A 72,089-nucleotide genomic window follows, 5' to 3' on the forward strand; every position below is an offset into this window, starting at 1 on the left:
CCCCAAAACATCACTGAGCCTCCTCTGTGTTTCACGGTAGGGATGGTTTTGTTGTCTTTGAAAGCCTTATTTGTTCCCTGTAAACATGGCGTTGTTGTGATTTTCCAGAAAGCTCTACTTTTTTTTCGTCTCTCCAAAGGACATTCTCCCAGAAGGACTGTGGCTTGTCCACGCCAGTCGGGCTTTCTTGTGTTTCTCTCTTAGATAGAGGTCTTCTACCATGGAGCCCAATTTCATTCAGACAGCGACTGATGGTGTGACTTGAAACTGTTGTACCTTGAGCATGAACGTCGGCATGGATGCATTTTGAGGTTTTCCTTGTTTTATTCTCCACCATCGGAACAATCCTTCTCTTCCTTCTTGGGTCAATTTTCCTCTTGCAGCCATGCCCAGGGATGTTGGCTACAGTCCCATGGGCCTTAAACGTCTTAATAATATTGGCAACAGTGCTCACAGGAACATCAAGCCCTTTAGAGATGGTCTTGTAGGACCATGCTTGGCTATTACCTTCTTTCTAACCTCCTCAGACAACTCACTAGTTTTCCTTCTCTTTTCCATGTTCAGTGTGATACACAGTGACACAAAACAGCAGAGTGAGTACTTTTCTCCATTTAAACTGGCTGAATGAGTGATACTGTGATACTAATTAAAAGAGAATGGTCTGCTTGAGGTATCATTACAATACAATTATTTCATATAACTTATAAAGGGTATCAATAATATTGTCCAGGCCATTTTAGAATGTCTTTATAGAATAAGCAATTCAGTTCTTTTCAGTTTTGCTTTGTTCCACTGCAAACCAAAGACATGCATGTATGGATGACAAAAGATCTTTTATTTTCAACAATTTTCACGGTGAATGGTACATGCAAGGGTACCAATACTTTTGGCCACGTCTGTATACCAAACAATATATGTATATATACAGTTAGGTCCATACATATTTGGACAGTGACACAATTGTCATCATTTTGGCTCTGTACGCCACCACAATGGATTTGAAAGGAAACTATCAAGCAAGTGAAATGCAGGCTCAATTGGATTCAGGTCAGGTGATTGACTTGGCCATTGCAGAACATTCCACTTCTTCACCTTAAAAAAGTCTTGGGTTGCTTTCGCAGTGTGCTTCAGGTCAATGGCCATCTGCACTGTGAAGCGCCGTCCAAGGATATGGCTGAATCTGAGCAGACAATATAGCCTTAAACACTTCAGAATTCATCCTTGATCTGGCCAACTGTTGTGAAGGGGTTGTGAAGGGAAATAATTCTTCTCCACAGTTGTTTTCCATGGTCTTCTGGCCCTTTTGGTGTTCCTGAGCTCACCAGTGCGTTCTTTCTTTTTAAGAATGTACCAAATAGTTGATTTGGCCTCACCTAATGTTTTTGCTATCTCTCTGATTGGTTTGTTTTGATTTCTAAGGCAACACTGAAGGCAAAACGCCCCAAGAACAAGCAGGAACTAAAGACAGCTGCAGTACAGGCCTGGCAGAGCATCACCAGGGAAGAAACCCAGCATCTGGTGATGTCTATGGGTTCCAGACTTCAGGCAGTCATTGACAGCAAAGGATTTGCAACCAAGTATTGAAACTCACAATTTCATGATAATGTTAGTTTGTCCAAATAGTTTTGAGCCCCTAAAACTGGGGGGACCACATATAAAAATGGGTTTAATTCCTACACTGTTCAACCAATTTGGATGTAACTGCCCTCAAATTAAAGATGAAAGTCTACACTTAAAGGCCATATTGATTGTTTCCTTTCAAATCCATTGTGGTGGTGTACAGAGACAAAAGTATGACAATTGTGTCACTGTCCAAATATTTATGGACCTAACTGTATATATATATATATATATATATATATATATATATATATATATATATATATATGAAACTTGTAAACTTGTAAACTTGTGTATGGTGACTATATATATATATATATATATATATATATATATATATATATATATATATAGTGACCATCCACCATAAAACAATGTCAGTATTCATATATATATATATATATATATATATATATATACACACACACACAAATAGATACACAGATAAACAGAGTGGATTATATGAAATGATAGTCTTACCTTATCCAGAAGATGCAGGTGTTGTGTTGTTGATGCAGGAGTGATGTGTCCTATAGAAATAAAAAGTTATGTTGGAAACCCAGTTGGAACAGCCTTTTAAACTTCCCTTGTGGCTGAGATATCCAATGAATGCACAGAAAAAAAAGTAGGTGTGCCACCCACATTCCTGTTTTTGGTAAACTGTTACAAGCATTTTTATTTATTTCTATGGTATGTTAAATGTTTTGTAAGTATGATTAACTATGATTAACACTGGAGTTTTGACTCTTTCTGATGATGCTTCTGTGCTGCATTCTCTATGTGACCTAGGCCAGGACCAAATCAAAACTTTCACATGCCCACATAAAGGACAATAGGCTACAATATTGTAATTTGCATTATGCTATTGTGAAAAGCAACTCTGTACTACCCATGAATAAAAACAGGGTACATGTTTGTAATTTGCGAGGTACAAGTTTCAATTTGGTCTTTGGCATGTTCACTTGTTTTTGTAGTGTAACAACGTATTATGTTGTGTATATGAAAAACATTTGATGTTTTTCCTTATTGAAACATAAATTGACTTAGCTAAAGGTGACTTATAACTAAGTCATAATAACGTTGCAGTGGATTTATGAATTTGTTGCAGGAGTCTTAACTTCATCTATAATCTCTTTCATTCATGCATATGTACATACACCATATGTACAGTAAACACTGTGAATAAATAGCACAGCAATAGCTTCTAAAAACATACTACGCTAATCGGCGGTAGAGATAGAACTATAGTATATGTCCGATGGTGTTTCTATAATGTTTATTCTAGGGGAATTATAGCTACTTTCTGTTGTGATATGATACATCTTATGGTATGTCTTAGGGCTGAAGACGCATTCTTCCAGATAAAACTTGAAACTGCAGCTGTGATCGATGTATAGTTTGTGGTCAACTGAAGGAGATTCAATGATTTCCTTCTAACCTTTCTAGAAGACATCATGTTGTTGCTCCAGAATTTGTTGAGGTAAAATAATCTCAATAAAAAATAAAAAATAAACATTCATCTGAAGATGCCACAGATAATTGTATTAAATTATGTGTTGGCTTTTAAATTCCACAATCACACATTTAGATTAGCCCCAAATGGTGTAGTCAGGGTTGGGCAATGTAATTTATGGGCATATTTACATGAAATGTCAGGGATGGGATACATCAATGAAAAAGCCCTAAAATATGTAATTTATCCACCCTTGGATTTCCCTTGGGATATCACCATTGTTTTCAAGGACTGGATTAAACAAAGATGGAGAAATACATGTCCCAAAACACAATCCCAAAATATTTCAGTTCACCACTTCCACACATTATGACTGATCTGTAATTTAACTGGATTCTACTGTTCTCCATTCCTCTGCAGTTTGCAGATTTCAGACCTGATGTGTTGTGTCTATTTCTTAAGCATTGCCAAAGTCATGACTGAAATATAAATTATATATATATATATATATATATATATATATATATATATATATATATATATATACAGTGAGGGAAAAAAGTATTTGATCCCCTGCTGATTTTCTACGTTTGCCCAATGACAAAGAAATGATCAGTCTATAATTTTAATGGTGGGTGTATTTTAACAGTGAGAGACAGAATAACAACAAAAAAATCCAGAAAAATGCATTTCAAAAAAGTTATAAATTTATTTGCATGTTAATGAGGGAAATAAGTATTTGCTCCACTATCAATCAGCAAGATTTCTGGCTCCCAGGTGTCTTTTATACAAGTAACGAGCTGAGATTAGGAGCACTCTCTTAAAGGGAGAGCTCCTAATCTCAGCTCGTTACCTGTATAAAAGACACCTGTCCACAGAAGCAATCAATCAATCAGATTCCAAACTCTCCACCATGGCCAAGACCAAAGAGCTGTCCAAGGATGTCAGGGACAAGATTGTAGACCTACACAAGGCTGGAATGGGCTGCAAGACCATCACCAAGCAGCTTGGTAAGAAGGTGACAACAGTTGTTGTGATTATTCGCAAATGGAAGAAACACAAAATAACTGTCAGTCTCCCTCGGTCTGGGGCTCCATGCAAGATCTCACCTCGTGGCATTTCAATGATCATGAGAACGGTGAGGAATCAGCTCTGAACTATACGGGAGGATCTTGTTAATGATCTCAAGGCAGCTGGGACCATAGTCACCAAGAAAACAATTGGTAACACACTACGCCATGAAGGACTCTAGGTTTTGCTGACTAACCATTTTCCATTCTCTTGTGTAACCAGGAACCATTTTACATATCAATAATGAGAAACTACATCAATTTAAGGTCTAGCACAGAAAGAAAATAGTTTAAAATGAACAACTAATCAATTTCTTATTACAGTTTCTTTAACTCCGATAAGCATCTCCTCGGTTGACTGTGGTTGGGATTTCAGTTGGAATTTCCTCTGTGAAACAGCTGGTGGCAGCATTGGTGGTGGTTTCTGGCTGAACTGTGGTGCTTGTCCTTCGGAACATCTCTTCGGAAGAGGATGAGGACTCAGAAGAGGAACTCTCTTCAGACGACTCTGACTCTGAACTGTCTGTATGTGATGGTCTCGGGAACTTGCTCTGTTGTCCAAATGGAACATTATAATCAATTACATTTTTAATTTAAACTCACCCACCTGTTTACATTTTCTTTAATTTATTTAGACAAGACAAGCAATGATTCATCTGAATTCTATCCAGGAATTATATTTTGAGAAGAAGAAGACAACAAAGAAAAATAATAAGCTACTGTCAGAAAAAGCTAATAATATTAGGACATTTTGGATGCTGCAGAAATGTGCATTTACATTGTACCACTCATACTGTACTACTATTGCTACCAAAATATCATTATAAAGAAACAAAAATAAAGCTTACTGGAAATGAATTTGTTGCTGCCACACAAAGGTAAATTAAAAACATGGTCTTCAGAATCGCCATTTTTGTTTGTTTGTTTGTTTGTTTGTTTCTGTAAGGGAGAACAATTGTGGTAGATGACATACAATTAGTGACTTATCTAACACACATAATGGGTTTTAGTGTGAAATAATCTTCAATTCCTTTCAAACACATTCCAATGACCCCGGACACTAATCTGCAACCAATTAAACTACATATATTGTAAACCACAGTTTGCTAATAACTATGGTTAACTAAAGGACAAAAAGCATGAACATAATGTAAAACATACTGTAAATTAGATTGATATTCAAAACTTGAGAGGTCACAAGAAAGAAAATAAACTATTATTGCACATTTTCTAATATCAGCATTAACTCAATAAACTGCTGTTCTGCCATAGACACATACACATACAAACAGAAAGGAAGAGAGAACATTTTCTATAATTTTCATTATAGCTTCAAAAAATGAGAAGAGTTGCATAGTCCGTTTCAGCATAGAAAGAAGAGAGTTCAATATAAATAAAGCAGTCCTCTAGTCTTAATGTGGATTAGTTGAGGGTCTGATGAAATGCTATTGTGAAATTTAGAATAAACAATATTCTGCAAGGAAAGTAAACCATTGCATCTCTACAGAACATTTCTACATTAGCTTTTGTTCTATGACATGCAGGTTATAATAGTCTATTTATGAAAGTCTTTGAAAACTATAATTGCAAGAATAGATTACCTTATTGTTGGTGCTCAACCAGTATGGTATAATAAAGTGATATCCAAATTTGATTCCCACCTCTCTTGGCCCATCAATATATACCCAGTTTCCATGAGTAAACCAAGAGGTATGATCTGGAGCTTCCCAGTTAATTATTTTGTTTATGATACTTATAGATGAATATGCCGGACGTTACATGTTATTTTTCCTTTTGCTTTTGCAATCCTTTCCCAGATTCATTGTTGATTGCTTTATGACTAATTCTACAGGAAACCCATGATTGCAGTTTTCAGATTCAATGTCTTTCATCTTTTTATTGTTTTACTTAAAATGTGTGTATTTCATTATTTGTGACTGCTACTGTGCTCAGCAGGTTGACTAAGAAACTGCTGATCAGTTTAAACTGTATCTCATATTCCACGTCAAAGAAGATGATAGAATGATAGAAGGCTCCAGGATCAATGCTATGTGCTGATATTAAACTATTTATTACTGTAACCTATAATACAAGTGTGACATGCCTTTGTATAGATGGATTGGGTATAATTAAAAAGTGCTAATAAATAATTGTATATATATATATATATATATATATATGTTATGTACCTGATGCAGTGATTCCCAGAGCATTTGTGTATGACTGAAAAAGTAAATACATGAAGAAATAATAGTTTAGTTGTATACCTATTGGCAACCACTTGATGAAATACAGATTTCAATATGTAGAGAGATTACTTTTAACCTCTCCTTATATGTTCTTAAGATAAATGTAGATGTATATTTATCTATCTATATAATCATTCTCTTTACTTTGTCCTTACTTTCTTAGAGTGGACTTAAATAATATTTTCATTGAGTGAAGTAAAAATACAATCATATTCTCTTAAATCTTAAATTAATGCAGCATTTCTGTCTTACAAAACTATGGCAGACAACTGATGTTTTTTTTTTTTTTTTTTTTTTTGTAATGATGTATTAGTAACAGTAGCAGTAAAATAACAATAATACTATTCCACACATGGCTGCGTGTACTGCAGTATGTGTCCCATTACCTCCAGGTAATTCCTCAGCAATGAAGTAGAATATGTTTTTGTCATAGTTATGATTTCCACATCATTGTTTGTTTTTCCTTTTAGCTATTTTGTGCCTTTTAAGTTTCTTTCGAATTGTGCCATAGTGCACTGTTTAATTGAGGCCTGTGCTTTTCTTATTCTGTGCATCCCCCCTGTTGAATAGGCTATTGTTCCAGATTTATCAGTGTCCTTAAAATCATAATGCTTTAAAAAAAAAAAAATCAGGCTGCAACCACAGAATAATTTAGATTCTTTTTCTGCCACACATTTCCATATATACCTGTCAACTCATAATGTGAAGTTAGATCAGTTATGCCCACAATGCTTCTGTAAATCTTAAGAAATATCTGTGTGGGCAAGAGGAGTGTTAAGTGTTAAGTGTATAAAACTGAATAACTTTATTTATACCTATATCTATCAAACATTTACAAAGCAGTGTACAGGTTATTATGTAGCAAAAATGTGGAACTGAAAACCAGTTAAAGCTTTAGCTTTCTTTTTTAACATATAGTGCTATATTTGTTATTTATAGTAATAATAGTAATTTAATATTTAACTATTTATGGAGACCATTAATTTACTTTAAACTGTTAAATAAATGATACACTTTCATGAACATTTTGAACAATTACAAAAACAATTTTACATAAACAATGACATAGAAGTTATAAATGACGTTGCTTGAAATTTACCCAGTGTACATACATAACCACATTTACTCCCCTCTTCACCTAGATTGCTATTTATGTTTCTTAATTCTTCTTTTACATCACTTGACTTTTTTGAGTTTACACGTACAGGCCAGTATCCCAGGTCAGATTTTATATGTTTCACTTTGTTCTTCTTTTTTTCTTTCTGTTTAAGGGAATTTCACCTCACCCTCTACAATTAAGAGTTCAGGAGCCTCAGATGGAAATTACCTCTGACATTCTCTGAGAGTTTGCTTTGGTTCTACCTAACTCTATGAGGACAAAACATTTTAAACAATAGTAAAGTCTGCATCTGAATTGACACCAATCTGCACATCACATCATCCAAACATAAATGTTTCCCTTTTTGTTTTTCTTGTTCTCAGTGAGTCACCATTGACCACTAAAACCTCATATCCACACCCTTTCCTTTCAATTACTTTGTTTCTCAAAAGGTCAGCCTTTATTTTTTTATGGGAAACAGTTGGTGTAATCTTCCCAGAAATGTCTACAATGCCTGAATTGTCATCTTCTGTCAAATCATGTAATTCTCCTTTCTCCTCTCTCAGATACTTTTACCTCTTTCTCTCACTGCTGTTATTCCCCAAGTATCAGTGCCCCACCCTGTCTCAATCCACCCTCACTCTTTGTTTTCTGTTATCAACTCTCATGGATTATTATACCACTTCATTGTTGATGATGCCCAGATCCTCCTCTCTTTTCTTTGCTTTTATTCTTACTTTTACTTAGAATTGGGTATTGGGTGAATTGAAAGTAGCCTGACACTGGGTTACAGCTAATGGGGGAGTTTTGAAGGAGTCATTAATCATACCTGAGGTTTCTTACCTGTGGCCCCAGGCGATATCTCAGATTAATCAGCAGCAACAGCAGTGATTTGTTTTTCTAAGGTTTAAAGAAATGTGTGTTGTTGTCTCAAATGCCTTAGATTCCACTGCTGAGATAGAGTGTTGTAAGATATGGACTGAAGAACTGGATGTAAGAATGTGACTGACAGAGAAGCTAAAAGAGAGGAAATGACAGTCAATACCTTGATCCAAAGAGAAATTAAATATTTTGTTTGCAGTGAAAATGTATTTCATTCTAAATGGATATAACATGATGGGATTATGATATTGCTGGTTCTAAACTATGAGTGGTATTTTTAAAGTTGAATAGATCTCATTTGATAGCCTTCAAACTGAATGTCAATTGCTTTTAAGGAGCTTTACTTGCTCATCTGCAAGCCTTTTCTTGTGGATGGAAAAGAGACTGGGGGTAAGAGGTGAATCCAAAATATACGGATACACATGCTAAACACAAATGATAAACCCAGTACTAGTTGCTCACTTTCTTCTATCTAATGAAAAACTGCTATCAAATTATACATATGTTTAGATACAAGTTTAGTAGTTAATCTAATGCAATATGTTCTGTAGAAACTAATACACATACACATTTTCAGACATAATTTCTTTATCTGCATCATTTATGTATTTGTAAGCACTTTTAATCACCATACTATAACTGTTTGTGTAATATTGATTCATATTCCTATTTTACCCCTCAGTACACAATATAAAATAAATGTTGCACTCTATTTTGTAATTGTTTTCAAAAATGTTTGCAAAGACTTGCCCAAGGTTTGGACACAAATAGACTTTGTGAATGTGTGAATGTTGTAGATAGGCAAAGACTATAGATAATGAAGACTATTAATATATAGTGAAACAATGGTTCTTATGTCCTGTCATATATATATATACTAACAAGATCACATCAATACCAAAAATAGACATAGTATTCAGTCATTTTCAATCAGAAAACACTTAACACATAGGACCCTGATGTACTGGATGTACTGGAAAAAGAACTATGGTGGAAAAAAGTCATTTACGGTAAGAAAGACATGTCTCGAACAGTCAAGTTTCAATAACAAGGATTTATTTAATTATTGGAGAAACATCCGCTGATGGTAAAACATTACACCATGAAAATACCCAGATCTTCCTCACTATACATTGACATCACTGTGGTAAGAGGTAAACACAGGCCTGCATTTGCATGTGTCTGCTGCTTACAATTCAGCTATTGGGTTTTCACCCTGTAATTGTCAAATAATGGTGAGTACATAATTACAGTGAAGAAACAAGGGCTTACATATGGTATATGACTATAAAATACAAGGGGCTCCAAACTCTGGATACAGATATTTAAAGAAAAAGATTCACAAATGCATTTAAAAAAACTGTTTTTATGTATGTGGTTTTTTTGGTCTTTGAATTTTTTTTTTCCCAACAGCCTGAGTTGACAATTGTATTAGTAATTGCTAACAGTACAACATTTATTGAAACTTCAGTGTAAAGCCAAGAAGAAGGGAAATAAAGTCCCTGCATGCATAGATACAATTATTTCTGAGGTGAATTTGCATACCTAGTTTATTAATTGCATCCTTTATACACATTTCATTAATGGAATTTAAAATAAAAGGGATTACATTTTAAAGAAAAGAACATTCAAAGCTCTTAAATGCTGTTTATCATTTGCCATGACTAATGTTTAACATTTTTGCAAATGCTACACTTTGTTGGTGATATAAAAATCCATTCCTTTGCTCTTACTATACTAAATAGGTGTTATACACTATTATACACTATTGCTAAGATTAATTGCAATGCAGGGCTACTAAGACGCACCAGTCATGCATTGTGTCAAAGAACATGAATTCTGTTCTTAATATTTTTAGAGCTGATCATAACAAGTCTGAATGTGGTTTCACATTTATAAACCATAACCTCTGTACTTACTTGTTCCATTGGGATTAGAATATTTATAAAAACATCGTATGATAGTATCAACCACTGTAGTAATGGTCTCTTTGTTTAAAAGGAATGTTTTTTGTTAAGGATCAGAGGTTTTCTTTAAAGACACAGGGATTTATTTGTGTGAGGTTTATTTAAAATATGAATAATAACTGAATTTCAGTTCAAGGAAAGAGCAGTGAGTGGAGGAAAAGATTACAGGGAAGAATGGAGAAGGGAGATGCTTAAAATCCCCACCTGCTATTGTCTGCAGTGCTCACTTGTTTGTTGTTTTGTGTGTATATGTTTAAATGTATACACCCCTACCTTGTATTTGGGGAATCAGCCAAGGAACTGGTGTTGAATAAGGACAGGGTATATATACTTCATTGGGTGGAAGTAATTGTATTATGAATTTACATTTAAATGTTAAAATAAAAATAATTCAATATTATGCAACTGGCTGCTACTGGCTAACCCCCAATCTTTCCAGTAGAAATCCTGCTGGGGGTTCTATCACATTGCTCACATACACTTTTCTTTTAAATATTTAATTTCCACCTGGGAAAATGGCCAGTTGCTTCCTATTCTTGACAGCAGAAGCCAGATTGTGTGGAGTTTTGTTGCTGTCAGGGGACTGCTAAGAACATTCCTGAATAAATAAATGCAGGATGGACTCTTGCTTATGGGAGACACTACTTTAACAATAAAGTTGTCGTATAATTGAATCAACTGCACACCTCCTGGAGAGAATGTTGTCCCAATGTGCCCATGTATCTTGTTGTTTCATTGTGGAGACCCCAGTAATTTCCCACAGCAATATTTCAAGATTCGAAGCTCATTGATACCATTTAGCTAAACTTGCTGTCACTCACTCTTTTTCCAATATCAGCTCAGAATGATTGAAGCAAACTTTGTATATACATACTAAGTGCTTGTAATGTAACTAAAAGCTGCAAGAAAAATGAAGATGGGTCTTTTTCAGTAATGACTGCTTTCTCGCAACTTGCCCACGGCTTTGTGTAGGGAGACGGATATTGTTGATGTATGAACACTGACTCCCATCTCAGATACAGAACTTTCAGTCACTGTAGACTTCACAGTGGCATGCCTAACCAGTTTGCCCGGCTGCTCACTTTGGAAGTGTAGCCGGATCTGGGAAGTGGCTGGGTGCTATGAAGCATATTCCACTTCTTAATGATGGTCTTCACTGTATTCAGTCACTTTGATATGTTCTTATAACTTTATCCTGATCTGTGTTTCTATAACACTTTTTCCCTGACTTGTTTAGAAAACTCCTTGGTCTTCATGGTTAGCTTGTCGTATCACTATGCGTGTTTTGGCCTGACATTCAATATTTAACTGGGGAAACTTACAGAAACAGATTAATTGCCTTTGAAGTCAAGGTATTTACATAATATTAGCATGCTTTAGCTTTATCAGTATGGAGTAGATTTTATAGATTCTAAATATGAAGTCCAATTCGAAAGTTTCATTGCAAATTCTGATGGCAACAAAATGTGGGACCTTGCAGGGAGGTGAATACTTTTGCAAGACACTGTATATGTGAAAACAAAGACACAGCTGATGATAGTAGAAAGAAAAATACTGTTATATCTTCTTGGATTTACAGAGCAATAACCCATTAGTGAATGACAAGCTTGAAGGAGACTATTTTGCTGTCATCCCACCAGACATGTCCTGACATTGTCTCTTCTTTGACTTCAGACCACTGGGGAAGGTAATGGTGGCCACAATACATGTTATATTATACAACAGTCTCAACAGCTCAAATAATCTCAGAACCTTGCTAGTCCTGGATAAACAGGTATAGCCAAGTTTATTTCTGGTACTCCTTCAAACATACACATACACAAGAGTACAATGTACATAATAACAGAAGGAAAAGTATGCTGATTTTACTACAGAGCAGTGAAGGGTATGAAGACAGGAAGACGTGATGTTAGGCTCAAGAGTGAAGATCACCTGCCCACCTGACATCAGACCAATGAAGGGCAAAGGCAGGGATTGATATACTTGGCCAAGAACAAGAATGTTACTTTAAAAATAACAAAGTGTGCCAAACACTTCCCACCAGAGGGCACCAGACTGCTCTCCTATCAGGCTGCTGTTCATTATAGGAGCAGGACAGATTGTGATTCAAATTCAGTCTTATGCCTTTGCATTTGTCCATATACCCATTGCAATTCCAACTTCCAAAAATAATACGATATCTTCAGTATACAGAAATCATTCTAGGTAAAAAATAATCACATTACTATTTATATTTACATTGAAAAAAAGTATATATATATATATATATATATATATATATATATATACACATACCGTGGCATGATAGATGATAGCAGAGAATATCAGTAAAATACTGTCATGGGAAAGGAAATCAAGCAACAGAAGCAGGAAAGAAAACGATATTCTCTGCTATCATATATATATATATATATATATATATATATATATAAATATAAATAGTAATGTGATTATTTTTTACCTAGAATGATGCAACTGCATAAGTTTCACCTGGAAAAATATAATGCTTTATATTTGATAGATTTATCTCATTATCTACAAGAAACGATATAATTAAAACCTTGTTACACTTTAACTCGGTTTTACTGAATTCGTTTTAGCTCACTGGCTTGGATAAACGAACAATTGATAAATGATTGATACTGTTTTTACTTGTTTGGTCACAACATTTATTTTTTTCAGAAAAAAAGAAATAGATTTAAGTTACTATTATTATTATTATTATTATTATTATTATTATTATTATTATTATTATTATGAAGAAGAGAATATTTAAAAATTATTTCTCTTTAAAGAGAGGAAATATGTATTTTTACCACATTTTATAATAAAGATATTTACAAAATAACATGTATAATTCTGACATAATTACAATGCCATAGTTACACAGAGTTGAGGTAGCACAGTGCTGCTAAATGTTCTTTTGAGCTTCAGCCTCAGTACTCTGTGCGACTCTAAATTGTATTCATTCAAAACTGTGTAGAAAACACTGCAGACTCAAACAGAACCATTTAAACAGAATATCTATACCAGACCAGAGTTCAGCCTCGTCAGTCTTAAAGCCCTGCCATATAAAAGTGAGTGGCCTCAAGGAAAAAATAATATCAAAGTGATGCAAAATGTATCACACAATGAAACAGACCCTTGCATAGCTTGACTTTGTGTATCTTACTGGGCCTGAAAGAGACATATGAACAACATGGTGGAGTAAACCTGGCCATTTCGATTTTCGTTTTTCTAAGTGCTCATTTAAATCTGACAGACTTCTGTATTCTGTATTCTGTATTCTGTCTTACAATAAAAATCCATTGAGTGAAATGATCCATTACATTGTTTCTCATGATGAATCTGTTGAATAGTGATGAATCCTGTCAATTATTGAAATGATTCCTAATACATTATTGTATAATAATTACAATCCTAGTACTACTACTAACAATAATTTAAAGTTAATTTGTGCACTTAGACTTCAAGTTTTTTTTAAACCATTCAATCTCTAAATACTCATTAAAATAGTAACCAAAACTATTTTCTACTACTATGTATAAAAATGATAAACACAATTGTCAGAAGCCTCAAAAGTGTCCGTATTACTGCAGCCTCACTTACAGCATAGCTTTTGTGAGCATAGCTTCTGTTACTTTTGGAGGACTGCTAATACTTGGCTTTCAGAAGAAAAGGTCTATACAGGACTGAAATATACACAGAACATGAGTAGCGTTGTTCAGCAGTGTAACAGCCATTTTACAACTGGCATGCTACCCTGTGGAATCCCTGTTCTGATACACTTACAGATAGATAATGTTTGAGAGTAGAAGCTGTACAAGGAACATACAAACCTCAGTCCCATACTATCCATCACCCACTTCACAGTTTGGTGTAATTTTGCACTTGACTCTCTCTGGTTGGCGTTGGTCCCACGCTCTGAGTCTGACTGCAAGTGTTGGGGTCATGCTCAAAAGCAATGTTGACTTCTCCCTGAAGACTGTTCACACTCACATCATTCACATTAGGTCCTGGACTGGTCTTCACATCAGGTTTCTTCAATATGACTCTTTTATATATCTGATAAACTACAATCAAATCAAATTGCAAGCTTTAGTAACAGTGTTAAACCTATAACAAAATAAATATTCTAACTAAATATTTGTTGCTGTTAACATAGTGTGAAAATGTGCTTATTGTTATTATTATTATTATTATTATTATTATTATTAGTAGTAGTAGTAGTAGTAGTAGTAGTAGTAGTAGTAGTAGTAGTAGTAGTAGGGTTGAACATTTATGTGATGTCCAGAAATGTGCCTTTTCTGATAGACACACATGCCATAATCTATTTTCTCCACCAAGGGTCTCTATCACAACATGCATTCACGCCTTTGCAAAAAGTAGCACACTATTGCAGGGGTGGCACAAGAGCAGTCCAGAATTGTATGGAATCAATGTAAAATTAAAATTAAAATACACAAAAGTCTCTATACTAATATTACTCACAAACTTACTGATTACAAAGGAAGGTAAAAATCTCAAACTGTTCTCTTTTAGGGTTCAATTCATATATAAAGTATACAGACCAATTGTCAATTGAGTCAAAGGTAGTCAAGAGACTTCTCCAGTATACTCAGATACCCACCTGTCACAATAATAAGCCCATCCAAGAGCTGGCAAGAGCCATAAATGAGAGGGAATGTGAACATGAAGACGAGCTGCTCGTGGGGGAAGGACAGCTGGAGCACGGTGGAGCAGAGCTGGACATTCTGCGCTCCGGTCTCCAAGGCAATGGTTCTGCATCTGGAGGAGAAGAACAAAAGCCCACCATGCTATCGACAAGTCTTGGCAAGCCTGGCCAATGAGCTTTATTAATGCTTAGTGATTTAAACGAAATGTTCCATTCCGCTGAGCCAGTGCTTTTGCTGCATGCATGGTTTAAGGACACAAAGGACAAAACCGAAATAACTGAGGTTTACAGGACTTTCTGTGTGCGAAATCACTTGGGAATGCACTAATCCATGATCTGATTTCAGAAAAGATGTCTGCCAGATTCATGAAGAAGAAGAAGAAGAATATTGAACATTGAATATCATAGTCATGAATATCATCTTCCTCCATTTAATCAAAATGCTTGGCGTTCCTCAAATCCAGTGTCTGAGGAACAGAGTATTATTCTACCTGAGCTGTTCACTCAATTGAATGAATTATTCACTTAACTGAAACCCTTTCTCCTTCACCTAATGCAGGTGATGATTGAAAAAGATTGGCATAAGACCTGAAAGAGAGTGTCCCTCAAAGACTGGATCCCCACCACAGGTGTAAGGGTTGCAGAGTATACAACACCTCACATTTGACACATAACCCTCACTGGCACTCATAGACAGCTTATGATGAGCCACACACCTGGACTCAACCCCTGCAAGAGATTTGCATAGAAGAAGCCAGGGCAGTATTGCATAGTGAAGCAGAGGACTGCATTTCAACAGGCAATAGGAATGAATGAAGGGGCTGTATGTAAATTAAACTTTAACTGAGGACAGCCCGTCCTAGCGTTCTCTTAGTTAGGATTGTTCTTGTGCTGAGAAAGGGTTGATAGCTCATGAATGCCCCTAACATTAAGCCAGCAGGAATGAAAATGTAATGATAGAGGCTTTAGTTTTCCTCTTACCTCTTCCAAGGCTGCCTCAGGATAAAGGCTATTACAAAGCCAGCAGTGTACCCGATCATGGGAAAGATAACCCCGATAATCACCATAGAGGTATCAATGTCCCAGGATCCTTTATACAGAACACCGCTGGCAATTGCAAGCACCAGAATTAGTATGCTACCAACAATGGAGCCAACCTAAATATGAGAGAAGAAATAATTAAAGGCAGGGTAAGCACAGGGCACACCAGACTCACAGGAGTATCTTGGGATGATTCTGCCTTTCTTACCCATAGTGTAATGCTTACAAATGATTTATAAAGTTTATCTGTAAATTATGTGACCGTTATCTGATATCACCATTGCCACTTGGGATTCTCAAAAGTATCTTTTATCTTCCACTTGGTTCTGCCTCATGTTATCCATTCATGTTTATCATATTGTATTCATTCCTTAATATGTTGTTATTGCTGTATTATGAACACATGCAATTTGCTTCACAGATTTATGCTACTTTTGTTGGTGTTGTTTTGATAAACCAATTACACTATGTGATGTCACACTGCATTGTGGTGTGGTATGGGCTAAAGCAATAATAATAATAATAACCTTTAGCAGATTTTAACTAAAGGGAAAGAGTAAATAATACATGTTCTAAATAAAAAGTTACAAAGTTAATAAAACATGATATAGTTTTATACAACATATATATAGTGTCTAAATAAATAATCTCGCACATAGTTGCCATTGAGTACAAATGTTCAATTGTATAATACGGCTTTCAAAGATAGTAGCAAAAGTAGTAATATTAAAATAAGTAGTAGTAGTAGTAGTAGTAGTAGTAGTAGTAGTAGTAGTAGTAGTAGTAGTAGTAGTAGTAGTAGTAGTAGGAAGAAGAAGAGAGAAGGGAGAAGGGAGAAGATGAATGTGAAGAAGACGATAGATAAAGAAGATAAGATAAACTGACAAAGGCCACTATGTCTTAGGAATTAAGTGACTGAAAAATACAGTACCTTCAGGATGACTCTTGCCATCTTTGGCCACTTATAGTTGAGGAAGACCCCACCGGTAACTGGAACAATCAACGTAACCAGAGTAATTCCTAAGGTAGTAAAATAAGGACACATACTGGCTAAGTACAAGATATTGCAAACATTTCTGAAGAGATATCTAAGATACTTAGGCTCACCTGCTGATATCATTCATTTGGAAAATGAATACAGTACTGTGCAAATGTTTTAGGCAGGTGTGAAAAAATGCTGTAAAGTAAGAATGCTTTCAAAAATAGACATGTTAATAGATTATATTGACCAATTAACTAAATGCAAAGTGAGTGAACAAAATCCATATTTGGTGTGACCACCCTTTGCCTTCAAAACAGCATCAATTCTTCTAGGTACACTTGCACAGTGTAGTCCGGTATTGTGCAGGCATATAGTCAGGTGTATGATTAAACAATTATAGCAAACAGGTGCTAATGATCATCAATTCAATATGTAGGTTGAAACACAATCATTAACTGAAACAGAAACAGCTCTGTAGGAGGAATAAAACTGGGTGAGGAACAGCCAAACTCAGCTAACAAGGTGAGGTTGCTGAAGACAGTTTACTGTCAAAAGTCAGACACCATGGCAAGACTGAGCACAGCAATAAGACACAAGCTAGTTATACTGCATCAGCAAGGTCTCTCCCAGGCAGACATTTCAAGGCAGACAGGAGTTTCCAGATGTGCTGTCCAAGCTCTTTTGAAGAAGCACAAAGAAACAGGCGACATTGAGGACCATAGACGCAGTGGTTGGCCAAGGAAACTTACTGCAGCAGACGAAAGACACATCATGCTTACTTCCCTTCACAATCGGAAGATGTCCAGCAGTGCCATCAGCTCAGAGTTGGCAGAAAACAGTGGGACCCTGGTACACCCGACTACTGTCCGGAGAAGTCTGGTCAGAAGTGGCCTTCATGGAAGACTTGTGGCCAAAAAGCCATACCTCCAACATGGAAACAAGGCCAAGTAACTCAACTATGCATGAAAACACAGGAACTAGGGTGCAGAAAAATGGCAGCTGGTGCTCTGGACTGATGAGAGAAAATGTGAAGGCAGTTTGTTCACCGAAGGGCTGGAGAGCAGCACACGAATGAGTGTCTGCAGGCAACAGTGAAGCATGGTGGAGGTTCCTTGAAAGTTCCATTTCTGCAAATGGAGTTGGGGATTTGGTCAGAATGAATGGTCTCCTCAATGCTGAGAAGTACAGGCAGATACTTATCCATCATGCAATACCATCAGGGAGGCATCTGATTGGCCCCAGATTTATTCTGCAGCATGACAACGACCCCAAACATACAGCAACAGTCATTAAGAACTATCTTCAACGTAAAGAAGAACAAGGAGTCCTGGAAGTGATGGTATGGCCCCCACAGAGCCCTGATCTCAACATCATTGAGTCTGTCTGGGATTACATGAAGAGAGAGAAGCAACTGAGGCTGCCTAAATCCACAGAAGAACTGTGGTTAGTTCTCCAAGATGTTTGGGCGAACCTACCTGCTGAGTTCCTTCAAAAACTGTGTGCAAGTGAACCTAGAAGAACTGATGCTGATTTGAAGGCAAAGGGTGGTCACACCAAATATGGATTTGATTTAGATTTGTCTTCTGTTCACTCACTTTGCATTTAGTTAATTGATAAATATAATCTATTAACATGTCTATTTTTGAAAGCATTCTTACTTTACAGCATTTTTTCCACACCTGCCTAAAACTTTTGCACAGTACTGTACATGAGCATAATACAATATAATATATATTTACATTCTATACTGATATTCTAAAATAAGGTTCAAAGCTTTATTTTCTGTAATGATTTATATATATTCTTCACAACAGAAAATCTATCTATTGCAATCATAGATAATATATTTTGTTGCTATGAAATTCATGCTTATGTTACTAGATTCTATCATAAATACTTTCCTGCTATTTTGTGCATTCATTTCTGCTGGATTGCTTTTGCCTTTTTAATTCCAACTGCAATGTGGCTGAAGCCAGTCCTCTAGTGAATGTAATAATCAGACCTCAGAGTAAATGAGCACCAGATCCCAACACTGGGGGTGCCCAACAGAATATGGTATTTCTTGCTTTAATCACTACTTGAACAAGAAGAAATATAAATGGCTGCTTCAGCACACAGTTTGATGTGTGCTCTATGCTTCTACTCTGAAATTTAACTCAAGTTCCTTTTTGGATTCTCATACTTCTCATCCAAATTTATTTCTTGATCTTGGCAAGACGTACCCAAATGACACATTTAGTTGGACTGTGTGTGACAATGCCTGATGTCAGGCTGGGAAGATGCCGTTCAACAAACAGTTTTTTACCTATATTAAAGAAGGGGATTGTAATGTTGGTGGCTTGGAACAAGGCCTTTGTGTAGATGTAGAGGCACAGGGGCATCATTCCCATAGCAAGCACTGTGGAGCAGCTGGTCATGGTAATGCTGCAATAAAGGGATGGAAATTATAACTCACACAACAAACCATGACCTCTTAAGAAACCAATTCCTGTTCTCCTTTTCTAATTAAGTTTAATTTAAAATAGCCACATACAGTTCCACATTTATACAGCTGGGTTTTTACTGGAGCAATCTAGGAAAAAAAGCTTGCTCAAGGGTAATAACAATATACCCTGGGACTGAACCCACAATGCTCCACTCTGAAGTCCACAGCTCTAACCACTACTCCACATAGCTACCTGTATGAGTCAATGTATGTGTGTTTTTACTGTCCATGTTTCTACCAATTTTTGACTAGAAATATATATATAAAATCAACTTATAGGAATAGTCTATTGGATCTATGGCACAGTCCTTAATCATTACTGGATTACAATTTTGTAATGCATTAAGCTAGCACAGCAGTGATTGATGCCTGGAGACGTTGTTTTGCTCTCCCCTTTAAATTTGGAGAAAGTAATTAATTCTCAGTGGTGTCTAAGATAAGGAATACCCTGTTACAGCTTGGCCGTGAAAATAAATAATCTCTAACTGTAGATCATGTGGGAGGACCACAGACACCAGTCTAAAATAATCTGTTTTATGTTAATTTCATAACACACTTTGGAATGTACAGTATGGTTTTTTTTCTCATTTGTGTTTAAAAAATATATATAAATGACATATTCTATGTTGACATCACACTACCCATTACAGGTGCTACAGATGTTTTTCAACTAATTACTAATAAATGTTACTTTTAAATGTTTGCTGTTCAAATTGTATTGCAAACTTGCACTTAATTTGCTGTAGTTGTACGTGGGTGCACTAATAAATCTATTGCATATTTGTGATTCATATTTTTATTTAACCATTTTACAAAACATAACGTTCACATTACTACAGTGTTTGAATTTAGGCACATGTTCTGCAAATTTTAGTGTCTTGTATTTTCAGTTGTGCTGAATGAGTCACCTATCATAAAGGTGTCATCCAAATAAATAAGGATATTCCTTATTTTAGCAATGTCAGTTAGAATCTGGTTGAAAAATTATGTTTGTTATGTTATTGCATCACAGTTACTGAATTTACTTTTACTTGTCATAAACCCAAATCATGTTATAAAATAGTGTACAGTAAAGCTTAATCTTTCATTATAATCATATAATGACAATAATTTTAATTTATTTGAAAAACAGGATTAAGAGGATTGAATATGTTTTTGTATTTATTTGCTCTGTGTCTGTGATTGTATCATATTGATGTTGTACTTCCCCTTAATCAGTGTTCCTGTTTACCATGTTTTTCGTGGCATATGTTTTCACTTGTGTATCATTTGTTTCAAAGTTATTGATAAAAAGCAAAAATAATACAGCTTCAGCACAGAGACAAACATGCTTAAACAGTTCTGCAGCACAGAGCTGCATGCGTAAAAGTAAGAACAACTGTATATCACATGATTATACACTGGCTTGCTTGTCATTCTACAACAGAAGTTAACAAATTGTCTATGGCTCACCTGAGATCCATGTCTCCATCAATCCAGTAAGCAATGATGTTGGAGATGATTCCTCCAGGGCAGCAGCCCATAATGAGAATGGCAACTGCTTGAACAGGCTGCACAGAGAATGCCACAGAGAGGACATAGGCAATGAGTGGCATCAGACCGAACTGGCACAGGAGACCCACACAAATACCCCAGGGGTTTCTGAGGTGGTACCAGAGCCTGCCCACCTCCACAGAACATCCCAAAGAGAACACCACCATTGCTAACATGACCGTCAGAACCACGCTGAAGATGAAGCTCAAGGTTTGATTAGACTGGTCGAGGGGGCCAGTCTCATTGTAAGTCCCGTTCACCTCGCATTCTGTGAAATGGGAGCAGTTGGGCATCTTCTTCCCTGGGAGCAACCAGACTGAAGTAGAGGAGTTAGTGGCCCTGATGCAGCCCTTAGCTCTCACTCCACCCCTGCCCCCTACACTAACAGAATAAGCACTTAGGAATGGAATGTCTGGTACTACTGGATACAAAAGGGTAATCTCATAAACTCTACTTGATCTTTGATGTGAACTACTCCTGGGAGCATGCCTGCAACTGTTAACCCCTTCCAATTTTATTTATTTATGTATTTAGATCAAATACTGTTCTGGAGACAGTTACCTTGCAATGGTCCATAGATAAGAAGATATGGTTGGTAATTAAAAAGCTTGAATATTCACATTGAGATTGTCAAAAGGGGTGAAATAAGAAGCTGGTCATGTCTAAAACTAATGTATACACAAAAATAGTGGGGATCACTTTACAAAGTTAATGCAAAGAGTTTATATAACATTTACCATGTTTCAACTTTCTTCTCCTATAAAAAATAAAAAAAAACTGATCCAGTTACATAAGTTGAACTTTTTGCAAATCACATTGAACCAATTAATTGTACTTCTTTTGAAACTCATTACCATGTCTTTAAAGTGTTATTAGCCTATTATTTTTATAGCAAGCTATTTACCTTGGCTATTCTAATGAAAGGTCACTATCTTTCTATTCCTCAATGGTGAACTGAGAAATCATTAACTACAGGCACCTCTGAACAATTCTTAACAGTCTGACATGCACTAGTTCAGCAAATTACAGCTGCTCAAATCAAAACTGCTTATCATCAAATCTGCTTTAGAAGTACAAGGGTCTTAATAGTTTATCCTACACAAAGTTAAAAAAAACCAAACAAACTGGCAATTAAATTTTTCTTTACTCTTCTTCCCGGGTAAGCATTTTACAAACAGAAAAAGCATCATAAAAAATGACTGATAACACCACAGGTGTATTGTTATATTAATTAATTGAATACGTGCAACTAGTATTATTACTCTATAAGTTTTATTTTTTTATTAATACTGTATTTTCCACAGTTGAAACACTGAAGTCTCTAATTTTTAAATATTTTAAATTTCCAACAGTAGATGCAAGACTAGCTATGTGAAATAGAGTGGTTAGTTTATTTAGTTTTTGTTGTCTTTTAATTAAAAACGGCTCAGTATCCCTTTAAGTAGTTAAGTAGTAATTATTTAGAAATGCAAACATTCGTATTTGTTACAAGTTTGTATTGTGTATATTTTGTATATATATACTACTGGTCAAAAGTTTTAGAACACCCCAATTTTTCCATAGTAGATATTCTTTCATTATATATACACTCACCTAAAGGATTATTAGGAACACCATACTAATACTGTGTTTGACCCCCTTTCGCCTTCAGAACTGCCTTAATTCTACGTGGCATTGATTCAACAAGGTGCTGAAAGCATTCTTTAGAAATGTTGGCCCATATTGATAGGATAGCATCTTGCAGTTGATGGAGATTTGTGGGATGCACATCCAGGGCACGAAGCTCCCGTTCCACCACATCCCAAAGATGCTCTATTGGGTTGAAATCTGGTGACTGTGGGGGCCAGTTTAGTACAGTGAACTCATTGTCATGTTCAAGAAACCAATTTGAAATGATTTGACCTTTGTGACCTGGTGCATTATCCTGCTGGAAGTAGCCATCAGAGGATGGGTACATGGTGGTCATAAAGGGATGGACATGGTCAGAAACAATGCTCAGGTAGGCCGTGGCATTTAAACGATGCCCAATTGGCACTAAGGGGCCTAAAGTGTGCCAAGAAAACATCCCCCACACCATTACACCACCACCAGCAGCCTGCACAGTGGTAACAAGGCATGATGGATCCATGTTCTCATTCTGTTTACGCCAAATTCTGACTCTACCATCTGAATGTCTCAACAGAAATCGAGACTCATCAGACCAGGCAACATTTTTCCAGTCTTCAACTGTCCAATTTTGGTGAGCTTGTGCAAATTGTAGCCTCTTTTTCCTATTTGTAGTGGAGATGAGTGGTACCCGGTGGGGTCTTCTGCTGTTGTAGCCCATCCGCCTCAAGGTTGTACGTGTTGTGGCTTCACAAATGCTTTGGTGCATACCTCGGTTGTAACGAGTGGGTATTTCAGTCAAAGTTGCTCTTCTATCATCTTGAATCAGTCGGCCCATTCTCCTCTGACCTCTAGCATCAACAAGGCATTTTCGCCCACAGGACTGCCGCATACTGGATGTTTTTCCCTTTTCACACCATTCTTTGTAAACCCTAGTAATGGTTGTGCGTGAAAATCCCAGTAACTGAGCAGATTTTGAAATACTCAGACCGGCCCGTCTGGCACCAACAACCATGCCACGCTCAAAATTGCTTAAATCACCTTTCTTTCCCATTCAGACATTCAGTTTGGAGTTCAGGAGATTGTCTTGACCAGGACCACACCCTTAAATGCATTGAAGCAACTGCCATGTGATTGGTTGGTTAGATAATTGCATTAATGAGAAATTGAACAGGTGTTCCTAATAATCCTTTAGGTGAGTGTATATATATATATATATATATATATATATATACTGATCAGCCATAACATCATGACTAATATCAACATCAGCTGCCTAATATTGTGTAGGTCCCCCTTTTGCCACCAAAACAGCCCTGACCCGTCGAGGCATGGACTCCACTAGACCTCTAAAGGTGTGCTGTGGTATCTGGCACCAAGACATTAGCAGTAGATCCTTTAAGTCCTGTAAGTTGCGAGGTGGGGCCTCCATGGATCGGACTGTTTGTCCAGCACATCCCACAGATGCTCGATTGGATTGAGATCTGGGGAATTTGGAGACCAAGTCAACACCCTGAACTCGGATGAACAGCATGGGCAGCCTGACTGGTCTGTGGTTATGCAGCCCCATACGCAACAAACTGCGATGCACTGTGTGTTCTGACACCTTTCTATCAGAACCAGCATTAACTTTTTCAGCCATTTGAGCTACAGTAGCTCGTCTGCTGGATCGGACCACACAGACCAGCCTTCGCTCACCACGTCCATCAATGAGCCTTGGTCGCCCATGACCCTTTCGCCGGTTCACCTCTTTTCCTTCCTTGGACCCCTTTTGATAGGCACTGACCACTGCAGACCAGGAACACCCCACAAGAGCTGCAGTTTTGGAGATGCTCTGACCCAGTCATCTAGCCATCACAATTTGGCCCTTGTCAAAGTTGCTCAGATCCTTACGCTTGCCCATTTTTCCTGCTTCTAACACATCAACTTTGAGGACAAAATGTTCACTTGCTGCCTAATATATCCCACCCACTGACAGGTGCCATGATACTGTCACAGTTCTAAACACATCCCCAGCTTACCACTAGATGTCACCATCACCCCTCTTCTCCAGTCACCTCTCCTAGCTCCTTTCAATCTACATCCCCGAAACCCATGTGCACTTCTGCAATTACCCTCTTCTCCCATTCACCCTGCACCTCTCAAACTGGTTTTCCTTTCCACATATAAACCCCTCACTGTCTCTCACACTTCGTGAAGTTTTGTCAGTCTTATCTTAATCTCCGAGCAGTCTACCTGTGCCTAGCTATTGCCTTTATTCCTTGACCTCCCACTTGACTTCCTGACCATGACCTTGTTCTTCCCGATTGCCTGTTTGCCTGTTTGCCTGATCGCCAGACCCTTGTCTGTGACCACGACCACGTCTTTGCTTCTGCCGGTATCCGACCCACACCTGACTGACCACCTCATACCCCGCACTACAACTGGGTCCAGGGGCGCAAAAATGGGGTATGCAGTATATGCAGTGCATAGGGGCGCCGCACAGGGTGAAGGTGAAGTAAATACGAGAGAAATATGCTACATGTAACAAAAGTATATAATCCTATAATTTTAGCATACTGTTTTTTCCACACAATTGTATTAGTGCCTGTAAATGAAAAGTACTAAATATAATATTTAAGCAATATTACCAGGCCCTAACACCAGGGGTGCAAAAATGCGATATGCAGTATATGCAGTGCATAGGGGCTCCACACGCAGGGGGGCTCCATTGTGCCAAAATCATTCTTTGAAAATCTTCTTTCATAAAACGTTATAAATAATCAAAAGCGCATTTGTTCAAAAATAATGAAAGGAAACATTTTTATTTAACTTTTGTTTAGCATTTTAAATGAGTTCAGAAATGTATTTTATTATATCAAGTGATTGCACATCAACCACTCCGACTATCCACTATCAGTATGAAGGTGAACACGATTCAGTTAACGTGTCCATTTACAAGATACATTAATGAATTCATAAATCCAGCAGATCTGGGTTTCCCTCTAAAACAGACAGGCCTGGGAAGTAATGTCACTGACACAAGGTCTGTTCGTTTATCTTCAGTTTATTGAAAGTTTCACACAGCTTTTTATACATCTACAAGCGATATTTCAAAGGAGGTTCGGGGCCGTCCAGAAACTGGATGATATGTTCTTGGCATATGTATGTATATGACAATAGTTCATGAGTTATTCTTTATAATTAGGGAGACAATATTTCATCCAGACATGGAAGCGCTGGTACCAAGGACACAGCACACACTATACTGATAAGAACATGATATATATATTTTCGGTTACCTAAGGAATGTCCACGGCAGTAGAAATTATCTCTATCTGCCACACAGATAAGTCTGAGCAGAGAAATCCTAATAAGATCAAAGAAACCCTTAGAAGAGCAAGTTTTAGTAACTTATCGGAAGGTTTCTTATATTTTTATTATTATTGTTCTTGTGTATGTTTATGTGCAAGTTTTGATACATAATTGAATAATGGCAGCTGCTGCAGCTGTTGTCTGTCTGTCCTGATCGGCTCAGCGAGTTTCTGACGATCCTGCAATTCAATCATGAAACTCTAGAAAAACTTCATGCAATCTAGAACTACTTAAAGTCCATTCAAGTGCGTTTCATAAGCCCTTACTGTTCATTTACTGATAATTTCCTGGCTGGCAGTGTTTAAATAATTGTTCAATTTTTGTTATTAATTTGGAGACAATTGTGTGAAGAAAAATTACAACTACAATCGAAAATTGAACCGAATGGAAAATGTGTGGAATCGTTACAGCCCTATAGTGAGCAAACATTGAAGAGCTTCGTGGCAAAATGCGATAATGAAGCCAGTTCCACACATAATTCAGGTTCATGCTGTGGATATACTCCTAGAGTGTACTTTTTTCACGTAGTATACACAGTTTAATCTAAAACGAGTTATATGTCTTGTAATCCCAATGTAAAAAAATGGTGACATTTGACTTTCCTGATTAATATCAAAACGGAATATATACATTTTAGCCAATCAGCATCACGCTCATTCTTCAATGTTGACAACATATCAGAATTTGCAAAACCATACTTAATAGCAATTTGCTTTTTGGAAAGGGTTGTTTCTGTAAAATACAGGAGACAGACTAAAACGCATGACAAAACGGAATGCCCAATGACAGAAGGACAGTCTATATCTCCAAATCCCACACAGGAATCCTAAAATCCTGAATATGCTTTCTTTAAAATAACCTAATCTAAAAATTAAAAGTGGAATGACATGGAATGACAAGCCTGTAATGACTATATATATATATATATATATATATATATATATTATTTTCATTTTTTTTCACTGATCAGCCATAACATTATGACCACTGACCATCGATAATCTCGTTATCATGGCACCTGTCAGTGGGTGGGATATATTGGGCAGCAAGTGAACATTTTGTCCTCAAAGTTGATGTGTTAGAAGCAGGACAAATGGGCAAGCATAAGGATCTGAGCGACTTTGACAAGGGCCAAATTGTGATGGCTAGATGACTGGGTCAGAGCATCTCCAAAACTGCAGCTCTTGTGGGGTGTTCCCGGTCTGCAGTGGTCAGTGCCAATCAAAAGTGGTCCAAGGAAGGAAAAGCGGTGAACCAGCGACAGGGTCATGGGCGGCCAAGGCTCATTGATGCACGTGGGGAGCGAAGGCTGGCCCGTGTGGTCCGATCCAACAGACGAGCTACTGTAGCTCAAATGGCTGAAAAAGTTAATGCTGGTTCTGATAGAAAGGTATCAGAACACACAGGGCATCGCAGTTTGTTGCGTATGGGGCTGCGTAGCTGCAGACCAGTCAGGGTGCCCATGCTGACCCCTGTCCACTGCCGAAAGCGCCTACAATGGGCACGTGAGCATCAGAACTGGACCACGGAGCATTGGAAGAAGGTGGCCTGGTCTGATGAATCACGAGTTCAAGGTGTTGACTTGGCCTCCAAATTCCCCAGATCTCAATCCAATCGAGCATCTGTGGGATGTGCTGGACAAACAAGTCTGATCCATGGAGGCCCCACCTCGCAACTTACAGGACTTAAAGGATCTGCTGCTAATGTCTTGGTGCCAGATACCACAGCATACCTTCAGAGGTCTAGTGGAGTACATGCCTCGACGGGTCAGGGCTGTTTTGGCGGCAAAAGGGGGACCTACACAATATTAGGCAGGTGGTCATAATGTTATGGCTGATTGGTGTGTATATATATATGTCATCTACATTGATGTACACTGCAAGTTCAGCCTTATCTGAAAATTATCTATGTAAATGGGCAACTGTATGTAAACTAATGAAATATAGATTAATAGGCAGTCAATCCTATTTGTGCTAAGTTTTCAGTATCCCAAGCCTGTCATTCCATGTCATTCCACTTACATTTTTTATCTGAGGTTATTTTAAAGAAAGTGTATTCAGGATTTTAAGATTCCTGTGTGGGATTTGGAGATATAGGCTGCCCTTCTGTTTTCCCCCTTGTAGTCTATGGGCATTCCACTCCCCATTATAGTCAATGGGTATTTCGTTTTGTCATTCGTTTTAGTCTGTCCAAAATAAACTAATAGTTGGAACAATAAACTATCAGTTGGAACAAAAACCAGCAGGGTATGGGGTCCTCCGGGACCAGGGTTGGGAACCACTGCTCTAAGGGGACAAGTAGACCCAAACCATGCCAGAAAAATGCCCCCACAGCATAACAGAGCCTCCGGACCCCCTCGCTGTAGGGGTCAAGCAGTCAGGCCTGTACCGTTCTCTTGGTGTCCCACACATGCACTCGCCCACTTGTCGAGGACACTAACCAGTTGAGCGTCTGTGTGACTGAAGCTCCTGCCATTCGTGCCCCAATAATGACCCCTCTTTCAAAGTCACTTACAGTGAGGGAAAAAAGTATTTGATCCCCTGCTGATTTTGTACGTTTGCCCACTGACAAAGAAATGATCAGTCTATAATTTTAATGGTAGGTGTATTTTAACAGTGAGAGACAGAATAACAACAAACAAATCCAGAAAAACGCATTTCAAAAAAATGAGGGAAATACAATTATATATAATTATATAATAGCAGTGATCTTTGATTATTCCTTCTACGCCTCTATTAGACTGACAATTATTTAAGTACTTCAGATAAACATCAAGTATTTAAGTAATTTAAGTAATTATGCAGTTTTAGAATTTCCAAAGTGACTTACATAGTTTTACTGACACTAGCACAAGGGTTTCTGATAATAATAATAATAATAAATAATAGTATTATTATTATTATTATTATTATTATTATTATTATTATTATTATTATTATTAAAGACAGTTACACTCCCAAATTCTTTCTGTGCCTCATATGATTAAAAATTGTGGGAGCAGTTAATAATAATTTAATAATAATAATAATAAATAATAATAGTAGTATCAGAAACCCTTGTGCTAGTGTCAGTAAAACTATGTAAGTCACTTTGGAAATTCTAAAACTGCATAATTACTTAAATTATTTAAATACTTGATATTTAACTGAAGTACTTAAATAATTGTCAGTCTAATAGAGGCGTAGAAGGAATAATCAAAGATCACTGCTATTATATAATCCAGGAGTATTCTGAAACAGTCAAGGCACAAAGTTCAAGTTAAAGTTATATATTGAAATTCTATCATCAGCCCTTGTAGAAAAAGTAACAAAATGCTTACAATATGTTTAAATGACAACAGCCAAACAATATCGATGTTCCCTTTTTTAATGATTAATAAAATTGAAGTCAGACAATAAAAAAGCATTTACAAAAATGGCAAAGCACATTACAAATGTATGTGTTTTTCAAGACATTAGTTATATAAAACATGTATTTAATAACAATGTTAAGAAATCATAAGAAAATATATTCTCTCTTTGATTAAATCTTTTCTTTAAAAATCAAGAAAGGCACGGAAAGTGCAGCGTTACTAGTAGACATTGCAGCATTTGCATTCACCTTGAAAAACAATACGTTTATTAGGAAGACTTATGAATCACGTTGAAAATGTTAGTTAACCCTCCAAGTTATTGAAAAAGCCCTACGAATAAAGAATATGTTGCTTGTGTATTGAATATATCCAGATTTACACAAGATATGAAACATAAAATGGAAGTAATTCATTAATTTGCAATTGTGGACAAATGTTTACACCAGTGATCTCCAACCCTCCTGCTCCTGCTGTCCTCCGAATTCATTAATATATTAATTTGTCGTAAAATATTATGCAAATAAATTGCACAGTACTCACAAAAATAAATCGTTTCATAATTACTTAAACAGTATTTAAGTAAAGCTGAATGTTGTATTGTTTGTACTACAGAACAGCCACAGTCTCGAGTCAAGCTGCACCTGAATTTAAGCCCTGCTTATAGGTCAACCTAAATCACAAATTTCTAAATACTGGGAACACATGTGAGTTATTAATCAATTAAAGCAACCCAACTAAGGGTATTCTTGCCTGGATAGGTTGAAGGTATTCTGAGGATTGCTCCAATGTTTTCAAATTGACTGACTTTACCAAACCACCTGCTTAACTGTCCAAAATGAAATACTTTCTGGTGTTTATAAATTGGTGATAGAAGGGTGACCACAAAACAACTGCTGGACAGGGGCTCTCCAGGGCCAGGGTTGGAGACCACTGGCTTACACACACTGCACATAATTTTAAAAACACAAAATAAAATAAAATATTTCAGTATATTAGCCTATTGTCCCACTGCACAATTCTAACATGTTTTATATGGACCAGTATATACAACCCCTTGCTTGCCAAGGGTTTGCAAACCATTCCTATTATGCTTTAGTTTTCAAGAAATTTCACAGTTTTATTTTTCTATGCTGAGTATTCAGGTAAACAGTTTGTTTGCATGGTGCAGTAGTGGGAGGCAAAATTAGTTTAGTTACCTTATTTTTTAAATCTATGTATTGGCACAAAAAAAAAAGAGGGAAAAAGTATCAACCTTGAGGGCAAAAACAAATCAATTAACATTCCATGCTTGCTTATCCATGCATTCCTTTGAATGAGTGGACCAGAAGAATATATATTAATTGTAATGTCATAAAAGATGTGATTATTTTCTGAGGGTAAAATCAGTGGACAGACTGGCTTAAAAGCAGAGTTTTTAAAGCCCTTAGGTCAGGCTGCAATAATTACTTAATTGTAGTATCTTGTAGATTGATTCCTTACAAGTGGCATACCTAGAAAATATAAATTAACAATACAGTTAATGAAAGAATACAACAGGGATCTGTTCATTTAAGAATTCTGCTACTAAAATAAATCATATTCACTTTTAACTTAAAAAGGTATTTACGACAACATCATATGTGTTTGAGTGTGTGGGGGGTGAGATTAAACATATGCTTTACAATTTACAGACCTGTCAGTTCAATTACCTAAAATGTACTTATCTGTAAAATTTGGCTGCCTAAAGGAATGCAATGTATTTTCCACAGTTAGTGAAGGGAGGGTATTCACTTTATTTCCCTTTTTCCTAAGCATGGTGCCTACTGCAAGATTTTGAGGTTTAGAATTATATGTAAGTGAAGAAGCACAATATGCAAAAATATCTCATCAAAATTAAACAACAAATTACAAACACACACACATCAAGTTCTGAGGCGTTTTAGAGTGTCTTTTCCATTGCTAATAGTTTGCTGCCACCAACTGGTGAAAATCACATCATTAAAGAACAATTACTGTATGTTTTCTAGAAACACAATCTGCACACGAATCTGGAGAACTGCAAAGCCAAACATATGCAAAAATAGCAGATGACAGTATTAAAAGAGTAAAAACAAATATTTATATTTCAGAGTAGCCTGTGCCTTCTTAAATTTGCTTCCAAATAGGAGAGACCTCACTGTCAATAATATTTGTATCTGTAAAAACATTTTGTACTTACAGATACAAATCAAAAAAGCAAAAAGGTTACAAGTTCTCTCATAATAATTCAATGCCAGTCTCATCAAAATGCTAATTCTATATGCTTATTGTAAAACAAGACTATAATACTGCACATGTGCATGGTCATACTCGTAACTTAATGTGAGTTGTACAGTACAAGTACAAATTATGTATGCATACAAATCATTTCACAGTAATCTCCCTTCGGTCTATGATCGTACTCATATTTCTGACATGTACTCATAATTGTTTGAGTTATATTTTAGGTTTGTACTCATATTTTAGATTTGTATCTGTAATTACAAATACAAAATATTTTTATGAATACAAATCTTTTTGACAGTGATGTCCCTCCATACTAGACAGCCTCATCACTGCCATATTGAATATTACAGCCAATCAGATGTGACTGTAGTCTTCTCTGATTGGTAGATTCAACCCTTAGGCATATCAGCATGGCAAGGTTTTTAGCCTACAACACCAGCAGTGGCCTGAATTATGTATTTATTGGTATATAAACAATTCTGTCCATATTTAACTGAGGAACCTTTTGCTGTCATGAAAATGCTCACCCTTTATCTACTGTGGAAAACAGATGTCTATGTTTCTTCTCTGACTACTGTTCGGTACTTTTCTGGAAAAGCAGCAGTCATCACTGTTGTATAGATGGTTATGCTACAATACAAAAACAGAAAGCAAACTTGTTTTTTTAACTGTAAACTTGAATAAGCAAAATCACGTGTTCTAGGGCAACCACATGACTCCATAGTCACTGGGACACATTGAGACAGGACAGGATTTTAGCTTTGTACTTAAAGGGGAACTAGCACATTCACCAAAATGATTTGTTTATGTGTACTCCAGTGTTAGTAGCAGTGTGTAACTAAAGTATCTGTGATATTTCTGTTCTATTTCATCATTTAAGTTAACTTTATCATGGCTATTGTACAGTGAGGGAAAAAAGTATTTGATCCCCTGCTGATTTTGTACATTTGCCCACTGACAAAGAAATGATCAGTCTATAATTTTAATGGTAGGTGTATTTTAACAGTGAAAGACAGAATAACAACAAAAAAATCCAGAAAAACGCATTTCAAAAAAGTTATAAATTGATTTGCATGTTAATGAGGGAAATAAGTATTTGATCCCCTATCAATCAGCAAGATTTCTGGCTCCCAGGTGTCTTTTATACAGGTAATGAGCTGAGATTAGGAGCACTCTCTTAAAGGGAGAGCTCCTAATCTCAGCTCGTTACCTGTATAAAAGACACCTGTCCACAGAAGCAATCAATCAATCAGATTCCAAACTCTCCACCATGGCCAAGACCAAAGAGCTGTCCAAGGATGTCAGGGACAAGATTGTAGACCTACACAAGGCTGGAATGGGCTACAAGACCATCGCCAAGCAGCTTGGTGAGAAGGTGACAACAGCTGGTGCGATTATTCGCAAATGGAAGAAACACAAAATAACTGTCAGTCTCCCTCGGTCTGGGGCTCCATGCAAGATCTCACCTTGTGGAGTTTCAATGATCATGAGAACGATGAGGAATCAGCCCAGAACTACACGGGAGGATCTTGTTAATGATCTCAAGGCAGCTGGGACCATAGTCACCAAGAAAACAATTGGTAACACACTACGCCGTGAAGGACTGGAACCTTGCAGCGCCCGCAAGGTCCCCCTGCTCAAGAAAGCACATGTACAGGCCCGTCTGGAGTTTGCCAATATCTGAATGATTCAGAGGAGAACTGGGTGAAAGTGTTGTGGTCAGATGAGACCAAAATCGAGCTCTTTGGCATCAACTCAACTCACCGTGCGTGGAGGAGGAGGAATGACCCCAAGAACACCATCCCCACCGTCAAACATGGAGGTGGAAACATTATGCTTTGGGGGTGTTTTTCTGCTAAGGGGACAGGACAACTGCACCACATCAAAGGGACGATGGACGGGGCCATGTACCGTCAAATCTTGGGTGAGAACCTCCTTCCCTCAGCCAGGGCATTGAAAATGGGTCGTGGATGGGTATTCCAGCATGACAGTGACCCAAAACACACAGCCAAGGCAACAAAGGAGTGGCTCAAGAATAAGCACATTAAGGTCCTGTAGTGGCCTAGCCAGTCTCCAGACCTTAATCCCATAGAAAATCTGTGGAGGGAGCTGAAGGTTCGAGTTGCCAAATGTCAGCCTCGAAACCTTAATGACTTGGAGAGGATCTGCAAAGAGGAGTGGGACAAAATCCCTCCTGAGATGTGTGCAAACCTGGTGGCCAACTACAAGAAACGTCTGACCTCTGTGATTGCCAACAAGGGTTTTGCCACCAAGTACTAAGTCGAAGGGGTCAAATACTTATTTCCCTAATTAACATGCAAATCAATGTATAACTTTTTTGAAATGCATTTTTCTGGATTTTTTTGTTGTTATTCTGTCTCTCACTGTTAAAATACACCTACCATTAAAATTATAGACTGATCATTTCTTTGTCAGTGGGCAAATGTACAAAATCAGCAGGGGATCAAATACTTTTTTCCCTCACTGTAAATATCCCAAAGGAGAGCTCTTTCTATCAGAATGTGACATTTCAACAGCACGGGATCTGTCTTCCCCACAGCAGCTATGTTCAGTGGTACTGTGACCATATGGCTCAATGTTCACCGGTACACTTTGAGCATGATAAACAGAAGAGCTCTTTTGAGATAATTACAGTGGCCATGATTGTGATGAACGTTATTATTTTACATACTAAAAGTTACTAGAATTATGGAATGGAACAGAAAAATCATAGATATTTACCTATACACTCATGCAAGCACATGAGTGCATATAAACCAATCATTTTGGCTAGTGTGTCAGTTACACTTCAAATTGAAGCACAATAATATTGGTGCTTTATTTCTGTGGGCAACAAAGAGGTAACGGTGATTATCTGTTCTCTGTTACTGCTGCCGAGTGAACAGGTGATCAACGTAACTGTTTTCTTTCTGACTCAAACACTGAAAGCATGTTTTGCTTTTGCTTCTGCTTTATTTGAAAAAGAATAAGAATATGCAGTTGTATATTGAAAGGCAGGAGAAAGCTAGGATGTGATTCTGATATACTTGAGGGGGACAGCCTTCACAGTCAAATACGCCTTTTTTTCCTTTACTCTTATCACAATTGAACTTTACATGCTGAAAGTATACATAAATACAATATTTTTTTAAATTGCAAGTTAAAAAAATATATATTAGTTGAATATGCAAATGAAGCAGAACCTCATTAAATATGTGTGAATTTGCATTTCACAAAAAAGTCAGATAGATTTTTTTGTTTAATTGTGGTAACACACAGGATGACTGGGGCGACCGCCTCATGGGGCATGAGGCAATTCTGATCGGGTGAAAAACTGCAAATTCTATGTGTGTGCAAATATTTATTTTTCTAATCAACTGCAGTTACTTACCTGACATCTTACTGCAAGATAATGTGCTAAACATATTATATTAAATGGCTTTATGCTTATCTACCATTTACCTATTGGACAGACTAATATCTAACATCATGGGTTACATACATACCGGTTGCATGTTGGGTGCACTGATATAACCTGCAAGAAACAGAAAAGGAATCGACAAATTAGTGAAATATTAAAGCAATTAAGTGAATTAATGCAATCAGCAATTGTTAGGGAACTGAAAAGAAAAGCTTCTGTTCCAGGAAGTTCATGAAACGGTTACTCAATGTGATGTGGTGATCAGTGCATAATTGAAAAACATGCGAGTGTTCATGGCTGTGGTAGGGGAAAGCGTCTTGACACATCTGAAGGAGGAAGAAGATACTCATAGATTTAAGCTTTTGTTCTACAGAAGTTTTCTAACATGCTAACATGATGATCTTAAAAACCAGTCACATTTCTGTGTAGGCTATTTATAATATATAACTACCAGGGAAACGTACGTTATGAAGCACTCAGACATGCAACAGTCTCTCTCAATACTCAAGAGTCATAAATCGCAAAGAGAAACATTTTTGTAATTAACTTTATTTTAAATCATCATCTTTCAATCAGCATTGAACAGGATACTAGATGTATTTTGATTTACCTTATACAGAGTATCAAGAGTGATGTTTTTTTGTCCAATGGCATTAAGTGCTTTGATGGCTGGTGTCCTATTGCATACACAAATAAAGAGAAAATCATGGCAGTTAAGGAAAAGTAAAAATATAAATTAAAGTGTGTTAATGAAGCAGGGCTAAATAAAAGGTCAAAATTAGTTGACTAAATGGTGCTCTTTTTAGTGATTCATATACATTATTTCATGGTTTAAGCATGTATATTTACACACAAACACACACACACCAGATTCGACAACCCCCCAGGTTTGTACGTTGTGATTCGCAGGTGGTCAGTTTTGGTTTGGTCAAGGCCTAGTAAAATCAGTTTATTAGGCAAGACAACACACCATCTACAGCTTCACATCTTTTCTTATAGTAGGAGCATACAATGGACTGTCAGTACACTTCTTGCAACAGTTTATATGGCAGTCTGTAATGTGTTCATTACTAATTGGATTACTAATCCAGGGAGTACAGATAACAAGCACCAAGCGCTCCTCCTGTCAGTCAGTACTGGATCTTCTGCGTCAAGATATTTGCCCAGTGTAGCTAAACATTTTCCCCTTGATTAACTTGAAGCAGTTTCACAAAGGCTTACCATTTACTCTGCAAAAATACTATAGAAAAACAGTGAAAGCAAACCTTCGATCATCATCTGGAGGAGGAGTGGTCCAATGGTCATAATTGGTCTCCACTCTGTACCACCTATAAGAGCAAACACAGCTCACAGATCAAGCAAAATGTATATTACAGGAGTATTGTATTCAAATTATAGAGTTTAACATAGAAGATCCTTAACCAGACACCTGTGTTTTCATTCCAAAATCAAATAATATATCTGCCTTTATTTTAAAGTATACATGCTGAAAGATTGATCTTGTTATTTTGGAAGAACATTGTACGAAGTCATGTATGTTTCTTTGACCTTAATTTTTCAACTATTCAACTCGATTTGCTTAGTTATATGGGCAGGGCTGAAACCTATATTTTCACATGCAGAATTTGTAATAATTACTTTTTATAACAAACATTTGTTTTCAGCTCACAACAAATTCAGGCTTTGGTTTGACCAGTGCCACACATCCACTCTAGTTACTCACTCTCCATTCAGAGGATTAAGAGGCCAGATATCCGCAGCCCCTCTCCTGTTTCTTGTCACCACTACACCCTCACCGGGATTGACTCCTGCTACAATATAGTAGACATCACTTATAAGGGGGACCTTAGACAGTCTTAGCACGGCTTCCTGGAAGTCCTCAGCTTCTTCAAGTGTCTACAGGGAAAATAAATGTGCTTCAATTAAGTGTTTTGGGGAAACACATAGGTCAATAAAGAAAGACAAATACCAATAGGTGACAACAACTGAAGCAAACAAAAAAGTTTCCGTTACAGACCTTTTTCTGTTGTAGACGTTTTTTACCCTTCTATGCTAGGTCAAGACAAAAAAATAAATACATTTTTAATACGGCCTATGAATAAAAAGCATGCTGTTCGGAGCGTGGTGGTATTTATAAACGTTGTTAGTTTAATCACATCGAAAATGTAACACTTGTGTAATTATCATTTGTACTTCTTCTATGTTACACTCAGTTAGGAAGAAACTATTTTTTTATTAATGCACTTGTCTGATAAACTCCTGCTAACTTATGTTTCTGGGTTCTGCAAGACACAGTCCAGTCATTGTGCACCAACACCACTTGAACGACCTTTTGGGGTAGAAGTGCATATTATGTAGAAAGTCTTACTTTTTGAAACTGTAACTGTTTGTGTTGACAAATTCTGTTTGTGAGTGGTAAATACAGCGGTTTATTGCCGTCTTTGTTATCTTGTGATCACAACCTCAATATTACCAGACATTTTCTCTTGATCATGACATGATTGATAAAACTGAACTTGAGATAAATAATACTTTTTTTAGACTCAAGGAATAACCATAGGTGAAAAGGGTTCTGCAACTGGACTTGCATTATAAATCTGAAACACTTACATTCCTCATAAGCCAGCTGGCTGGAGTGTTTTTCATCAGAAAAGCTGCAACGGCATTCTCCCACCAAAACCCCTGAGCTGAATATAAACACAGACATGTTTTTTGTTTATAAATGCCAACTTAAACATATTACACCAAGGATTTTTTTTTTTTTCAGATTTAATCTGTGAAAAAAATAGTTTAATATCATAACTAACCATTCCTAAATAGTTCAACCAAATACTTACTACTATACTATACTATACATACTAATCTCTTCAAAGCAGCAGGGTAAATGGTAAAAGGCTGACAAGGACAAGGTCTGTTAATTATAATGATTATTATAACCCACTGTTCATTCAGGATAATTCATATTTCAACCATTTTTGTCCCAAGTCTAATAAATACAGTATTCAGTGACTCGTAAGTAGTGCTTGATATATGCTTCTTTTAACTTCACAATACTATGAACTGTACACCCACAGCGCTCATCTCCAGAGATGGTGAACTTCCCGGGACTCTGGCCAGTCCATATGCCAACATAGCCAGCAAAAGTGGTTCCTCTGTAAGCCACCTGGACACAACGTCAAAAAACAACAGTTATAACTTTAACCAAAATAATTTGCTCAGTATGGTTTTGATTATATTTATGCATCTGAACTCTGAAGCAATCTTAATAGTAACACTATGTCTGCAAATACATTCATAATAGATTAATTTATTATGCCTTCATAAGTGTGTGTGTGTGTGTGTGTGTGTGTGTGTGTGTATGTGTGTGTGTGTGTGTGTGGATACATGTGGATGGAGATTAAAACTAAGGTTCAGAGAAGAAGACAACCCCAAACAAGCTTCTCTCTGCTCCAAGCTCAACCAATGAGATGCACCCTCACGTACACACACTCTCATAAAAACTACGTGACAAGTTTTTTCCCCTGTGTCAGTAGCTCGTTCCCATAGTGGAACATCATGTAACATGATTGTAACATGGTGCTAGGAGGAGCACAAAATGGCAATTCCTAGTGTAATGTGTTTTAGTGTTTTGAGTTAAGAGAGAGACCTCTGAAGATGTAGAGATTGGCTCAACAAGGTTTTGTTTGATTTTGTTAGTTTTCCTGCACCCCTGCACTGTAAATAAAAAAGCATCTCCATTTGCACCATGTCCCTGCCTTCGTGTGTCTGTGTCCCTAAGACCCCACCTATTCAAATAGGTATACAATATTTTCAGAGCTAATCACATAGGAATGTCACTAAGTTGTTCTACATACTTGCCCATTTCTGACATAAAGAATATCCATAGTCATATTCCTTAAAATTGCTGGGAAAGGGTAATCCATGTTTCTGGCATGGTAGAGGTTTCCATTGATATCCTGAGCTACAATGCTAGTGCAAAACCTAGGAAATTAAAATTTGAAAATTTGAAAAAATTAAGAAATTAAGAAATGCTTCAGTTCAGTCTTTTTTATTTTCATAAGGAACTGTTCATTTAATTTTGCTGAACCTCTGAAGTTTTGGTCTAAAAAATAATCAGTTTTCTGTACTCCAATATGTATTCCCTTCAACTTCAGTATAGCTTCTCATGCTTCCATCTTATGATTTTCTGTTATCATACTGTTAGTCAATTTCTGAAATGCATGGTTAAACGGATAAATGGTTAAACTGAGCAGTCTCCATATCTCTCTCTCTCTCTCTCTCTCTCTCTCTCACACACACATATATATATATATATATATATATATATATATATATATAGAGAGAGAGAGAGAGAGAGAGAGAGAGAGTTTGTTTTTTTACACTGAATTACATAATTACAAGCAATTACATGTATTTAAAATGAATAAACTGAAACAGAATAATTCCCTCCCATTATACTAAAGGTATTTTTCTACATTGTGTTACTGGAAACAGTAAAGTTCATAGAACAAAAATAAATAACAACCCTTTTTCAATTCCTCAGTTACATACGTACGCAGTTATCTCGTAGGCAAGATTCAGAACAATGACATCTGCAAGGCTACATCCAAAGCCTTTGGACGCTCCTCGCATCTCTCCGGCATAGGGCTGAGGCATATAATTCTCCAGAGATTCAACTACTGGGGATATTGCCTTGTGGACCCATTTAGGAATAAATTTTCTGAAATAACATAGAATATGACGAAAACAGCATTAAAAAATAATAAGGGCAGCTTTGTGGCAAACATTAAGAATTCACTAATATTTAACAATTATAGTAATTATATCTGGGCTTTTGAGGAGACTGAACAGATTCCCTAATTACACTAACTACCCTTCTCCTCATCTTTAAAGAAACAATATGTACAGAGATTATTACATAATTTGATACCACAAATCAGTGGAAATGTAAACATTTTCTGTAAACAGTTCTGTCTGAACTTCTTTTGAATGACAAGCAGGAATAGATTACAGGAGAAATAAATCAATGCTGAAATCATTATACAAACACCAGTAAATGACAGGTACCATTACCTAATACAATATTTATGGGAAACTAAATACAATGTAGTGTTGCTGGAAAAAAGGGGAAGTATTTTGCTGCGATTCTGTGTGAATGCATATATTCTCATTTTGTTCTGCTGCCCTGACAATTTTAAGATGGTCAAGACCTATGCTGGGGGCCTCTCATGCTATCATGTGACTAAGTGCATTTGACCAGAGGACTGAGCTGTGGCTGAGGATAAATGTGTAAAACAGGGAAGTATGCAAGAATTTAGAAACTATGTTCAGTTTTTATTATTTTGTTTGTTTGTTTTGCCAAAGGTCAGTAATAAGTAAAAAACGAAATAGCTCTTAACTAGTACAGGCTAAACATAATCACAGTATTGTATCCATGCTTAGATTATAAATAAGTGGGACACGATGTAGCCTAGTTCTAGTCATGTAACTGCCCAGTTACACTGTAGCAAGCTATTGAAAGTAAAACTATGACAACTCTGTATTGTCAAGATATACAGTACTATGTTTAAGTTTCCTATTATAAAACCTAACATATCAATTTGATGTACTGGCAACTATCTGAATCCCCTAACTAACTTCACTACGGTATGGTCCAAGGATCAGTATGCAAGGTACTGTAGCTATATATTTCCATCCCCATAGTACTGTACTTACTCGATTATTGCTTCAGCGTATTTCTTCAAGTAATCTTTATCGTAATGGTCTGCTATTGACAGCCATCTTTCCTCGGGAGGCAGATCCAGGCTGATGTTAAATTGCGGTGGGGAGAAGTCTCCAGTACAGATCCCACTGAACCCCAGCAGGACCAGCAACACTGGACACATCTTACAGCGCCAGGTACACACACTCCACTGTCCCACAGCAGCCGCGGCGCTGAGCAAAACTGAAGCCACTGCACGGCTGTCTGACTGCTGCCACCAAGAGGAGGGAGGATGTATCTCCTAAATACACATAAGTGAAAAGAGTATAAAACAAAGTATGCCTCTGGACCACTTTGAACGCGTACTGATTGCATTAGGCTTGGCCACTTTATAGTAGTACGATGCGATGTGGCCCTGAAACGCAGTCCAAAGGGTGCGGGTTTTTATAGCTCTCAGCCATGCCTCTGTGTTGGGAACTTCAAGAAATGCTAGATTATCTGCAGTGTGTGGGAAACCTGCTGGCTTGCTTGTGATGTGTGGGGTATGTATGTGACAGAGTTGTGACAGGGGAGTAGTCCTGTCGAGTCCCCTATCCGCCTCAACAAGTCAGGTGGAGTCATTATTCTGAAAGATCAAGACAATTTGAGTAAAAACAATAATAAAATAATTAAAAAATAAACTCTCTCTCTCTATAGAAAAAATTAAGACACCACTAAACATTAATTTTTGAACTTGGATTGGTCTCTTAATTTTTTCCAGAGCTGTATATATATATATATATATATATATATATATATATATATATATATATATATATATATATATATAATCATACATGCCTCAATTGTGTTTAGCACTAAAGACCCACATTTCTGGCTTGTGTTTAATCTCTCCACTTTACTTAAAGAAATCCCTTAGTCTAAAAGCACATTTTATTATTGATAATAAATATGCTCTTTTCTTTAATTTGAATTGGTTTGCATGTGCAGTAATGAATGATAGCCCATAACAAATTATGCTTTCTTAACACCCCTTTTCAGTAACACTCCCCAATACTATACTATGTACTATATATGTTTGATATGAAGATATTGCTTAACAAAAATAAAACCAATCTAAATTCAGGGTAAATTTGATTACACTCACTTATTGTCTTTAGGTTTCAGACTAATATCTGAGGCTGTTAGATTGACTTAAGTAACTCCAGTTAAGTGAATGAAAAAACACACACAAAAACATCATTGTGTTCAACCTGACGGCATCTGCATCCCTATAACTATTCAGTGTAACACTCATCATGAATCACAAACTTTGAAAGACACTATAATATTGTAAAACACAAACATTATTATGTTCCTGAAAATGATAGCTACCTAAGGTATGTTAAAAGGCATCTGAGAGCATGGTAGGAGATAGTTACTTTTTAAGAGATTTCTTCACTGGACTGGCAATTTGTCATTTCATGCAGCATGAAGATGGGATCACCAAGAATGCCACATTGTATACAATTCAGGCATGACAGTTTCCAACAGAAGCTTACTATAGCCTTTAGCAGTAAGGGTCGCATGTCTGCAAACCACAAGGTCCAGCACGTTCACTTTAGATTACTGCAAAGACAAGGTATGAACTGTACTTGGACATTATTTGTCCCACAGGCCTTGCATGTAAACAGCCATCAGGAAAATGCAACAGTTAATATTTTGCATAATTTTACAGATTTCATGGGTTTTCATGATTTTATATATTAATTTCCATGAGATAATTGATCTCCCATAATCCATTAGTATTCTGAAACCGTCAAGGCACAAAGTTCTAGTTAAAGTTAAACATTGTCTAAGATCAGCCATTGTAGAAAAACAAATGAAATACTTACAATACGTTTAAATGACAACAACAACATATATTTCCTTTTTTTATTATTAAAATTAGGTATAAAAAAAGCTTTTACAATATCATTCAAAGCACAGTTAACAATGTATGTATAGTAATATTAGTAATGTAACATGTATTTATGCAGCACTTCAAAAACAACAAGTTTATTCGGATGACATTTAAATCAATTAAAAAATGCTAGTTAACCGTCCGTGATATTGTAAAAGCCCTACAACTAAAGAATATGTTGCCTGTGTATGAAATATATTCTGATTTCCACAAGATATGACAGATATAAAATGGAAATAATTTGTAAATTTGCAATATTGGTGGAAAAATGTTTACACACACTACAAATTATTTTAAAAACACAGAAGTGTGCAAAATGTTTCAGTATATTAGCCTATTGTAACTGCATAATTCCATGTTTTATACCCCCTTACTTGCCAAGGGTTGGCAAACCATTCCTATTATACTTCAGCTTTCAATACATTTCATAGATAATGCCGCTTTATTTAATTTAGTGATTAAATGCTCTGTGCTACATACTGAGGTAAATTATTTGCTTACATTGTGCAACAGTGGAAGATGTTTTAAAAATCAATGTATTTATCTGCACAATAGAAAACACCAAACTAGAGAAACAAAAATTAGCATTCTTAACAGCAATAACATTGGAAAAGAAGACAATTAAATTAACTGTGCTTGTTTATCCATGCATTCCTTGGAATGAGTGGACCAAACAAAAAAAAAGGTATATATATATATATATATATATATATATATATATATATATATATATATATATATATATACATATATATATATATATATATATATACATATATATATATATATATATACATATATATATATATATATATATATATAGTAATGTAAAATAGCTGTGACCAGTTGACAGACTGCCTGAAAAGCAGTCATTTGAAGCCCTTAGGTCAGGCCGCAATAATTGTTTCATTGTATTTTTCTGTAGATTCTATATTAGTGGCAGACCTAGAAAAAAAAAATGAACAACATAGTTAATGAGAGAATACCCCTTTCCTCACAAAATATTAGTTTCATAGAATCAAGTGAGTAAACAGGGAACACTTCTTTTATGAGTTCTGCTACTTAAATAAATCATATTCACTTTGAACATTAAAAGGTATTTACCTCTTTATTTACCAGAACTTTTTTGATTACATTTTGATCCATATATATTTCAAACCACAAATAAGTAAATACATATATTCCACAGAGTCTGTCACTATATTTTCCTTTTTCCTAAGCATGGTGCCTCCTGCTAGATTTTGACCTTTAAAATATACATCTTCACTTATATATCAATATGGAAAAACTGCATGACAATCAAACAACAATTTACAGACACACACATAAGTTTTCAGGTGTTTTATAGCTTTTCCATTGGTGGTAGTTTGCTGCCACCAACTGGTGAGTATGAAATCACACCATTAAGGAACAATGATGGTTATCAGAGACACATTCAACAAAAGCATTTTTGTAGAATTTCAGCAAAATAGATCTGATGCAGATTGAACAGTTGACAACCTCAGCCTGCAGGTGCCTGAGAAGACACAGGAGCTGCTCTTGTGTGGGGAACTGAAATTTCCCCAGCTGGCTTCCACCCACCCTCCCCTGGTGGTGCTTGGCTAATTTTGTACCATTCCACCTGCCAATGTCTGCAGAACTGCATAGCCAGACGTGTACAAATTGTAGATGAGAGTAGATGACATTTGAAATATTCTACCTGTGCCTTCTTAGAATTGTTTCCAAATAAATGTTAAAACAATACTCTGCTAGCCTCACCACCACCATATTGATTATTACAGCCAATCAGATATGACTGTAGTCTTCTCTGATTGGTGGATGTGACCCTTAGGCATTTCAGGATGGCATGGTATTTTAGCAAGCAATGGCCTGAATTATATTTATTTATTTGTATATAAACAATTTTGGTCATATTTAATTGAGGAACCTTTTGCTATCATGAAAATGCTCACCGATTTCCTACTGCGGGAAACATAGGTGTCCAAATATTTTGTCTGACTACTGTTTGGTAATGTTCTGGAAAAGCAGCACTCATTACATTTGTATGGATGGTCCCTCTGTAATACAAAAAAGAAATCAAACTTCCAATAAAAGGTGATTTTAAAATCCCATTATGTCTCAAAGTTCAGGTGACTATGAAACCATATAATCAACCTAATGATTATGACTTTCAAAATGTCCTGTAATTAGATTTCCATTTTGTAAATATAGCAGGTGGCACTATACTAAAACACTGACTGTACCATAATAAATCTGAATACTGTCACTTCATGTCCTTATTTGCCTCAGAATATTACTGTTTGTCCAATGTGATGGCTTTCTGAATGATCACCCTCTGTGGATATGTGGAACTGCATATTAGATGTGTGTGCAAATCTTTCTTTTTCTAATCAACTGCAGTTACGTAGCTGACCTCTTACTGCAAGATAAGGTGCTAAACATATTAATTTCAATTGTTTTATGCTGATTTACCACTGAACAGACTAATATCTACAATCATGGGTTATATGAACATGTTACATACCGGTTCATAATTGGGACCAATGATAGAACCTACAAGAAATGGAAAAGGAATTAACTGAAAGTTTAAACGTTGTTAGGGAACTGAAAAAAGCTGGCCCTCAGTGCATTATTGAAAAACATGTGAGTGGTCATGGCTGGTAGGGGAAAGCATCTTGACAGATCTGAAGGAGGAAGACGATACTCATAGATTTATGCTTTTGGTCTAGAGAAGTTGTCTAACATGCTAACATGATGATCTAAAAAAATAGTAGTCACATCTCTTTGTAGGTTATTTATAATATATAACTACATGGAAAACAAATATATATTATGATGCAATCAGACAGACAAGAATCTTTGGCTCAGTCAAACCTCAGGACTGCATGCATTTATTGCATTACAAAACTAAAGGATTTGGATTGAAAACCCTTGACATTATTCACTTTGTAATGTATTAATTTACCTCATGAAGAGTATCAAAAGTTATATTTTCTTGTTGAGTGTCATTCATTGCTATGATGGTTCTCCACCTTTTGAATACACAAAGAAGAATCCATGGCAGTGAAGGACAAGTAAAATCATACATTTAAAATATTTAACAACATACTTGTGTTACTAATAGCACTGATAGAACTTGGATAACAATGCTTTCTCTTTACTTGTAATGGCATTACAAGACTGACTGGGAGAAAATATACTTCAGGCCTTAAATTGAAACAAAATATATATATAAATAAAATGACCGGTTCGGGCAAAGCACAGAATTGTTGTTTTTTCTCTTTTCTTTTTTGGATTATTACATTACTTTTTAGATTATACGAAATGAAGACTAAAGTCAAGATAAAATCTAAGCCTACTTACACATTGCTACCTAATTACAGTTTACAATATTCTCGGTAACCACTTCCTATTACTTAGAAATAAAAATGTGAATCAGTACAGGTTTTTACAAAAATAAATGCCACAGAAAAGCAGTGAAAGCACACCTTCGAAAATCAGATGTAAGAGGAGTGGTCCAATGGTCATAATTGGTCTGCACTATGTACCACCTATAACAGCAAACACAGCTCACAGATCAAGCATGATATACATGTAATGCATACAGAGTTTAACAATGGTGATCCTTAACAAGACACCTTTTCTCTTTGCTAAGTTAAATCATATAATATCACAAAATATATCTTCCTATATTTTAATTATACACATGTCATTTTGGAAGAATAGTGTCTTCAAAACTATTGACAGTGTGACAACAACAACAAATTATAATAATAATAATTTGAGGGAAATCCCTGTCTTTACTGCATGTACATTACATCAACCTTAATTTGTTTACTTTTAGTGCCGATGTTCTTATTAATGATGGATTTGCGCAGTTATATGGGCAGGGCTGAAACCTATATTTTCACATACAGAATAGTAATAAAGTACTTTTCACAACAAACAACTTTGTTCACCTATACGCAAATCCAGGCTTTCCTTTGACCAGTGCCGCACATTCACTCTTACTCACTCTCCATTCAGAGGATTGAGATGTAACATGTTTACAGCGCCTGTCCGGTTTCTTGACACCACTACACCCTCGCCAGGATTGACTCCTGCTACAGTATAGTAGATGTTACGTATAGTGGGGGTGTTAGACAGCTTCTGCACAGCTTCCTTGTAGTCCTTAGCTTCATCAAGTGTCTACAGGAGAAATAAATGCTTTTCAATATGAAGTGTTTTGAGGAAACACATAGGTCAATATAGAAAAAGGGAAACACCCATATTGTTATTCTTTCTGTTGTAGCTTCTTTTCACCCCTCTCTGAGATATAACTTTGAAGTCAACAAAACAATTATTGTACATTTTTGTATTGAATCGGCCTATGAATAAAGAATATATTTTAGGGGCATGGGGTTTGTTTTGTTTTTAAATATGGTAAGTAATTATACTGGTGTAATTATAATTTGTATTTCTTTAATGTTGCACTAAGTTAGGAAGAACCTATTTTTATTATAATGCACACACAACAAATACTGCTAACTTATATAGCTGGTCATTCTGCACTGACACCAGCTGAATGACTTTTGGGGTATTATGCATATTATGTAGATAGGCTTACTTTATTCAACTGAGAATGTAATCATTTGTGTGGACAAACTATGTTTTTGAGTGGTGAATACAGTGGTTTGGTGACGAACCTGAAATAAATAAGACCTTTTCTTGATTGAAGGAAAAGACATACTGTAGCTAAAGAAAAGGCTCTGCGACTTGCATTGTAATACTGAAGGGAAGACAAAAACAGTACTAAACATGGGAAATTCAAACACTTACATTCCTCAGAAGCCAGCTGTCTGGAATGCCTTTTAACATAATTGCAGAAACAGCATTTTCCCACAAAAACCCCGAAGCTGTATGTAGACACAGACATATATTTGGTTAATAAATCAAATACTAATTGTTTTTAGATTTAATTTGTGAAGAAAATAGTTTAATATCATTCCCAAATTTTTGAGTAAATAAAAATGTTCAACTTTTTTTTTTTTTTTTTTTTTACAAGAGGTTAACTAAAAATATGGATGTGTTTTGAGATGATAACATTAGGCTCTACATGAAAAAATAACCATGTGTAAATAGTTCAACAACATAACTTCAGAGCAGCAGGGTTTAAGTAGTAAAATCAGTAAATGCTAAAAGGCTAACAAGGACAGGATAAATAATATTTATAATGATTATTATAATCCATTGTTTATTCAGAGAGCACGTCAATTCTTCCCTGTCAATTCACCACCACCATACGTTCTAAATATGAGCATGTTTAACCATGAGTACAGTCACTATACATGTGCATAAACATATATAGGCCTTCATAAAAATAGCTATATATACATATTTTTTATTCTTAACAAACAAATATATATATTTACATATATTTTATTCGAGGGGGCATGTTGTTGCGGGGTGAATTGAAGGGGACAAGTTGTCATGGACTTGTTAATTCAGAATAATTAATATTTCAGCCATTTTTGTCCCAGGTCTAATAAATACACTAAAGACGTCAATGACTCGTAAGTCAGAAGAGTAGCACTGAATATACGCTTCTTTTAATTTCACAATGGTATAAACTGGGACACCCACAGCGCTCATTTGCAGAAATGCTGAACTTTCCGGGACTCTGGCCAGTCAATATGCCAACATAGCCAACATATGTGGTTGCTGTGTAAGCCACCTGGAAACAACATGAAAAAAAAAACACTTTATTTGCATAATCAGTATGGTTTTGGTGATGTGTATTTATCTGAACTCAGAAAATGTTAACAGCAACCCTATGTCTGCATATATATTTATTAAAGATTAATTTATTCTGCCTTTATAAATGTGTGTGTGTGTGAGGATATAATATGTATGCAGGCAACCTGCCAGTGTTTAAGTGTTTTCTGTTTAGAGGGGGGCCTGTGAAGAAGTATATATAAGCTCAACAAGAGCTAAGGGGTACCTGCACCCCTGCACTGTAAATAAAAAAGCATTTGCACCATATCATTGCCTTCATGTGTCTATTTACCTATTAAAGAGGACCACACCTATTCAAATAGGTATACAGTATATTAAGTCTATGTCTAGATACCTGCCCATTTGTGACATAAAGAATATCTATTGTAATATTCTTTAGAATTTCCGGGAAAAGGTAATCCATGTTTCTGGCTAGGTAGATTTTTCCATTAGTATCCTGAGCTACAATACTGGTGCAAGACCTGGAGGGGGAATGAAAAATGTTATTAAAGACAAAACCTCAGAAGATTTGGTCTCAAGAATCAGTTTTCTGTACTCCCATAGGTATTCAACTTCAGAATAGCTTCTTATGCTTAAACATCTCTAGTGATGTTCTGTCATCAGATGCTGCTATCAAACCTTTTCTGAAATGCTATGCTTGAACTGAGCACACATCTACTGTTGCAACATCAGTAACACACATCTTCAACATTAAATTAACTTATTCCATGTCATAACAAAATTACAGGTAAAATATAAATTTTCTCAAACCAAACTGTGTGTTTCTTTTGGAGGCTGTATATCCCATAAGAGTTACCTCTTCCCTTGTATTAACACACAAACTATATACAAAATTACAAGTAGGCCTACTTACATTTATTTAACAAATAAACTTAAACCGAATCTGTGCCTCACATAATACAAAGGGGCTTTTTTAGATGGTATTATTGCATACTTACCCAGATATCTCGTAGGCAAGATTCAGAAGAATGACATCTGCCAGGTTCAACTCAAAGCCTGCTGAAACTCCCTGCATCTCTCCGACATAGGGCTCAGGTATAAAATACTGCAGGAGCTCGATTACAGGGGATATTACCTTTCGGACCCATTTAGGAACAAAGAAACTGAAATAACAGGAAATGAAAAAAAATTGGATTCAAAATTAAGTAAGGCAGCTTTGTGGCAAACACTGGGAATTCACTAATATTTATCAATAATGGAAATTACATCTGGGCTTTTTAGCAAACAAACTGAACAATTTCTCAAATTACACCACCCATCCTTCTACTTGTAATTTCAATTAGTATAATACATGAATAGCAACATTTTTGAAAAACAGACTTTGTAGGCTATGTCTCTCTGACCTTCTTTTGAATGACAAGTAGGGATAGATTACAGGGATTCATGCAACACAGGGAAAATAAATCCATGCTGAAACATTAGCCTATATAAACACCAGTAACTGAGGTACTATTATTGTAATAGCACTGTGTCACTGGTTGGTCCTCACGGAGGAGAGTGGTGGAATCCCGGCCTCACCCCATCACCGCACACCTGCGATTTATCTGATTATCTTATCAATCACAGGTTTCCTACCGATAGCTACTATGGTTGCGTTCGTATAGCGCAGATGTTCGCAGTTTTGCGCAGATCTGCGCTGCACCGCCAATAGGATCGGTGGGAAATCTGTGTTACAAAAACGCGACCTATGACTGCCTAACAGGAGAGACAGTGGAGGAGAGAAGAAAGAAAAGCATTACAGAGAATGAATATATAGTTTTAATATAGTGTATGCATCTCAGTATGTAGTGTATGTATCTCAGTATAGTGTATGTACCACGGGGTGAATTAGGGTCCATGACAATTCATCCCCACGACAATTCGTCCCTGCAACAGTTCGTCCCCAACATTATACGTTCTACACTTGAGCATTTGTAACCATGAGTGCATTCACTTATTGTAGAGCCATAGAACACACATATGTGTATATATAGTAGGCAGGCTATTTAAATATATATATATGTAAACTCTCTTATGTTTCTTATATATAAATACACACACACACACACACACACACACAAAGTTTGTTCTAGTCTGATACTGTTTAATTCCAGGAAATTATATATTAAAAAATAATAATACTAATGTACACATAAGAAAATAAAAATCTGATCCTGGAATCCTGATCAGGAATTAAACCCAGATTGCCAGATTCACAGTACTGTTTTCTAACTACTGCACCAATTGATATACAATATTAACATGAAACCTATTTTAAGTAGCCTGCAGCCGTCGCTGCCAGCTGTCGTGACTAATTGTATAAAACTTAATTATTGGGGTTACAGTCTCAAGTTAATGTATCAATTAAAAACATACAGTATAATAAATAATATAAAATAGTTGTGTGTGTGTGTATTTATATATATATATATATATAGCCTGCTTACTATATATTCACATATGTGTGTTCTGTGGCTCTACAATAAGTGAATGCACTCATGGTTACAAATGGATTATTAAAAATAAAGAAAGTGGAGAACGTATAATGATGGGGTGAATTGACGTGGGGACGAATTGCCGGGGACGAATTGTGGTGCTCCCAGTGAATTATGTCCCTAATGGCACCTCATATGGGTTCAGATTTCATTGCTTTCTCTTGGCAGTCAGCTGTCTTACATTAACCACATTTATGGGAAAACTGAATATAATGTAATATGGCTGGGAGGAAGGAAGGGAAGGGAAGTATTTTGTATATAAATGCACTCTTCTTATTTTGTTCTGCTGTGTCAGTTTAAACTTTGCCCTGGCATTTTTGTTTTTTAAGACAAACTGTAGAGCATAATACTTAATAGAGGAGGTTTTATGTGACTTAATGGATCAGACCAGCAGACTGACAAGTAGTGTGGTAGATTAAAAATATGTACAATAATGCAGAAACTAACTTTAGTAACACACAATTGATGTGGAAATATGTAAAATTGCTATTGCAGTTTCTTCTAATAACTTGTTTTTGCTTGAATTATGAAACCACTTAAATCAATACAAATATGTTTTAATGGGTTAAACTATTAATAATATCTACTTTTTTAATCTATGTTTATCTATTATCTATTAATATCTATTATTAATCTATATATCAACATTTCACTGTTTTGATTACTACTTTGTTTTGCCAAGGTCAGTAATATAAGTAAAAACAGACAAAACTCTTTTGTCCAAGGATCAGTATGCAAGGTACTGTAGCTATATATTTCCATCCCCATAGTACTGTACTTACTCGATTATTTCTTCAGCGTATTTCTTCAAGTAATCTTTATCGTAATGGTCTGCTATTGACAGCCATCTTTCCTCGGGAGGCAGATCCAGGCTGATGTTAAATTGCGGTGGGGAGAAGTCTCCAGTACAGATCCCACTGAACCCCAGCAGGACCAGCAACACTGGACACATCTTACAGCGCCAGGTACACACACTCCACTGTCCCACAGCAGCTGGGGTCGCTCAGGTATATACCGGTGCAGACCACAGCTGGGGGCGTATTCTGATATGGGATACTGTCTTTGTGGAAATTACCCTGTTGCTGCTACCAAGAGGAGGGAGGATTTAACAAAAAGTTCCAGAAGAATCTCACATGCTTCCAAGTTCTTTCCTCTGAAATGCAGTCATGTTTTTCCACAGATTTCAGATTTTTATAGTTCTATATAGGAACTTCCAATAAATAATTTGCAAACCAAACAACTTGCAAACTTGCTACTTTATTTGTAGTGTGTGGGGTATGCGATTAGGTAAAGAATATAGCAGATAGCTAAATATATTATGATAATGCTCTAAATGTTGTATAATATCCATGTGTCAATGCTGTATTTTTTAAGTTGTCATGGTGCATTTTAAGAAAGTGTGTAATACAAAATACATGGTTTAAAATACGTATTTTACTTAACTAAACTAAACAGAGAAAAAAAAACATCTGGAAGAGAGAATAAAACTTTATTTTTAATGCTCTAATCTGAGGACCTCACATGTCACTGGTATATACAAAATCAGGGGCATCGCTAGCCCTATTTAGGGGGGCTTCAGTCCCCCTGTATTTTCTCTCAGCCCCACTAAAAAGAATATGATTATGAAGTAACAGCGTGGTCAAACAGACCGACAAAACATCGTCAGACACCCCATGTATTTTCTCTCAGCCCCACTAAAAAGAATAGAATCCAAGAATGAAGAAGTCACTCTGCAAAACACTGTCAGCAACCACCCCCAACCCCCCCCACTCTGATACCGGAAAAAACAACGTCAGCCCCCCCCTCTGCTCTTATACTGGAAAAAAACATTGTTGGCACAATCCCCCTAAAACGTGAAGTCTAGAAACGCCCCTGTACAAGTGTTTTAGTTTAATAATTAATCTATCCATTTAAAATGATATTTTTAACAAAAAATACAGATGAATAATGATGGCAAGTTTAAGTTTTAACCCGTTCGGTTATATATTGTGATGGTCTTTATGTTGGTATATAGTGACTACCTCTGGAGTTTCATTGTTTTGAAGTGAGCCTCCCTCAGAGCAATCTGGAAAAGGTTAGATTACTTAGACACAAAAAAGCAATTATAAACTTATAATTTGATGTAGAAATAACCAAACGGTTACCCTAATCCTTAACAGAACACTTCAGTCTTTTGCCAGATTGCTGGATTTGGGCATACATTTCACAATATAGTCTTTCCACAGTATTTAATGGCTTTGAAATAATTGTTAACAAAGATAAAAGAACAGGCAAAACAAGAGGCAAAGTGACACTCGGTTCATCGCTATAGAGCATCTCTTGTTGTCACACTTCTGGGCGCCCAGAGGCTTGCAGTACCGCTTGGGAGGGATGCGCCTCTCCTCCAAGAGGCTGTGAGGCCTGCATGGTGAAAAGAGATGGACGGCCAAGATTGAAGGAGGCTGGTCCTACATCCTCACCCTCCCCACATGAGGTGGTGGGAGTGATAAGTTGAGATGCAATAGCACAATTGTTGATTCCAAAAATTAGGTGGCGGGGAAAGATTGGCGATCCCAAAATAAAAAAATAAAATATATTACAATCTAACTGCTGATCAAAAACAATTAATGTGGACAAGTTCAGGAAGTAGGGGATAGTGAAAGTAACAGGTGAAAAGTATTCTACTGGTTTGATAGCTGAGGAATTGATTTACACACCTTCATCACCCTCCTTCTCTTGCACCACTTCCAGGACTTCTGCACCAGGGATGTAGTCTTTGGCCTCCAGTTCTCCATAGTCATGAATCTTTGCATTAAATGAAGACTCAGTGGGTCTGCCCTGTAACCAAATGATGCACAAAAACAGAGTATTTCTACACCCACATTCTATTACTGTAAGTTAAGTATTACCATGATATTGTGAAATCTAAAACAAATGTTTGTAAGCTTTAATCGATTGTGCACAAATATATATACAAACACAGTATGTCAATTTCACAGTAGTGCTGTTGTGCAATGTACTTATAACATAATAAAATGAGTCAATGCAATTATTAAACAGGGTAGACATGTATAGATCCCTTTAAGAAGAGTCAAAGAAGTAGCTTGTTTTACAGTGGCTTTCTCCCTGTATTCTGTTTCCCCTGCAAGTAGTAAAATGCAGCAAGTTCATCTTTGCACTTCCCCTGCCAGCAGTGATATTCTCACCCTGTCTCGTTTATGCAGCATCTTGGGATTCAGCGTTCTGAAGAGCTGGATTAGTCCTCTCGATGACATCATCACATCTGAGAAATCCAAGAAAGAATAATAGAGAGGACATGAAAATTAATCACCAGCACAGTCTATTAGACACAAAGAAATACACTAGTGAGGAAATATTCCTCCCACTGTCATATGTTACTTTGCAGTCCAAACACATTCACACTAGTAGGATATCACACTCTCGATTGCTAATTTGTGACAGCTGTTTCAATACTATTCCAAGATGTAAAATGTTGCCACTCTTTGATTCTTTTCAGTTTTGCTCTGCTCATTTTCTTGTCCTTATACACATCTACTGCCCCCTTCCTACTTACACTACTAACACAAATTAGTAGGACACCCATTAAAAAAAAAAAATCAATGTCAGAACATTTTTCAATTATTCTTGCCATCTTGAATTATTTTATGCAACTAGGGTGACCATATGTCTTTATAGTTACAGAGGGAATTTAAAACTGCCTTTAAACTGAATGGCATTATAATTGAAGCCTTACACCATTGCGGAATAGAAAATGGAGGTTGAAAGTCTCATGAGGTGTTTATACTATAACATGTTACTTGCATGAAAAAAAGTGTCAGAAAAAACCCTAATTCTAATTTTGTTAGTTCCACTATAAAGGATTTTCAGGTATGTGTATATCATATAACACAGTGGGTATTCAAAGTCATATTTAACTAAACTCCAATCCCAAAATACTCAGTTCTCACTGGTTTTGGATTTACTGTGTGTTGCATTTCACTGGGTCTATGTATATCTTCTAGTAAAAGTAACTAGGGTCATTAATTGGTGTGTAATATTGCTTTACTAACAGACCAACGATTTTGTGTATATATATATATATATATATATATATATATATATATATACACATATATACGTAGCAAAAACAGAAACGTCCCTTTTTCAGGACACTGTATTTTAAAGATAATTTTGTAAAAATCCAAATAACTTTATAGATCTTTATTGTAAAGGGTTTAAACAACGTTTTCCATTGTTGTTCAATGAACCATAAACAATTAATGAACATGCACCTGTGGAACGGTTGTTAAGACACTAACAGCATACAGACGGTAGGCAATTAAGGTCACAGTTATAAAAACTTAGGATACTAAAGAGACCTTTCTTCTGACTCTGAAAAACACCAAAAGAAAGATGCCCAGGGTCCCTGCTCATCTGTGTGAATGTGCCTTAGGCATGCTGCAAGGAGGCATGAGGACTGCTGATGTGGCCAGGGCAATAAATTGAAATGTCCGTACTGTGAGACGCCTAAGACAGCGCTACAGGGAGACAGGAAGGACAGCTGATCATCCTCGCAGTGGCAGACCACGTGTAACAACACCTGCACAGAATCGGTCCATCCGAGTATCACACCTGCAGGACAGGTACAGGATGGCAACAACTGCCCGTGTTACACCAGGAATGCAGAATCCCTCCATCAGTGCTCAGACTGTCCACAATAGGCTGAGAGAGGCTGGACTGAGGGCTTGTAGGCCTGTTGTAAGGCAGGTCCTTACCAGACATCACCGGCAACAACGTTGCCTATGGGCACAAACCCACCTTTTCTGGACGTGATTTCCTGAAAGACAGGAATGTCAGTGTTCTGCCATGGCCAGCGAAGAGCCCGGATCTCAATCCCATTGAGCACGTCTGGGACCTGTTGGATCGGAGGCTGAGGGCTAAGGCCATTCCACCCAGAAATGTCCGGGAACTTGCAAGTGCATTGGTGGAAGAGCGGGGTAACATCTCACGGCAAGCACTGGCAAATCTGGTGCAGTCCATGAGGAGGAGATGCACTGCAGGACTTAATGCAGCTGGTGGCCAGATACTGACTTTTGATTTTGACCCCCCCTTTGTTCAGGGACACATTATTCCATTTCTGTTAGTCACATGTCTGTGAAACTTGTTCAGTTTATGTCTTAGTTGTTGAATCTTTTTATGTTCACAAATATTTACACGTTATGTTTGCTGAAAATAAAAGCAGTTGAAAGTGAGAGGACGTTTCTTTTCTTGCTGAGTTTATATATATATATATATATATATACACTCACCTAAAGGATTATTAGGAACACCTGTTCAATTTCTCATTAATGCAATTATCTAATCAACCAATCACATGGCAGTTGCTTCAATGCATTTAGGGGTGTGGTCCTGGTCAAGACAATATCCTGAACTCCAAACTGAATGTCTGAATGGGAAAGAAAGGTGATTTAAGCAATTTTGAGCGTGGTATGGTTGTTGGTGCCAGACGGGCCGGTCTGAGTATTTCACAATCTGCTCAGTTACTGGGATTTTCATGCACAACCATTTCTAGGGTTTACAAAGAATGGTGTGAAAAGGGAAAAACATCCAGTATGCGGCAGTCCTGTGGGCGAAAATGCCTTGTTGATGCTAGAGGTCAGAGGAGAATGGGCCGACTGATTCAAGCTGATAGAAGAGCAACTTTGACTGAAATAACCACTCGTTACAACCGAGGTATGCAGCAAAGCATTTGTGAAGCCACAACACGTACAACCTTGAGGCGGATGGGCTACAACAGCAGAAGACCCCACCGGGTACCACTCATCTCCACTACAAATAGGAAAAAGAGGCTACAATTTGCACAAGCTCACCAAAATTGGACAGTTGAAGACTGGAAAAATGTTGCCTAGTCTGATGAGTCTCGATTTCTGTTGAGACATTCAGATGGTAGAGTCAGAATTTGGCGTAAACAGAATGAGAACATGGATCCATCATGCCTTGTTACCACTGTGCAGGCTGGTGGTGGTGGTGTAATGGTGTGGGGGATGTTTTCTTGGCACACTTTAGGCCCCTTAGTGCCAACTGGGCATCGTTTAAATGCCACGGCCTACCTGAGCATTGTTTCTGACCATGTCCATCCCTTTATGACCACCGTGTACCCATCCTCTGATGGCTACTTCCAGCAGGATAATGCACCATGTCACAAAGGTCGAATCATTTCAAATTGGTTTCTTGAACATGACAATGAGTTCACTGTACTAAACTGGCCCCCACAGTCACCAGATCTCAACCCAATAGAGCATCTTTGGGATGTGGTGGAATGGGAGCTTCGTGCCCTGGATGTGCATCCCACAAATCTCCATCAACTGCAAGATGCTATCCTATCAATATGGGCCAACATTTCTAAAGAATGCTTTCAGCACCTTGTTGAATCAATGCTACGTAGAATTAAGGCAGTTCTGAAGGCGAAAGGGGGTCAAACACACTATTAGTATGGTGTTCCTAATAATCCTTTAGGTGAGTGTATATATATATATATATATACAGCTCTGGAAAAAATTAAAAGAGCACCGCAAAATTATCAGTTTCTCTGGTTTTATTATTTATAGGTATGTGTTGGGTAAAATTAACATTTTTGTTTTATTCTATAAACTACTGACAACATTTTCTCTCAAGCTCTAATATTGCTGGATGTATAAAAGTCCTCACAAACAGGCAAATAGCACACAGGATCAATACTGGACATTCACCTCTCCTAACAACATGGGCTTTGCAAACAGGACATCGGCATTCACCTTTACCGACAACCAGCTGTGTCCTTGTACAGGATAGAGACATTGCTGACTCAGGGGGTGGGGAATACCATTGGGAAAAAAAATGCTAGGTATGTTACATAAAGCCTGTAAGTATATTAAATGTAGCTTTACTCTATGGAGTCAGTCTGCTTTTTACTGGTTACATAGTGCTCTGTGTTGAATAAACCTACTCCACTGAAGTTCTCCAGGCTCTTGGTTCTTCTTAAAGACCCTACCTTGAGGACTTTATGCTTTATCAATAGTGAATGGATGTGTTTTTGTTCATTGTGTACATTTTGTAAATTTAGACTACATTTTCTGTGTTGATCAGTGCCAAAAACTCCTGCAAACACTCCTGCAAAAACTGCACCCATAATTGGCACATAAATAATTGGGGGGTCTAACTGTCTTTAATCATAATAATAATTAGTTGTAGTAGTATATTACCATGGCAATTTTTGAAGCACTGATTCAGAAATCAGTGTGCTAGTGTTGGTAAAACCATGTAAGTCACTTTGGAAGATCTTGATTGTAAAATTATGTATTATTAAAATACTTTAATTTGAAAATGAATAATAATTAAGAAAATGTATATGAAGTTTTTTTTAATACTTTTCAGCGTACTATAGGTGTAGAAGGAATCATCCTAGATAAATGCTGTTTGTACACTGATCAGCTATAACATTATCACCACCTGCCTAATATTGTGTAGGTCCCCCTTTTGCCACCAAAACAGCCCTGACCCATCGAGTCATGGACTCCACTAGACCTCTGAAGGTGTGCTGTGGTATCTGGCACCAAGATGTTAGCAGCAGATCTTTTAAGTCCTGTAAGTTGTGAGATGGGGCTTCCATGGATCGGACTCGTTTGTCAGCACATCCCACAGATGCTCAATTGGATTGAGATCTGGAGAATTTGGAGGCCAAGTCAACACCTTGAACTCGTGATTCATCAGACTAGGCCACCTTCTTCCATTGCTCTGCCCATTGTAGGCACTTTCGGCAGTGGACAGGGGTCAGCATGGGCACCCTGACTGGTCTGCGGCTACGCAGCCCCATACGCAACAAACTGCGATGCACTGTGTGTTCTGACACCTTTCTATCAGAATCAGCATTAACTTTTTCTGCAATTTGAGATACAGCCTTCATTCCCCACGTGCATCAATGAGTCTTGGCTGCCCATGACCCTGTCGCCGGTTCACTGCTTTTCCTTCCTTGGACCACTTTTGATCCACTGCAGACCGGGAACACCCCACAAGAGCTGCAGTTTTGGAGATGCTCTGACCCAGTCATCTAGCCATCACAATTTGGCCCTTGTCAAAGTCACTCAGATCCTTACGCTTGCCCATTTTTCCTGCTTCTAACACATCAACTTTGAGGACAAAATGTTCACTTGCTGCCTAATATATCCCACCCACTGACAGGTGCCATGATAACGAGTGGTCAGTGGTCACAATGTTATGGCTGATCGGTGTATAATGCATGAGTATTCTGTAACAGTCAAGGCACAATGTTCATGTTAAAGTTATTGATTTTCTATAATCAGCCTTTGTAAAATCATGTGAAATACATGTTTAAATGACATCACTCAAAGAATACAGATTTTTTTATTTTGAATAATGATTAAAGTCAGTCATTGAAAAAGCTTTTACAAAATACTTCAAAGCACATTAGTCATATATAATATTTAACAACATTAATAATAATTAAAATGATCTCTCTCTGATTAAAGCTTTTTTAAATACAAGAAAGGCAGGGGAAGTGCAGCTTCATTGATAAACATTGCAGCATTTGTTTTCACCTTCAAAATAATGTTTATTATGAAGACTTATCAATCAATTTGATAATGTTAATTAACCTTCCATGATCTAGTAAAAGGAATATTTTGGTATATATTCTGATTTCCACAAGATAGGAAACATACAAAATGGAAGTAATTCATAATTTGCAGTGGTGGCCAAATGTTAACCTTAAGGGCATTCCTTTGAATGAGTGGACCAGACAGTAAAAAGTATATACACTGCTCAAAAAAATTAAGGGAACACTTAAATCACACATTGGATCTCGATGAACAAAATATATTAAAGATCAAAATCTTTACTGTACATTGTGTAATTCGTTGAGAACAAAATGACGTAACAAGTCAATGGAAACCAAAATCACCAACCGACTGAGGGCTGGATTCAAACTCACACCGAAAATCAAAGAAAACAATTGAAATCACAGGCTGTTCAAACTTGCGTGAATTTCATCACGGCAACTCATAATGTGACTCAGTAGTGTGTATGGCCCCCATGTGCCTGTATGCACTCCCGACAACATCTGGGCATGCTCCTGATACGCGAATAGTGTCCTGGGGGATCTCCTCCCAGACCTGGATCAGGGCATCGGTGAGCTCCTGGACAGTCTGTGGCGCTACTTGGCGGCGTCGGATGCACTGATACATAACGTCCCAAAGATTCTCAATTGGATTCAGGTCTGGGGAACGTGAGGGCCAGTCAATGGCATCAATGCCTTCGTCATCCAGGAACTAACTACACACTCTGGCCACATGAGGCCGGGCATTGTCCTGGACCAGGAGGAACCCAGGGCCCACTGCACCAGCGTAAGGTCTGACGATGGGTCTGAGGATTTCATCCTGGTACCTAACAGCAGTCAGGGTACTGTTGGCTAGCACGTGGAGGTCTGTGCGACCCTCCAAGGATATGCCTCCCCTGACCATCACTGACCCACCGCCAAACCGGTCATGTTGGATGATGTTGCAGGCAGCATAACGTTCAACACAGCGTCTCCAGACTCCAGACACGCTGCAGGTACCGCCTTATGCTACCAGTAGTGACAAGGACACTAGCAAAAAGCAAAACTAGAGTAGAATCAGTCAGGAAGGATAAGGAGAGAGCAATTCTCTGTGGCCACCACCTGCAAAACCATTCCCTTTTTGGGGGTTGTCTTGCTGTTGCCTCTCCAGTGCACCTGTTGTCACTTTCATTTGCACCAAAACACTTGACACTGATTCACAATTGCTTAGGCTTCCTAACTGGACAGAGTGATATCCCTGACGTTTAATTGACTTGGTGTTATACTGTGATGGTTACACGTTCCCTTAATTGTTTTGAGCAGTGTATATACAGTACTGTACAAAAGTTTTAGGCAGGTGTGAAAAAATGCTGTAAAGTAAGAATGCTTTCAAAAATACACATTAATATATTATATGCATCAATTAACAAAATCCAAAGTTAGTGAACAGAAGAAAAATCTACATCAAATCAATGTTTGGTGTGACCACCCTTTGCCTTCAAAACAGCATCAATTCTTCTAGGTACACTTGCAAATAGTTTGGCTGTTCCTCAGCCAGTTTTATTCCTCCTACACAGCTGTTTCTGTTTCAGTTAATGATTGTGTTTCAACCTACATATTGAATTGATGATCATTAGCACCTTTTTGGTATAATTGTTTAATCATACACCTGACTATATACCTACAAAATCACTGACTGTGTGCAAGTGTACCTGGAAGAATTGATGCTGTTTTGAAGGCAAAGGGTGGTCACACCAAATATGGATTTGATTTAGACTTTTTTCTGTTCACTCACTTTGCATTTAGTTAATTGATAAATATAATCTATTAACATGTCTATTTATGAAAGCATTCTTAATTTACAGGTTTTTTTCTCACCTGCCTTTGCATGAAAACTTTGTAAAATAGGGAAGTGTGCAAGAATGCAAGAATGCAGAAACTGACTATCAACATCCAGTTGATGTGAAAATATGGAATACTGCTACTGCAATTACTACTCATAAACTGTTAAGGATGAAACCACTTAAATCAAGAAAGAGTTTAAATGGATAAACATATAGACATTTATAAAATGTACTTAATCTAGAATGTATTTTTAAGAAAATAATGTTTCAACATTTCATGGTTGTGATTAGTTTGTTTTGCCAAGGTCAGTAAAAGTAAAACCTGAGAAAACTCTTAGCTACTATTAGTAGGCTCATCATACTCAGTTTTCTATCCATGCTTAGAAATTAGTGGGATATGATGTAGCCTAGTTCAAGTCATTTACACCGATCAGCCATAACATTATGACACTGACAGGTGAAGTGAATAACACTGACAATCTCGTTATCATGACACCTGTCAGTGGGTGGGATATATTAGGCAGCAAGTGAACATTTTGTCCTCAAAGTTGATGTGTTAGAAGCAGGAAAAATGGGCAGCAAAAGGATCTGAGCGACTTTGACAAGGGCCAAATTGTGATGGCTAGACGACTGGGTCAGAGCATCTCCAAAACTGCAGCTCTTGTGGGGTGTTCCCGGTCTGCAGTGGTCAGTACCTATCAAAAGTGGTCCAAGGAAGGAAAAGTGGTGAACCGGCAACAGGGTCATGGGCGGCCAAGGCTCATTGATGCACGTGGGGAGCGAAGGCTGGCCCATGTGGTCCCATCCAACAGACGAGCTACTGTAACTCAAATTGCTGAAAAAGTTAATGCTGGTTCTGATAGAAAGGTGTCAGAACACACAGTGCATCGCAGTTTATTGCGTATGGGGCTGCGTAGCCGCAGACCAGTCAGGGTGCCCATGCTGACCCCTGTCCACTGCCGAAAGCGCCTACAATGGGCACGTGAGCATCAGAACTGGACCACGGAGCAATGGAAGAAGGTGGCCTAGTCTGATGAATCACGAGTTCAAGGTGTTGACTTGGCCTCCAAATTCCCCAGATCTCAATCCAATCGAGCATCTGTGGGATGTGCTGGACAAACTAGTCCGATCCATGGAGGCCCCACCTTGCAAACTTACAGGACTTAAAGGATCTGCTGCTAATATCTTGGTGCCAGATACCACAGCACACCTTCAGAGGTCTAGTGGAGTCCATGCCTCGATGAGTCAGGGCTGTTAATTTCACTACAGTATCTTATTTCAAAATTAAATTCTCAATACCGTAATGGTCCAAGGATCAGTATGCAGGGTGCTGTACGGGAGCTATACATTTCATTCCCATGGTACTGTACTTACTTGAAAAATTCTTCAGCATGTTTCTTCATGATTCCTTAATCAACATTTTCTGCTATTGACAGCCATCTTTCCTCGGGAGGCAGATCCAGGCTGATGTTAAATTGCGGTGGGGAGAAGTCTCCAGTACAGATCCCACTGAACCCCAGCAGGACCAGCAACACTGGACACATCTTACAGCACCAGGTACACACACTCCACTGTCCCACAGCAGCTGGTGTCGCTCAGGTATATACCGCTGCAGACCACAGCTGGGGGCGCATTCTGATATGGGCTACTGTCTTTGCTGAGTAACCTTAGAAATTCAACTTAGTATCGCATCTTAACCAGACTAAAGAGAGAAAAAAGCATCTGGAAGTGAGAATCAAGCTTTTTTAATTGTTTAATCTGAAGACCTCACATGTCATTGATATATACAAAACATTTTAGTTTTAGAATTAATCTATTCATTTACAGAAACATGTTTTGTTTACAATGATATTGTTGGCAAAAATTACAGATGAATATTTATGGCAAGGTTGAGTCTTAACCCGTTGGATTACATATTGTGATGGCTAAATTATTTCTCTCTGCTTTTTCAGTCTTTACGGTGGTATAATGGTGACAGTTTCAGTTCTCCTGAATCATCGTGTCATTTACCTCTGGAGTTTCTTCTTTTTAATCAGTGCCTCCCTCAGAGCAATCTGGAAAAGGTTAGAATAGTTAGACACAGAAAAGCAATTATAAACTGTTAATTTGAAGTAGGAATAAACAAATGGTTCCCCTAATCCTGAACAGAGCACTTAGGTCTTTTGACAGATTGCTGGATTTGGGCAAACATTTCACAATATACTTTCCACAGTATTTAATGGCTTTTAAATAATTGTTAACAAAGATAAAAGAAGAGGCAAAGTGTTACTGGACAGATCTTATTTTTAAGTATTGAAGGCAGGCCATCAGAATTACACCTGCAAGGAACAGAAGCTGCTGTACCTGTTTGTCCCTAAACGATCGCTTGTTCTTTGTCCGCACATTCTGACTGTATCTCATCATCATGAAACTCTTGTTCTTCTTCTTCTCTTTGTTGGTGGAGCTGGCGTGGGGGTTGAGCTTGGTCCTCTTTTTCATGAACTCTTTTCTGTCAGTGCGTCCAGCCTACATACAAACAAAGCGTTAAGTCTGAGATTTGCAACATGCTAATGGTACATTTTTTAATTAATTTGTAAATTACTAGCCACTGTTTGTCACATTGTTACACTATCATTGTAGCAACTCTGAACTGCTCTTAGCTGCTACAGTAATGGACATCAATACAGAAGTGCTTACAAATTTAACCATCCTCTCTAATGTTTTAAGTTTGTTCAATGTCAATAATTTCTCTGGGCAGTTCTATGTAACCACAAAGTCTCTGTCTGTGAGGAAAAGTGAAATATAGACCGTTTAAATTAAATACTTAAATAAAACAAGATCAGTTACAGTAAAATAGTAATTTCATAAAATTCTGATATTTAAGTTTGAGCAGAGTTTATTGCCAGTACTTTTGCAGAAAAAATATTAAAATTTAAAATTCACAACACTCCTTACCATGGCTGTTGCTAGTCGAGTTTCCTTATCAGATTTGGGTTTCTTATGCAGACGCTCAATATTTCTCAGAGAAAGCACCTCACCTCTGAAAAACAAATGTTACCCTGTAAGTCTGCTATAGAATAAAACTGTTATATCATGTATGCGTTGATGTATATAATCTTATATATGTTCATATAGGTTTGTATATGTAACGATTTCTTTATGTAAATAAAATTAAAAATTAAAAAACTTGACTGGAATAAGCTCATTTTGCAATTAAAAAAACATTTAAATAAATTGCAGACTTAAACACTGAAAGGCATAGTATTTAAAACATTTACTGTACCACAGATGGCAAGAGGCCTGTAAAGTGATATAATAAATATACAATTGATTTGCTCAGCTGTAACTACTGAATGTTTTATGTCACGGAGAAGATTAGGTACCTGCTTTCATCGTCGCTGTCAACAATCTTCCTCTTCTGGTTCTTGCCGGGGGCTGAGCTCACCTCCTTGGCCAGCTGCGCCAGACGGATCTTCTTGAAGTCATCTTGCGTGAGGAGCCGGCTCATACTCACGGCGGCGGCCTTGGCTTGCCTCTCTTCCTCCGGCATGCTCTGGACTTTCTCCGTCTGAAAGGCACAGCGCACAAATCCAGTTTTTCAGTTTCATGTCACCTGGGGCTGGTTGTACTAACAGGATCGGAGCTTTTTTAAAAAGGTGAGTTTAAGAAATGTCTTACAACTATAGAGTAGGGGCGCTTCTCAAAGCTATAGTAGTTTGTAACGGGGGAGCTTTTTTTTTTTTTTTTTTTTTTTTTTTACAATAATGTAAATAAAAACCTAATCGCATACAAACTACACCTCACCATGAAGACACAAAAGCAGAATGCATGGATCAACATTATATTGTTTATTTGAAAGTGCAAATCTTTGTAAATAATGCAAGTCACATTTTCATTGTTTATCGGTGCTTAACCAGACTTGTCTACATCGATTATTTGCTGAAATCTGCCGGTTGCAAAACATCTCAATGCTAAACGCAAATTTAAATGTTTTGGTAAGACTGTGCTTCGATGTAGGTCCTAAAACTGGATCAATTATGTCTGTGAGGTTAAATAGGGCACAGTGCTCCTAAGGAAAAAGTAAGCATAGAGCCCTGCTGTTCTAAATGTCATTTGTCATTTGGAATATTTTACTTAGCAGTCTATAAATAATTTCCCTCAAGTACTGTTGGAAATATCCCATCTGGCCCAGGTGATTGGTTTGTTTTTAATTCTGCTAGTCCCTTTAGTACCTCCTCCTCATTTATCCTGATCTCTCTTAGGGTTTGACTGGACTGGTTGTTAACCTGTGGCATGTCATCTGTTTTTTCTTTTGTAAAAACCTCTGTGAAATACTCATTTAGAACATTTGCCACATCATGTTCGTTTTCCAAGATACTTCAATTTTTGCCGTTTATGTTTCACTTCCTTCTTTATTGACCTCTTGCTGTCGTAGTATTGAAAAAAGCGCTTTGCATTAGTTTTAGCTCCAAGAGCTGTTTCTTTCTATTTCCCTTTGCTTTCCTGATCCCTTTCGATCTGTTTGCAGTTCAACATATTCATTGTATTTTGTATCGTCTCCATCCCTTTTGTATGCGCTATAAAACATTTTCTTTCTCTTGATATTTTTTTTTCATACTTCTATTAAACACTTTTGGCCAATGTTTTTTGGTCCTTATTTTACAAGGTTTTGGTACAAGTTTCTCCCGAGCCTAAAGTAGTATATTCTTAAAATATAACCATCCATTTTCAACTGAATCTGTATCTAGTGTGCTCCAGTCTACCTCTTCTAAGTGCTGCCTCATACCTTCAAGGTTTGCTTTTCTAAAATTGTAGACCATTGTTTTAGACTTGGTCCTTTTTTTGAAAGAATGCCTCAAAGCTAACCATATTGTGATTACAGTTTGTCATTGGTTCCCTAACTAGTGTCCCTCTGACTATCTTGGTCATTTGAAAAGATCAAGTCAATGCATGCACGCTCTCTGGTTGGTTCCCTGACAAATTAAGTTAGAAAGCAGTCATTTACCATCTCAACCATTTATATTTCTGCTTCTGTAGTCCCAATTGTGCTTTCCCAGTCTATGTTTGGGAAATTGAAATCCCCCATTATAACAGCCACATCCTTGCTACATGCAGTCCTGATTACATTGTACAATGCAATATCTTTCTGAATATCTGAGTTGGGTGGTCTGTAACACACTCCTACAACTAATGCTCTGGATCTTTTAATCAAAAGTTTAACCCACAAAGATTCCATTTCGTTACAAGGATCTAATTTGAGTTCTTCTGCCTCAATGTCATTTCTGACATATAATGCTACCCCATCCCCTCTTCAAATTTATACCTTATACTCCTGGCATTGAGGTACAAACACTTCAGGACTTTCCTACTAGTAGTTTCCCTTGGTTTTATTTCCTTAGTGGGACATCTCCCATTGTCAGAGCTCCCTGCCCCCTGGTCCCTAGTTTAAAAGATTCTCAATTACTCTGCTCATACGCTCTCCCAATGCATTAGCCCCCCTTTCTGTTTAGATATAGACTGTCCGGTTTGTACTGGTCCCATCTAACCCAGAAGAACATGCTGACAAAGTTCACAAATTAAATCTTCTTGGATGAGTTCATACAGGAAGGCAATCATTCTGTAAACCTGACACTGTAGTGGCCACATGCTTCTAAATGTTAGTGTTTTCAGTCTCTTGGATCCTGTTCCCTAGTCAATTGCTTACCTTTTTGTCACCAAGAAACAGTGCAGCCTTTTCTCAACAGCTGCTTTGAATAGCTTTTGTCTACCTGCCACCAATTCACACCTAACTGGCTCCACACCTAACTGGCTCCACCTGGAACAGAATTCCTGCTAGTCCTTGACTAAATCACCTTTCTACAACCTATTTACTTTCACCAACTCAGCAGCTGAACTGAATTGACTTCAATTAAGGCAAACTACAGACAAGATTAACTTAAAGTTAAAAAGTTAAAAAAAAAAGCAATGCTAAGACTGGTCTGAAACTAGGAAAACAACAAGATGGCTGCCCCTCACCTGTACTCTCCTGTGTCTGGCATTGGGCAACCCTGAGCCTTGAAGGGGGTCATTGTCTTACATTGGGTCAACCTCAACTCTCAATTAATTAATTGAACCATTTGTTTTTGGGATTGAACCAGTTTAGCTTTCTTGTCTAAGTTATAAAAAGGCATACAAAGCTTACTGGACTGTGGATCTCTAGAACTAAGGCTGCCAATTGCTGCCATATATTTTGTCCACACACAATACTGCAGATCTAATTTTAATGGAAACTATTTATTAGTTTTAGTAACTTTGAAACTTATTTCTGGGCTTCCCAGCAACAGTTGAATAATTCATAGCAAAAAGTGAAAGACTAAAAAACTCACAAAGAAAGCAGCTTGAAATTAAAGTAGCAGCACTAATACCAATACTAATAAATCAGCCACATACCACTTCTTCCTGCTCTTCGTCAGAGGAATGGTGGACGTCGACCCAGTCCCCATCTTCATCCTCCTCTCCACTCATGCTCGCGCTCTCCCACCCTTCTGTGTTTTAATGATGTGCAGAAAAACAATAAAACAAAAGCAAAGACTGAGGTGAGGGAATCAACAATTACACCTGAAATATGGCTTGGGCCTCCTGAGTGACTCAGTCGCTCACCCAGACTGAGCCCTATGAGCTGAGGTTCACCAGTTCGAATCCAGCTTATGTCACTGGCCGATTGTGACTTTGAGAGCACAGCAACACACAGCACTGCCCGGGCTGGGGTGGGTTAAAACAACTGGGCTTCTCTCGGCTCTTCACTACGAGTGTCTTCTATTGGCTTCCTGGGCCCTGCAGACTTGCAGTACCGGTGGGAGGCACGTGCCTCTCCTCCAATAGACGCTGATCCCTGCCGTGCGGGCTGTGAGGCCAGCACGGTGAAATGAGACGGGCAGCACGAGGACGGCCAGGATTGGAGCGTCTTGATCATACCCTTCTCACCCTCCCCACATGAGGTGCTGGGAGTCGTAGTGACAAGTCAAGATGCATTAGCACAATTGGTGATTCCAACAATTAGGTTAATTCAAGTACAATCTAAATGCTGTGCAAAAACAAATGTGGAGAAGTTCAGGATTGGGGGTGTGGGTGAAAGTAACTGGTGAAAAGTATTCTACTGGTTTGATAGCTGGGGAATTGATTTCCACACCTTCATCACCCTCCCCTTCTTGCTCCACTTCCAGAACTTCTGCACCAGGGATGTAGTCTTTGGCCTCCAGTTCTCCATAGTCATAAATCTTTGCATTAACTGAAGACTCAGTAGGTCTGCCCTGTAACCAAGCACAACAACAGAGTATTTATATTAGCTGAAGACAATGAAAATGTAAGTACAGTATGTTTGCATGTTTTTTTAGAATAAGAACAAAAATATTTTTTTTTTATGTAGATTTTCTGTTTTTAGAACAATTTAAAGCAGGGAATTAGAAGGAAGGACCACAAATGAAAGTATAATTGCATTAATTGATTCCTTTTTATTTAGTACACCACTGATCACGGTGACAGGATGTTTCAGTGTGTCTACACCTGTCCATTTCAATTCAGCCACCGTATCCAGATGTCAATCGGATTTTGATTTAAATCTCAGCTGAATGTGAACAGAATGTGCAGATTGTGTCCACACTACATCTCGGGAGCAGGACAACTACATCCAAACACATTCAGATTGCAAACACAGCCACACCTGTCTTTTAAATGCAATCAGACTAGAATGTGGACAACATCCATATACAGGTTGCATTTTAATGCCAGGTGTAAATGGGGCCAATTGTTTATATTATTCTTTAAACTTGGAAAAAAAAGGCATTGAAAGCATTAAACGGGGTAGTCATGTATAGATCCCTTTAAGAAGAGTCAAAGAAGTAGCTTGTTTTACAGTGGCTTTCTCCCTGTATTCTGTTTCCCCTGCAAGTAGTAAAATGCAGCAAGTTCATCTTTGCACTTCCCCTGCCAGCAGTGATATTCTCACCCTGTCTCGTTTATGCAGCATCTTGGGATTCAGCGTTCTGAAGAGCTGGATTAGTCCTCTCGATGACATCATCACATCTGAGAAATCCAAGAAAGAATAATAGAGAGGACATGAAAATTAATCACCAGCACAGTCTATTAGACACAAAGAAATACACTAGTGAGGAAATATTCCTCCCACTGTCATATGTTACTTTGCAGTCCAAACACATTCACACTAGTAGGATATCACACTCTCGATTGCTAATTTGTGACAGCTGTTTCAATACTATTCCAAGATGTAAAATGTTGCCTCTCTTTGATTCTTTTCAGTTTTGCTCTGCTCATTTTCTTGTCCTTATACACATCTACTGCCCCCTTCCTACTTACACTACTAACATGAATTAGTAGGACACCCATTAAAAAAAAAATCAATGTCAGAACATTTTTCAATTATTCTTGCCATCTTGAATTATTTTATGCAACTAGGGTGACCATATGTCTCTATAGTTACAGAGGGAATTTAAAACTGCCTTTAAACTGAATGGCATTATAATTGAAGCCTTACACCATTGCAGAATAGAAAATGGAGGTTGAAAGTCTCATGAGGTGTTTATACTATAACATATTCACTTGCATTATTCTTTTTGTGTTTGCTGTCCTTAATAAGGTAAAGTCACTAATTACCCTCAGTAAATTAATAATAAGTTTACTCGGTCTGACTGCTAACTGGAACAGTGAAAATCTGATCAGTATTACCCATTTACTGTGCATGGTAATTAAACACCAATACCCATATCCCAGCACAGGTCCAATGCAAAAATGTACCTGAAAAAATGTACTTTTTTCAGTTTTAGGGCAACCTTAAAATCCCATATGGTCTCTGGTGAATGCAGAGCTGCAAGGACACACCACATGTAACCGATATTATTTCCAGCTCTTATTGTAGAAAGAAACTATAGCAGGGATGGCAAAACTTTTTGGCTGGAGTGCCCAAAGTCTGGTTTGTATACTTTGCTATGTGCCAAAGGGTACCAGTGATAAATTATGGATATAAAAGTTTACATAAAGTTTTATAAAAATGGCAATTTTTTTTAACCGTTTTTTTTTTAAATTAACTTATTAAGCAATCAAGCTAACAAAACAAACCGCAATACAGAAAAATCGAAAACCTATGTTTGCAATATTGCTACAGTGCAGTAAAATGCGTGAATCACATTTCATCATGCATTAAGTTTGAGGATTATAATGCTAAAAACCCCATTAAAATCACAATCTACCCCCAAAACGAAGTCCTACAGATTCCCTCATTGCCCTGCCCTTACATACAAGAAGTAGAAGTTTGTTCATTTGACTGCATTACTAACCCTTCCATATTGTTTTGTGTTTTGTTTACACTTGCACTCAATCATTACCAATGCACCTTTTTTCAACGTACATTTACTTAATATCTACTTTACATTTTGTAGAATAACTAAAACTAGTAGATTAATATACATTGTGTGGCAGTTAATTTTTTAATTGTGTTCAATATGAATGATTTGATACAGTAGATAACGGTAAACTAAATGCTTTCCCCACACGTGTTCAACAAACATATCCATTGCTAACCACAATTAATCACACACAGGACAGACTTATAGTTTCTGTCATCTTCCTCCTGTTCCCCAAAGCACCGCACCGCAGCATAAACAGTCATAATAACATTAACATCTTGTTCGTGAAGTGCAGAATTTCGCAGTTCTGTGCAGCTCCACCAATGGAAGAGTAGGATTCTGCAGTTCTGCACATAACAGCGAAAATCTGTGCACAAGAACCTGACCTAAGACATTACTTGGAGGCGGTGCCATAACTGCCAAATATACTGACTGGTTTTCTAAAGTGCCAATCAGTTTAGACAATTGAGGGGCGTCCTGGCAAAAAAAAACGCAGAGTCACTCACTTGGCGTGCCAACCTATACGGCTCTGCATGCCACTCTGAGCACGCGTGCCACAGGTTCGCCATCCCTGTACTATAGTTTTAAGACAAATTAAGCAAAAATGAAGCATAATGTTCTTACTCTTATCCTTGTGTGTTTTGTACTGGGCCAGGTCCTGCAGGAGGTCCTCAGTTATTGCAAGAGGACACCTGGCTGCCACCTCTCTGATGGCATTGATGCTGCAAAATAATTGTTTAGGCTTAGAAAAGTCTTTGACTGAAGTTTGCTTTCCTAAACACTTTCTAACTTAAAAAACAAGTGGGTTACAAATAGGCATTTACCCAAATACTGCATACCATAACTCCCTTTCAGTGTAATGACCAACTGTCTAGAATTTCAGCAGATTATACTGTGTTCATTTGTAGGAATGTGAGATAGTCAATTGATATCTTATGAATTGTTGTTTAAAAAATGAAGAAGCAACAGTTTAACAAGCAATTTTGTTTTGTTTTATTACGTTATCAATAAGCAATTAGTAAGTAATTGAATAAGTATTTAATGTTAAGATTAATAAAAAGACAGACAACACAGTGTTCCTGGTTGAAAACACTTAACATAGAGGGTCTGAATCCCCTTTTGTAAGTAATTTCCCGCTCACTTCAGAAACTCTGTGTAATGTCCTCATTGACAACACTGACTGAGCATGAAACCTCACTTCAACCCCTTTGCTCCCACTCCACACTCATCTCACTTTTCGTAGCCTGTCAATGACAGAGCTTTGATTAAACATGCCTTACCATTAAATATGCAGAGAGTAAAGTTGAATAAAGTAGGAAACACATCCCACACCTTCATGCACACGATCATTGGTAAAATTATTATTGAGCAAGTC

General features: G+C 37.2%; 4 protein-coding genes and 2 long non-coding RNA genes across 6 annotated transcripts in view; all 6 read right to left on the reverse strand.

The window, feature by feature from the left end:
* Positions 1-2,161, reverse strand: part of LOC136755249 (uncharacterized) — a 4,329-nt gene extending 2,168 nt beyond the window's left edge. Inside the window, exon 1 of the long non-coding RNA XR_010817648.1 lies at positions 2,101-2,161. This is a non-coding gene — a long non-coding RNA (uncharacterized LOC136755249). The remainder of the gene's footprint in view (positions 1-2,100) is intronic.
* A 1,611-nt stretch (positions 2,162-3,772) lies between these two features.
* Positions 3,773-5,812, reverse strand: LOC136755250 (uncharacterized). Its single transcript, XR_010817649.1, has 3 exons — positions 5,745-5,812; positions 4,992-5,082; positions 3,773-4,694 (listed from the first exon to the last, which is right to left on the reverse strand). It is a non-coding gene; the product is annotated as an uncharacterized LOC136755250 (long non-coding RNA).
* A 6,817-nt stretch (positions 5,813-12,629) lies between these two features.
* LOC136754771 (ileal sodium/bile acid cotransporter-like) lies at positions 12,630-21,450 on the reverse strand. Its single transcript, XM_066710892.1, has 6 exons — positions 20,976-21,450; positions 19,344-19,462; positions 16,988-17,076; positions 15,997-16,172; positions 14,971-15,128; positions 12,630-14,413 (listed from the first exon to the last, which is right to left on the reverse strand). Exons 1-6 carry the CDS (start codon positions 21,347-21,349, stop codon positions 14,208-14,210), a joined length of 1,122 nt encoding a protein of 373 aa, XP_066566989.1. The 5' UTR covers positions 21,350-21,450; the 3' UTR covers positions 12,630-14,207.
* Positions 21,451-29,365: 7,915 nt separating this feature from the next.
* Positions 29,366-40,969, reverse strand: LOC136754772 (N-acylethanolamine-hydrolyzing acid amidase). The gene is made up of 11 exons (XM_066710893.1): positions 40,748-40,969; positions 39,588-39,752; positions 38,887-39,013; positions 38,105-38,195; positions 37,643-37,719; positions 36,756-36,928; positions 36,298-36,360; positions 35,643-35,709; positions 35,118-35,146; positions 32,139-32,241; positions 29,366-30,857 (listed from the first exon to the last, which is right to left on the reverse strand). Exons 1-10 carry the CDS (start codon positions 40,915-40,917, stop codon positions 32,166-32,168), a joined length of 1,038 nt encoding a protein of 345 aa, XP_066566990.1. The 5' UTR covers positions 40,918-40,969; the 3' UTR covers positions 29,366-30,857; positions 32,139-32,165.
* Positions 40,970-42,633: 1,664 nt separating this feature from the next.
* On the reverse strand, positions 42,634-51,993 carry LOC136754773 (N-acylethanolamine-hydrolyzing acid amidase). The gene is made up of 11 exons (XM_066710894.1): positions 51,707-51,993; positions 49,389-49,553; positions 48,785-48,911; positions 48,298-48,388; positions 47,494-47,570; positions 46,691-46,863; positions 46,164-46,226; positions 45,641-45,707; positions 45,200-45,228; positions 44,628-44,732; positions 42,634-43,620 (listed from the first exon to the last, which is right to left on the reverse strand). Exons 1-11 carry the CDS (start codon positions 51,874-51,876, stop codon positions 43,563-43,565), a joined length of 1,125 nt encoding a protein of 374 aa, XP_066566991.1. The 5' UTR covers positions 51,877-51,993; the 3' UTR covers positions 42,634-43,562.
* Positions 51,994-63,072: 11,079 nt separating this feature from the next.
* Positions 63,073-72,089, reverse strand: part of sdad1 (SDA1 domain containing 1) — a 15,727-nt gene continuing 6,710 nt past the window's right edge. The window contains exons 15-22 of the mRNA XM_066710895.1: positions 71,339-71,436; positions 69,301-69,377; positions 68,485-68,605; positions 67,746-67,840; positions 64,700-64,884; positions 64,272-64,356; positions 63,681-63,842; positions 63,073-63,391 (exon numbers count right to left, since the gene is read on the reverse strand). Of these exons, the coding sequence (XP_066566992.1) occupies positions 63,344-63,391; positions 63,681-63,842; positions 64,272-64,356; positions 64,700-64,884; positions 67,746-67,840; positions 68,485-68,605; positions 69,301-69,377; positions 71,339-71,436 (871 nt within the window). The 3' untranslated portion in view covers positions 63,073-63,343. The remainder of the gene's footprint in view (positions 63,392-63,680; positions 63,843-64,271; positions 64,357-64,699; positions 64,885-67,745; positions 67,841-68,484; positions 68,606-69,300; positions 69,378-71,338; positions 71,437-72,089) is intronic.

The sequence above is a fragment of the Amia ocellicauda genome, chromosome 8, assembly GCF_036373705.1.
Source record: "Amia ocellicauda isolate fAmiCal2 chromosome 8, fAmiCal2.hap1, whole genome shotgun sequence".
NCBI lineage: Eukaryota > Metazoa > Chordata > Actinopteri > Amiiformes > Amiidae > Amia > Amia ocellicauda.

What these genes read in the sequence shown, in the direction of transcription:
- LOC136754771 (XM_066710892.1), bottom strand. Translation starts at nt 21,349, where the DNA reads ATGCCCAACTGCTCCCATTTCACAGAATGCGAGGTGAACGGGACTTAC. An exon ending in AATCCCCTTCTTTAATATAG is followed by an intron (nt 17,077 to 19,343) that starts GTAAAAAACTGT and finishes TTACTACCTTAG; the next exon opens with GAATTACTCTGGTTACGTTG. An exon ending in TGGGCTTATTATTGTGACAG is followed by an intron (nt 14,414 to 14,970) that starts GTGGGTATCTGA and finishes ATTTGATTGTAG; the next exon opens with TTTATCAGATATATAAAAGA.
- LOC136754772 (XM_066710893.1), bottom strand. Translation starts at nt 40,917, where the DNA reads ATGTGTCCAGTGTTGCTGGTCCTGCTGGGGTTCAGTGGGATCTGTACT. An exon ending in CTTGCCTACGAGATAACTGC is followed by an intron (nt 39,014 to 39,587) that starts GTACGTATGTAA and finishes TTAATTTCCTAG; the next exon opens with GTTTTGCACTAGCATTGTAG. An exon ending in GTGCACCCAACATGCAACCG is followed by an intron (nt 32,242 to 35,117) that starts GTATGTATGTAA and finishes TTTGTATTGTAG; the next exon opens with CATAACCATCTATACAACAG.
- LOC136754773 (XM_066710894.1), bottom strand. Translation starts at nt 51,876, where the DNA reads ATGTGTCCAGTGTTGCTGGTCCTGCTGGGGTTCAGTGGGATCTGTACT. An exon ending in CTTGCCTACGAGATATCTGG is followed by an intron (nt 48,912 to 49,388) that starts GTAAGTATGCAA and finishes TTCCCCCTCCAG; the next exon opens with GTCTTGCACCAGTATTGTAG. An exon ending in CTTTTGATACTCTTCATGAG is followed by an intron (nt 45,229 to 45,640) that starts GTAAATTAATAC and finishes CATTTCTTGTAG; the next exon opens with GTTCTATCATTGGTCCCAAT.